At 38.9% G+C, this 72,089-nt stretch overlaps 1 protein-coding gene, 1 long non-coding RNA gene and 2 pseudogenes across 4 annotated transcripts; 3 read left to right on the forward strand and 1 right to left on the reverse strand.

Annotated features, from left to right (window-relative positions):
- Positions 1–9,149: 9,149 nt before the first annotated feature.
- On the forward strand, positions 9,150–19,175 carry LOC114297243 (uncharacterized). 2 transcript variants are annotated; one of them, XM_082868483.1, is made up of 6 exons: positions 9,150–11,187; positions 14,842–14,887; positions 16,319–16,454; positions 17,564–17,621; positions 18,044–18,089; positions 18,871–19,175. In XM_082868483.1, exons 1-6 carry the CDS (start codon positions 11,149–11,151, stop codon positions 18,939–18,941), a joined length of 396 nt encoding a protein of 131 aa, XP_082724609.1. In that variant the 5' UTR covers positions 9,150–11,148; the 3' UTR covers positions 18,942–19,175. The 2 variants fall into 2 exon arrangements, with proteins under 2 accessions (XP_082724609.1, XP_082724610.1); XM_082868484.1 differs by lacking the exon at positions 18,044–18,089.
- Positions 9,494–10,933, forward strand: LOC145789227 (protein PHLOEM PROTEIN 2-LIKE A10 pseudogene; annotated as a pseudogene). The gene has a single exon (XR_014329294.1). The product of XR_014329294.1 is annotated as a protein PHLOEM PROTEIN 2-LIKE A10 pseudogene (transcript).
- A 1,390-nt stretch (positions 19,176–20,565) lies between the features above and the next one.
- Positions 20,566–28,904, reverse strand: LOC114297242 (uncharacterized). The gene is made up of 2 exons (XR_014329295.1): positions 28,572–28,904; positions 20,566–21,122 (listed from the first exon to the last, which is right to left on the reverse strand). It is a non-coding gene; the product is annotated as an uncharacterized LOC114297242 (long non-coding RNA).
- A 37,075-nt stretch (positions 28,905–65,979) lies between these two features.
- On the forward strand, positions 65,980–66,681 carry LOC114297247 (agamous-like MADS-box protein AGL80 pseudogene; annotated as a pseudogene).
- The last annotated feature ends 5,408 nt before the right edge of the window (positions 66,682–72,089 follow it).

Below are 72,089 nucleotides of genomic sequence, written 5' to 3' on the forward strand. Positions count from 1 at the left end.
ATTCTGATGGCTTGTGCGAGTGCGTGGCCTAAGGCGAATGGAGGAGAGGTCATGACGATCGACGAGTTCTTCTCATGTTACAAAGCGTCGGGGCAGCAAGAAACGTGGGTCACCCTACAAGCAGTGATGGGCAGGGGGTTGGTGGCGGGGCTGCCTACGTCGATCAAGGGGTGGCGGCCACGGTGGTTTTTCGTGTCAGTTAATGGGGGGATGGGGGTGCGCACCATGTGGAAGGTGCCAAATCGGTCGATGGAGTCTAGGCTAGGGGTGGTGGCGGAAGAGAGGGTGAAGAAAGTGAGGGAGTGGAGAGAGAGAGAGAAAGCCAGATGGGACGATCTTGTCCAGCCGTCAGCACTGTTTGAGGCGGGGTTGGGACCGCAGCCGAAAGGTGGAGACCTCGACCGGGGGGAGTTGGAAGAGAGGAGAAGAGCACAGGAGATGGAGGATCGAGCCATTATGGCCAAGGCCGCGAAGTTGATAGAGGCGCAGAGGGGTCGACCGGCTGAACCGCTCTCGCGGGAGAGGATCCGACCGCGCCCTAGGCCTTTGGGGGAAAAAGACTTGGGTAGCTTTGAGCCGCTTCCGCCGCCTGTAGACCCTATAAAGGAAAAGGCCAGAGGGGTTGTGACGGTCATGAAGAAAAAGAAGGAGAAGAAGAAGAAGAGGGGGGCTCCAGAGGAGGCTGCAGAGGAGTCTGGGGCCAAGAGGGCGAAGGTGGCCCCAACGGATGCAGAGGAGTCTGCGGCAAAGGACGCCCCAGAGGAAGTGGAGATCATCCCAACGGTGGAGGTTGTGGAGGTGGGTCCACCAGTACAAGCGGAGGCTGGGGTGGGGGAGGCGGCGCCGAGCGGGAGGGAACAGGTTCAGGGGAGGCCCGACCCCCAGGAAGGGGGGGTTCGTGTGGCCACGGCTATTTATCATGCGCGCGCGGTAGCTGGGAGGATGGAGGGAGAAGAAGGCCCCGCCAGGGCGGGAGCCGACCGCCTGGTGAGGATTGTGGACGAAGGAGCTCTGCGCGCGGCATCTGGGTATAGTGAGGCCGACCTGCTGAGGGGGTTATGCTCCGCCCAAATGGAGGTGACTACCTTAGCGGGGGCTCTTCTCAGGAAAGCTGGGGCCGCCAAGTTGAAGGCTGAGGAGGTCAGGGTCCAGCTGGCCAAGTTGAGGGAGGATAGTGCCGACTGGGAGACTGCCTATGCCGACCTGCCAGCAGTCAAGTTGGAACTGGAGGACACACGCCGTAAGGTTGTGTCACTGGAGTTCCAACTGGCTGGTGAGCACAAAAAATTGGAAGAGTCCGAGAAGGCCTGCGCGGTGGCGGTCGAGAGGCATGAGGAGGCTATGACCAGCAATGAAGAGCTGGTCAGGCAGAAGGATGAAGCGGACTCCAGAATTGGAGACCTGCTGAAGGAGCTGGGGGAGGAGCGCACCAGAGCAGAGGAGGACAAGGGGAGGCTTCTGAGGGAATGGGAGATGGAGAAGGTGAAGATGGCGGCGGAGCTAGAGGGTCTGAGGAAGGGGATGGAAGAGGAGAGGATGACGGCAGCCGCTGGAAGGGTGGCTCTGCAAAGGGAGCTGGACGAGGAGAGGGCGAAGGCGGCGTCTGAAAAGGCGGCCTACCCTGATCTATGCGTCGCAGCAGTGGAGCAGTATAAAGGGTCCTCCGAATTTCAAATGGAGGTGGATGCTGCTGTCGCCAGGAGTCTGGCTGGTCAAGAGCCTGGGGGGTTGGGCCTGTCAAGGAAGACTGCTGGAGGTAGGACAGAATCAGAGGTGATTGAAAGCTTCCAGCAGTCCGACTGCTATAAGCATGAAATGGCCGAGTACTGGGACAGTGGTTGGAAAATGTTCAAGCGTAGAGCTGAGGAGCTGTTTCCAGACTTGGACCTGAGTAGCGTGACAATCGGCGAAGATGATGTGGCCCAGACCCCCCTGGACGAAGGCGTTGAAGAAGAGGATTTAGCATCCAGCGAGGAAGAGTAGCCAAGAAGAAGAAGAGCTGGGCGTGTTCTGTGGGGTTTGGTTAAGTGTATACATTGTAATTTTTGTGCATTGTTTTTTTTTTTTTTTTTTTTTTTTTTTTTTACATTGTAATTCTATGAGTGAATGAATAAATACGTGAAGAGTTTGGTTAAGATGAATTTGTGTACGAATGTTATTTTGTGTCTGTTGGCAGCTGACTATTTGTGCAGCAAAAGTGAATAAAAACCTTGTGCGGTAAAAATGAGTAAGAAATTTTGTGCAGTAAAAGTCCACAAATGAGGGTAAAGGGTAAGTTACAAGTAGTAGCTAGACAGTTAAGTGTAAATTTGAAAGTGAATGTGAAAAAGGTAAGTGTTATGAGGAGGTTTCAAAACGGACGAGTGAGAGTGTAAACATGAAGGTAAGAGTAAGTAAGTGTTGTGGGGAAGTTTAAAAATGTGACCAAGTGTGAAAAGATGTAGCCTTGTTTGGTTTTGGAGTGCTTGGTCGAGTGTTCAGTCTAGCTGGGGCTTTGAAGTGCTTGGTCTGGCCGAGGCTCTGACGTGCTCGGTCTGGCCGAGGCTTTGAATGCTCGGTCTGGCCGAGGCTTTGAAGTGCTCGGACTGGCCGAGGCTTTGAGTGCTCGGTCTGGCCGAGGCTTTGAGTGCTCGGTCTGGCCGAGGCTTTGAAGTGCTCGGACTGGCCGAGGCTTTGAATGCTCGGTCTGGCCGAGGCTTTGAAGTGCTCGGACTGGTCGAGGCTTTGAAGTGCTCGGACTGGCCGAGGCTTTGAGTGCTTGGTCTGGCCGAGGCTTTGAAGTGCTCGGACTGGCCGAGGCTTTGAGTGCTCGGACTGGCCGAGGCTTTGAAGTGCTGAGGTTGGCCGAGGTTGTGAAGTTTTGAGTTGCTGGGATCGTCATACAAACATTTGAATTATGACAGTGTAGATCTGCAATCGGAATTTGCTTTATATATAAAAAAAAGGGGAATACAACAATATTGGTAATATAAAAATATGAACTTATTGATAGTAACGCTTCAGATGTTCTGCATTCCAGGGATGGGGCAGGTCTCGGCCTTCCATGTCTTGGAGTCGGTAAGTGCCTGGTCGTGGTCGGGCTTTGACGATGTAGGGGCCCTCCCATTTGGCTGCCAGTTTGCCCTCGGCTGGATTCTTTGTGGCGAGAGTCACTTCTCGTAAGACAAGATCCCCGACGGAGAATTCCCGAGGTCGGACTCGGCGGTTGTAGTGTGTTCTCATTTTCTGCTGGTAAGAAGCCAATCTGACAGCAGCGGTTTCTCTGAGTTCTTCGATTAGATCGAGGTGTGTTCGATGGAGCTCTTCGGCTGAGGCCAGATCCGGGTGTAAAACCCTAGGAGTGGGGAGGCCGACCTCTACCGGGATAACCGCCTCAGCGCCATATGTTAAACGAAAAGGGGTTTCGCCGGTGGGGGTGCGAGCAGTGGTTCGGTAAGCCCAGAGTACATTGGGCAGTTCCTCGGCCCAAAGGCCTTTAGCAGCTTCGAGCTTGGTTTTGATGATTTTGAGAAGGGAACGGTTGGTGACTTCAACTTGGCCGTTTGCCTGGGGGTGACCGGGGGAGGAGAAGCACGGTTGGATCTGGAGATCTGCACAAAATTTTCTGTACTTCGCGTTATCGAATTGTTTGCCATTGTCAGAGATGATGGCTTGAGGGATGCCAAATCGGCAAATGATCGATTGCCAGATAAACCTGGTTGTGTTCCGCTCGGTGATTGTGGCAAGGGGTTCAGCTTCGACCCACTTGGTGAAGTAATCGATGGCAACGATTGCGAATTTGGTCTGACCTCGACCGGTGGGAAAGGGACCGACCAGGTCAATCCCCCATTTGGCAAACGGGTAAGGACTGCAGAGTGTGATTAACTCTGTAGGAGGAGCATGAGGGATGTTGGCGAAGCGTTGGCATTTGTCGCATTTGAGCACGAAATCAGTCGTATCCTGACTGAGCGTTGGCCAAAAATACCCAGTACGGAGTACCTTCTGGGCAAGGGACCTGCCTCCTGAGTGATTGCCACAAATCCCCTCATGGATTTCCTGCATTACGTAAGTTGCTTGCGCTGGATTGAGGCAGCGTAGGTATGGCCGGGAGAAACCGCGTTTGTACAATATGTCGTCGATGATGACGTAATTGGACGCTCGGGATCGGACTTTGGAAGCCTGCTGCTGGTCCTCTGGGAGTGCTCCTGTGGTCAGGAATAGGAGGATGTCGGATGCCCATGGGATAGGTTCATTTTGAATGTGTTGTATAGCTTGTAGACTCGGTGAAACGGCCGGGTGGTGTAGGTATTCTATGCGGACGTCATGGCTGAGAGTAGGATGGTCAGCTGAAGCCAGCTGAGCCATTTCGTCTGCTTTGGAGTTGTCTGCCCGAGGAATATGTTTGATGTGGAAGGTATTGAAGAGGCGAGCAAGAGGGAGTGCCAGGTCTCTGTAGGCTCGCATCGTATCGTCCTTGGCGTCAAAATCCCCCGTCATTTGACCGACGACGAGTTGGGAGTCGCTGAAGACTCGGAGGTGGCTGACCCCTATGTCCTTGGCGAGGCGGAGTCCTGCTAATAATGCCTCATATTCGGCTTCATTGTTGCTTGCTTCAAACAGGAAACGGAGGGCACATTTGAAGTGACCGCCTTCAGGAGAGGTGAGGATGATGCCGGCACCGCTTCCTTCTCTTCGGGACGACCCATCGACATTGAGGGTCCAGGAATGAGGGTCTTCTGGCTCTGTTAGAGTTGGTAAGGGCGGGGGTGTGGTGGTCGGGGTCGGTTTAGTGAATTCCATGATGAAATCAGCTATAGCTTGCCCTTTGATTGCTGTCCGAGGTCGGTAAGAGATGTCAAACTGGCTGAGTTCTACTGACCACTGCATCAATCTGCCTGAGAGTTCCGGTTGCTGCATGACCTTCTTCAGGGGCTGGTCGGTGAGGACCACTATGGAGTGGGCTTGGAAGTATGGGCGGAGTCGTCTAGAGGCAATGACCAAGGCCAGGGATAGTTTTTCCAGCAAGGGGTAGTTCTGTTCCGCGCCCCTGAGAGCTCGGCTAATGTAATAGACCGGTCGTTGGACTGAGCCATCTTCTCGGAGGAGAGCCGCACTGACTGCGGTTTCTGATACTGCTAGGTAGAGAAAGAGAGGCTCTCCCGTGATTGCTTGAGAGAGAAGGGGGGGTTAGCCATGCATTGCTTTAACTGTTGGAAGGCCTCTTCGGACTCAGTTGTCCATTCAAAGGTCTGCCGAAGGACTTTGAAGAAGGGCAAGCACTTATCTGTCGCGCGGGATATGAAGCGGTTAAGGGCTGCCACTCGGCCGGTGAGCCTCTGAACTTCTTTGACCGTCCGAGGTGACTGCATCTCGACCAAGGCTTTGATCTTCTCAGGGTTAGCTTCGATGCCGCGTTGGCTGACCATAAAGCCCAAAAATTTGCCAGATCCTACACCGAACGCGCACTTCTCTGGGTTGAGCTTCATCTGGTACTTACGCAGGGTGGTGAAGGTTTCTCGTAAATCAGTGAGGTGGTCGGAGGAGTATTTGCTTTTGACTAGCATGTCGTCGACGTAGACTTCCATATTCCGGCCTATTTGGTGATGGAAGATGGTGTTAACCAGCCGCTGATAAGTGGCCCCAGCATTCTTCAATCCGAACGGCATTACCCGATAATGGTAAGTACCGCGGTCGGTAATAAATGATGTGTGCTCCTGGTCGGATGTGTGCATTAGGATTTGGTTGTACCCAGAGAAGGCATCCATGAAGCTGAGCATTTGATGACCGGCGGTGGCGTCGACCAACAGATCTATGCGAGGGAGGGGGTAACTGTCTTTAGGACATGCTCGGTTCAAGTCCGAGTAGTCGACACAAAGCCGCCATTTGCCATTGTGTTTTCGGACGAGGACCACATTGGACAACCACCTAGGATAGTCCACATTTCTGATGAATTGGGCCTCGAGGAGCTTGTTAACTTCGGCGGCTATAAGGGTGTTGCGCTCCGGATGGAAGATGCGCTGTTTCTGGCGGTGGGGTCGAAAATGGGGTTCGATGCTAAGGCGATGGGTTATGAAGGAGGGGTCGATGCCTGGCATGTCAGAATGAGTCCAGGCGAATACATCTCTGTGCTCGGTTAAGAGGGCAGTAAGGTCGGCCTTGGCTTGAGCGGGTAATTGGCTGCCGATCTTGGCAGTTCTGATTGAATTGGTGGGATCAATGTTGACTTCAACAAGTTCCTCTACAGGTTCACCTCTGACCAGCTCGTCCTCGTCTCGGACGTCAAGCCCTTCGATGATCATGGCCTCTTTTAGCTTGACTTCTTTGAGTGAGGCGACATAACACTCCCTGGCTGTGGTTTGTTCGCCTTTGACGGTTCCGACGCCGAGGTCGGTGGGAAATTTCATGGCCAGATGGTATGTGGAAGTGATGGCTTGGAAGGTATTTAGGGCTGTGCGGCCAAGGATGATGTTGTAAGCGGAGGGGCAGTCGACCACGAGGAAGGTGAGCAGCTTAGTGGTCTGCCGCGGGTGCTCACCGATGGTGATAGGCAGATCGATGGAGCCGATGGAGGTCACTCGGTCTCCGGTGAAGCCGACCAGAGGGGTTTGGAGAGGGGACAGGCTCTCTTCCCCAACCTTGAGTTGGCGGAAGCAATTGAGGAAGATGATGTCCGAAGAGCTGCCGTTGTCTATGAGGACTCGTCTGACTTTGTAGTTGGAGAGGGTGGCGGAAATGACAAGGGGGTCATCGTGTGGGTAACGGACTCCGGCACAGTCGGTATCAGTGAAGGTGATGGGTTCGATCCATTGTTTTGACTGTTTGGGAGGTCGGTCCACCGTCATTACTGCTTTGTCTGAGCCTTGTCTGATTTTTCTGAGTTCTGCCTTCTGGGCGGAGCGGGATGGCCCCCCGCAAGCAAGGCCTCCTGAAATGACTCTAATTTCGCCGACTGGTGGGGGGGGATTGCCCGGAGGTCGAGGCCGTGGTGGGGGGCGATCGCGGCCTTCGTTTGGTGGGTCTGGATTGCGGGGCGGTGTGCGTCGGCGATTGTTCCTGGGATGGTCAGTTCTTTGTCGCTGTGGGGGTCGGGGGTCTGTGAATCGGCTGAGACGGCCCTGGCGGATGAAGGTCTCGATCTGGTCTTTGAGGTTAATGCACTCGTCGGTGGTATGGCCATGGTCTTGGTGGAAACGGCAGTATTTGGACTGATCTTTCCGGGTGGAAGGGCTTCGGGACGGTAGGGGCCATTTGAGGGGGTAATCCCGCTGGATCTGGTTTAGGACGTGATCCATAGGGGAGTTGAGAGGGGTGTACCGCTCGAACCGACCGGGCGGTCGGGTCGGAATCGATCGGTCAGTTCGGGGGGGGTGGTCATTATACTGGGCGGTTCTGGGCTCGGAGTCTTTCCTCTTCTCTCTGGGAGTCGGATTTTTAGGGGTTGGCTCTTGTCGAGCGGCCAGGGAGTCTTCAGCATTCATGTATTTCTGAGCTTTGGATAGTAGGGTTGCCATGGTGGTTGGGGGGTTTTTGGAGAGGGAGAAGAGGAAGTCAGACGACCGCAGGCCGGCCATAAAGGCGGTGAGGATGACCTTGTCGTCATTTTCTGCTACTTGAAGGGCTTCGGTATTGAAACGGGTGACAAAGCTGCGGAGCGACTCCCCCTCTGTCTGACGAATGTTAAGGAGCTGGGTGGCCGGGCGCCTCTGACGCTGGGCTCCAATAAAATGGCTCAGGAAGGAGTCACTGAGGTGTTGAAAGGCGGAGACGGACTCCGCCGGTAGCTGGCTAAACCACAGCCGAGCTGATCCCTTTAGTGTCACTGGAAAAGCTCGGCACATGATCTCATCAGGAAAGGCATGGAGGACCATGAGGGTGCGGTAGGTTTCCAGATGGTCGACTGGGTCCGTCGTGCCATCGAAGGAGTCAATGGTAGGCATCTTGAATTTGGCAGGCAATGGTTTGTCGCGGATGGAGGCAACAAAAGGTGAGTTGGCGGTGGCCGAGGGCTTGTGCTGGATGTTCTGCATGACCCCTTGTAGTTGGAGTTTCATAGCTCGGATTTCAGCGTCCCAGAGGGGGGTGGTGTCGCCATGGTCGGCCAATGGAGGCTGGACGCTGCTAGCTTCCCCCTCAGGGGTCAGTACTGCAACCGGCGGGCGTGGAGGTGGTATGTTTTCATGTTGGGGAGGAAGGTGCTGCGAACCTTCTGGGTTAGGTGGAGGGGGCTGTGGAGCGGGATGGTCTGGGGCTGTTCCTTGGTTGGGGGGAACGTTTGGAGGTGGAACGGGGGGGTTTCTTTGGAGTAACGCATTGATCAGGGCCTGGTTTTGCTCGGCCATGCGGTTAATGCTGTTGGTGAGCTCGATGATGTATTGTGGTGGATTGATTGGGTGGGAGGGGTCTGTTTGATGGCCGGAGGCATTGTGGTGAGAAGCCATGGACCTAGTCGTGACCATGCACCTAGATGGGCAAAAAGGAGAGGTGATAGTGAGAAGGGAGGGCTCCGGCGGTAGTGAACACAACTACCGCGCGAATAAACCAGTAACTTCCCACAGACGGCGCCAACTGATGATGTATCGATTCCCGGGTGGATGGGTCGGACCGGCCCAGGTTCTCCAGACTCCGGCTCAGGAAGGCTGGCTCCGTCAGATGACCTGCAAGCAAGTTCAGGGGGGGAACGGGGTAGTCCCCCAGTGAACCCTCCGGTGCAAGAATTAGAAGAGCAGAGTATGAAAAGACTGTATATCGAGAGATCAAGAGAGAGAGCAACCTAACCCTCTTTTTTTCCTCTTATCCTTGCTTATATCCTTTGGTCATCATTTTTCCTGTCTCTTGTGACGTGCTTTTTCCGCCGAAAGCCTGTGCCATAGCTCATCTTGTTTAGGGTGATGGAGGCTTTGTTCCGGCGGGGAGTGCTGTTGTAATAAATGCTGTGATGGGTTGCATTAATGGTGATGTGTTGTGATAATAACTCTGCAGATCTTTGTCTGCTGATGTGGCCCGTGTCCCACCTGCCGTGTGCCTAAATGCCGTTGGCCCTTCATGTCTAGGTGGCCTCCAGCTGTTCTGGGCCTTGTCATCCAAGCAACCGGGTTGTGCCATTGGCCCCAAGCACTGGGTTCGGGGTGGTTTACCGTGGGCCGTGTGCCTTGTGGGCCTATCCATGTCACTATCCAAACCCACAATTCAATCTTGGGTTGTATGGTTTTAAAACCCTAGCTCGAACGATTCACTTGTTCGGTTACCCTTTTTGATTTGGAAACCCTTCAACTTCTGATTACAATCCAAACCCACAATTCAATCTTGTCTTTGTGTGGATTCAAAACTTTAGCAAGAACCATTCACTTGTTCAATTACCCTTTCTGATTACAATCCAATCCCACAATTCAGTCTTGTATTGTTCGAATTTAAAACCCTAGCTGGAACCACGCACTTGTTCAATTGCCCTTTTTGATTTGGAAACTCTTTAACTTCTGATTGCGATCCAAACCCACAATTCAATCTTTTGTATTATATGGATTTACAACTGGTGAAGAAGGGTTTTGATTATACCCAGAAAAGGAGGAAGTGGATTCTTCTATTGGCAGCTTTGGGTTTTACAGGTTATGGGGTTTGTAAGGTTTATCACTCGCCTTCCATTGTTAAGAAGAGAAAAAAGTTGTTGAAGCTCTTGGGAGTCCTGATTTCAGTTGCAGAAGCTGTGTCCGATTCAGCTGAGGCAATTGGGGTTGTCTCAAAAGATCTAAAAGAGTTTGTGCAATCAGATTCGGACAAAATCCCCAATAGTTTGAGGCAAATTTCTAAGATTACCCTGTCAGAGGAGTTTTCAGAGTCTGTTGTTAGAGTTACAAGTGCTTTAACTGTTGGAATTTTGAGAGGGTATGGATCAGAATCAAGGAAGGATGATGGAATGAGTGCCAATTCAAGCTTTCCGGACCAGGTTTTGGATAAGCTATTTTCGACATCTGGTTCTGGTTTCGCTTCTACTGTTGTTGGGAGCTTTGCTAGAAACATGGTCGTGGCGTTCTATTCTGATGCAGAGCCTAGTTGGGGATCAAATGCGAAGAATTCAACAAGTCTTGACCATAATGATTCAGAATTGAATTCTGCCCCCAAGTGGGTAAATGCCATATGTGATGAAAAGTTCAGAGAGCTCATCGGCGATTGTATCCAGCAGTTTGTGAGCACAGCGGTTGCTGTTTATCTAGACAAGACGATGAATGTCAATCCATATGATGAATTGTTTTCAGGGTTGACTAATCCCAAGCACGAAAGGAAAATGAAAGATATGCTGGGATCAATTTGTAATGGTGGATTAGAAACTCTTATCAAAACATCTAACCAAGTCTTGACAGGTGCTAATTCGAATTCAAGTTATTCATATTCAGCTATTGATGATTTTGACAGTCGGACTACTTTTAATGAGGAGCTTCTTGGGCAAGAACCACCATCAACTGATCCAAAAGCAAGAAAATCGTTTTATGAAAATGAAGACCATGGTTGGGTGAATAAGATGTCTTCTACTCTGGCAGTACCGAGCAATAGGAAGCTTGTTCTTGATTTGTCCGGGAGGGTGACATGCGAAACGGTTAGATCTTTCCTGGAGTTTTTGCTGGAGAAACTGTGGGATGGCATGAGAAGTAGTCTTAATGTTGTTCATGAGATAGTTGTAGACAGAGGTCTTGAAGTAGTAAGATATGTAAGAGCAACATCATCTGCTATTGTTTCTATATGTATTTCTTTGTGTTTGCATATGTTTGGCGGTGTCTGGATTTTGGTGCCAGCTTAGGTGTTGAATATGTTCTCATATAGTAGGTGCTTGTCATTGGACAAAAAAGTTTATTTTTTGCGAGTCCATGTTGATCAGATACAATTATATGTGTATTTTCTCTGTGTGGTTTGATTCAATATTCAAATTTCAGCAGAAATAAGGAAGTTGATTTTGTTGATTCAATCACTGTTGCTTCACCTCTCTGGAAATTAGTCAGTTTCCTCCTCTTCTCTTTGGCTTATACAAATGTCTGTCAACTTCTTCCAACTTGTCTTGGTTCAACTAGAGCTCAAAAGCAGCGAGGGATTGATTTGAAAATAGTAAAGCAAAATAATACATTGAATGTGCCAATGTTCTAGAGAATTGATTGCCCTTGCCCAATCAAGTGAAGTTGACCAATGATGCTTGAAGAAGTTGAAGCATCAGGAATCTTGTCGGTATGTAGACATGCTTGTGCTCGCCAATGGTTCTGTTCACCTGTCTCTAGACTCTGTGGCTCATATGAATAACCTGTTTGTGGTATATTTGATTTCTTTCTCATATCAAGGTATACACTTAATAGTTTCATAAAGCTCATATGTCAAGATCTGCTTTCTTGTTGATGTATTCCTGCAAATGCATCTCATCATGGTTCTGTAGTATATGACTAATCATGATTTAATGTGTAAAACCAAGATGAACTTTTCAAATTTTGAATGCCTAGTTTGGAATGACAGACAGTTTGTTGCAGTCACTTGTTAGTTGTATCACAAATCTCTGACTAAGGTTTAATCAGATTAGCAATTGTTAGCAAATTCATGTTGGGGGTGTGACATGGCTCGTAGTTTTTAGGATTTCAAATTTCAGGGCAAGGACAATCGTCAAACCTAGCCTTGTAACCTTAGAGACCCTAGAACTCTCAATCATTATCTCTTCCCTCTCTCTCTCTCTCTCTGTCTTTGTGTCTCTACATTTGGCACTGCCTCTACCGCATCGAAAGCGAATGAAAGGAATCCACATCCCACTTTTCCTTTCCCCCGCCCTTCTTCTGATTTCATTGGAAGAAATTAGATTACTGTCTTTCTGAACTAAAAAAAGTTTGACCCCTAGTTTGAAAGACCCTTTCTTTTTCTAACTCAAGACAAGCCTGGGGGTCAGTTTATCCTTCTCCCCTCCCCTTAAAACAAATGAAGAAAGAGTTTTAGAAACGAAGAGAGAGCTCATAGTTATCGATGACTTTCATGATTTTTGTGTAAGGTGTGCTTTGGAAAATTTTGTTTTGGACTTGTTCCCAATGTAGGGTTATAGAAGATTCCCAGAGATGCCACCTTGTATTTTTTGTCTATTGGAAAAATTAGGGGCTCGTGTGTTTTGCTTCATGTGTGAACATGTCTGGGTGTGTGCAATAAAAGTTCTAAAGGCAAGGCTTGTTCAATCCTTTGCTTCTATCTTAATTTTGTGAAGGAGAGATTAAGCGGACGCCTTTGTTCTCTTGTTTTCATTGGTGTATTGGCATTTTGTTAAGGCTATTGGAAAGGTATTTTGTTATGCTTCAACCAATGTAAGTTTTGTTGATTGAGTGATAAATACATGATGTTCTCATTACGTATGCCCTCGTAGGGAGTTCTGATGCTTCTTCATTAGTTAATCTGGGTAACTGGAGAATGAGGTTCAAGTTTCTTAATTCACACAAGAAGATTACATGAGGTGTAAGAGTGCTGTGTAACGAGATTCATTTAAAATAGTTGTTCTAACTTCTTTTTTTTTTTAAAAAAAAAATTATGTGAAAGCTTTGATGTTTGGGTTTATTAAAATCAAATTGGGATATTGTGGGATAGGGGGAGCCAGAAGAATGAATGACCAAAGAAAACAAATCATATAGGGGAGCCAGAAGAATGAATGACCAAAGAAAACAAATCATATAACTTTCAATTATTACTTTGCACTTTATTCCCATTTTGTTGGTTCTATTGGTGTTGGTGTAATTGATAAATAATTATTAAACATATTCTTTTGTTGTAAAATTTTCTAGAGAACTTTACTTAGTTGCATTCACACTTATTAGCTTCATGAGATGATAGGTACCCAAATGAAAACAATGTTGGGGTCGAGTAAGGGGAGTCAAGATTCACTGTGAGGGAGACGATGTGGGTTGGACATGACGCTTTACCTGATTAGAAGTATGTATTCTACAATGCATAGCTCTAAATGAAATCATGTTAACTATCATTCTAAAATTGCATAGAACAATTATATTTGAGCACAATATACCTTGACATATGGATATTTATCTATGATATGATGCATGAGATGATTTATCTATACTTTTATCGAGCACAAGGTAACCTTAAGAACATTGTCATATCCCTTTGATTTTTTTGGAGTTCTTCAAGTGTTATTTATTTTACCTAATTTATTGTTTAAACCTTCTTTTTTGTATATTTTGTTGACATTAGAAAATGAGTATTGACACTAGATTACCATATTGTAGTTTTCACATTGCTTAAACTTGGGGGTTTCAATGATAGGATCGGGTAATTAGTTTAAGTTGGGGATAGATTAAGTGTTTGCTACAAAACTATGATGGTATATGTATTCTGGTAAAATGTCAATACCATAATTTTCATTCTATTACTTATTTATTTTTGTTGTTCACAAATTGTTTTTGCAATGATAAATGTCTTCTAGGCCTTGCTTTTACTTTTAGCTTTAAATTTGTCATACTCTACCTAAATATGGGATTTATATTTATTTATTTTATTTAAGGAAAGTGTTTTCTAGTTTGAAACCATATGAAGAGTAGTTGTGGAATGTTTGTAATAGAATATAACTAATTATTCTTTAGAAAATTGAGCTTATTTTATTTATTAGTAGCTATTGTCTGTTTAATGAATACTTTGCTCTCTAAGATAATGGAGAAAGGAAAATAGTAATAAGATTTTTTTTTTTTGGTTTTAGAACATTGGGAGGCATGATAGCATGATTGTTTATAGTTTTTATTGAACAATTAATTAGTGTTGGCCAATCGATCCAATCAATTGCATAATTCAGTGGTGGTGGACAATCCTTCCAATCAATTGGTGAATGGATTAGTGGTGGCCAAGCCATCCGATCAATCGGATAATTGATTGGACTGGCCAATTCCTCCAATCGATTAGTTAATTGATACTCTTGCAAAATTTTAGATGTGCAATCGATTAGTTAACTAATTTTGCTGAATTGTAGAAAAGTGCTCTTGGGTCTTTACAGTGTTGGTGGCTACCAATATTATAATAAGATACATGGCATTAGAATCCGTCTCATCATCTCCAATTCATGTATCATTACTTGGCTAAGGTATATATTATGCCTTTTAAGTGGAAATTATGTATTAAATAGTTGACCATTGTTCCTGGTGTGAGAATATATTGTGTATATTCTCAATTTGGCATGATTGTATAGGAATTAGGAATTAGGACAGATTGTGGTGCAAATATTTGAATTAGCTGTATTTCCTTTTTCAATCATAGGTTTAGGGTTATATAACTTGATGAACTTTTTGTAAATAAGATACATTGAATATACAGTTTCATTCAGAAATCTTACACCTGGATCATCTCCAATTCATGTAATTTGATTTTGTGGATGCTGCTTTGGCTCTTGTTTATTTTGACAATTTTCTTGTGCAAAAACAATTAGTTTTTGCATTCTTACACTGTTCAGATGGTAATATGGTCAAATGGTGTTCGATGAAATATCAGAAAGAGTTGCATGTCTAAGTGTCAATTTGGTGCATTGGCTTTGTGAGCTTTTGAATTCTAATCTGTTCGTATGAAGTCAAGGTTTTGAACCACGTTCATGTTTTTCAAATCTTTGTAATTAATGTATGTGTGGTGTCTCTAGGGAAGGGAAGATTCAAGTTTCTACTGGGCCAAGTTAGAGCTTTTGGGATGCTTGCTGGAGGCACTAGCATTACTCCAATGTACCTAACTTATTGATAAAAGATGAATAGCTTTCCACAAACAAGGACTCTTTCTTGTGTTGAACAAAAAAGGCCCTCAAAAGCAAATTTTATTCTTTTCAAATTTTTTTTTCCCGATTGTTGATGTTTGGGATTTTATTGATTTTTGCAGGCTGAGAAGGCAGCATTTGATGAGGCAGAGAAGAAGAGAGGAGGAGGTATTATTTTTTGTTCATAATTGATCTATTTATGAACAGTGCCAGTTCTGACAGTTGTAAATCTATTGTCGATGCACAGTTGGCAAGCTAGGACAGCCATATAAACATTGCTCAAAACGGAAGACGCAATAAGTTTGCCGTTGCAAAAAGTATTTTCCACCCCCACATTGCATCCCCCATTTGCCGTCGCATGGGCTGTCGCAAAAAGAATTTTGTGACTATTTCTATTTTTTGCAACGGCTTGTAGCTGTCGCAAAAAGTATTTTTTTAGTAGTGAGAAGTGTGGCCTATCTGAAATTGCATTGATAAAAATAATAACTTCATTTATTTTCAAAGAGCAGTTGATTATCCCAGTTAAGATTCTAATATCATTTTGTATAGTGGGTTATATGCATCCTTCATTTGGATATGGCTTTATGGAGGTGGATGGTTAAACTGTTTTTGGAGGAAGAGGCTTATCAATGTAATGTAGGCTTTTGTGAAATATTTTTGATGTTGATAGAGATTGTATCTGTAGCAGGGATCTTTGTATTTGGCTTGAAGAATTATGAATATTTAACCATAGAGATTTATTCCTAAAAAAAACTACAGAGATTTAAACAATATTTGAATTAGATACAGTTAATATTGTTGCATGATTTTGCAAGAAAAGGCAATAAAGGGATTTAAGTGTAAATTGAAAATTTCGAAATCTGAAGCCCATAAAATGGGATTTTTTATCGCCTATGACTTCTCTCTAGCTTTATACCTCCCTATCATTAGTTGCACTTCACGTTCTTTCTCTACAAGAGTTACAACCAGATGCTGATATGCACACTGCTTCTGTTTCTTATTACCTTCGGCATTTTGGTAACTTGAAATACCCGTAGCCGAATATTTTGCTGAATTATTGGGTTATTGGACCTTCTCTCTCACACCTTTTAAACGAGTGATGGGGGCTATTTAACTTGCAATCCCAGTCCACTCAAATATGATTCTACCACGAATGTTGCCCCCAAGCTGGGCAAATCATCCGATTAAAGGTTCGCCGTCTCTACGGAGTCCACTCCAATTTCACTGAGCATTATTGCGGCTCGTCTTCCACGATTGTTTCAATGAGGTGAAATTTCTTGTTCTCAATTCTTGATATTTCTTTTTCTTCCTAATTTTTTCCCAAGGAAAAGAAATCCATGGTTTTTTTTGTTTTCAATGCATGTCCTTTACCTTTTGCACGAATTTTGTTATTTGTCAATTGGCTTGAGCCCTCCAACTTCTTTCTCTGATGTCATTGCAATTCAAATTCTGTGTTATTTATTCTGGATTGCTTTGTTTTGGTGACTAAGGAAACTCAGGAAAACAAAAGAAATTGAACACTGAAAAAGGATTATGATATAAAAGGTTGAAGAAAGACACTTACACCTAACTGTGTACTTTGTTTCATTTTCTGAGTAGGTGCTCATAACATTGGAACAATTCACTCCAAATTCATCCTCAACCAGCTTTTTGAGAGATTAGGATCAAAGGCAGTAGTGTGTAAACATAACCGCACAAAATCTGGAAAGGAATATTGGGTTCTTCTTCCCTATTTGTGAGTGCTAATTCATTCCTTCCATTCTTCAGTTATTGTGTTTCTTTGATATGTGAGGTTTGATGGATATTAGATTTCATTACAAGTTTATTACAGATATGGTTTTTTAAGATTTTCAGGACAATGAAATCTTTATGAAAGCATGAAGTGCTAATTATGTTTTATATTAAACTGCTCTACTATTGTGAAATTCTATTATATGACAATGATTAAAAAGGGATTAAGGAATTACTGGCAAGAATAAAATTAGCCAAGGCTAAAAGATATACATATGGCTCTGAAAATCAATATCAGTGTATTTGAAACTTTAGAAATATTTTAATCGATCAATAAAGAACATAATTTTGGTTGAGAGTGGACTTGGACCAAGTTTGGGGTTACTGCCCCCTAAGTGCAGCAGCAATTCCCATGCCACAAAATGACACAGCTTTGCTTGCTTTTCTATTTTCTTATTTGGTTAGACACATTTTTGAGGACAAAAGATCTAAGTAGTGTTTGGAGCATAACAAACAAATTTCTGATGTTTGCTTCATATATGTATGACAAAAGATCTAAGTTTTGTTTGACTTTATATTAAATTATGTTTGCTGCATACCCGTATTGCTCCAAGGGCATCAAATCTTATTATACAATGAGTTTAGTTAACCTAAAAATTTGTGGTCAATGGTTGTCTTCGGCATGTTGTCAATATGCCACAGAATTCGAACAAAGGTCAGTGTTCCTTTATGAAGTAGCTGCAGAAGGTCATTTTTGTGATAACATTGGCTTTGTGTGAATTCATGTTTTTTTTTTGTTTTTTGGAAAAGTGTTCCTTCCACAGCCTGCTACATGGCATTCCATTGTCCACCCAACTATGATTTTCCTGCATGCACCAGGGGAAATTTGACAATGTTAGAAGTTGTAGTTGTCTTCTTCTAAAACCTGCTTCCGCATTTTCCTCATTCATTAGTTTTATACCAATTTAATTTTAAGCACGTTAAATTGAATGTTGTTATTTTCTTCGTCGTTAATTTCCCTGTGCTATTGTTGTCTTGTTTATTAACATTGCAGTGTTCTCATTTCCTCTTAGAATTGAAGATATATTCTCATTAAGTGGGTATTGACTGCAGAAAGAGGCTTCTTCATTCTCTTGCACTGGTTTTTGGCTGTATAATTGCTTCATCTTCGGTATGTGCTTCAATGAGCTCTTTCCTCTTCTTTATTTTTATTTTTATTTGTAATTATTATTATTTTTGGCCATGTTGGTGGATTCTGAACTGGTTTCCTCCTTGCCTTTATTTTCCTGCCTTGTCCTCAGTTTGGATGGGTAGACTGTTTTTATTAATTCTGCAACATAGAATCTTGTTTGTATGTTTCAACCTCTTGAGACTTTATGATATTTGAGCACAATTTACCTTGACATATAGATATTTATTTTTGATTTGTGGCATGAGATGTGATGATTTATGATGGATATTAACCAATGTAAATTGGAATGAAATATGATAAAAATGGAATGAGAAAAGATTGAGATAATGAGAATGTTGGTTTTGTGATACTTCACTCTCTTAGATTTAGATTTGAGGGTTTTCATGTTTTTTTTGTTTTAGATTCTACTTGCGAAGGATCTTGGGCGGGCGGTCTGTAGCTTGGAAGGTAAGGTGTTCTAGGAACTTTTTGTCATCAATATATTTAAATCAATCTTATTCAATCTGCAATTACAAGTGCAATAGTATTGATTTTTTAATTTGTTAATAAAAATAAAATTTCACCTTTTTACTTCAAAAGCCAAATGCTCAAAATTTTAATTTTGCTTTGTCCACACACAAACTGACTCACTTATAGCTTGTATAGACCTACATATTTTTCACATAACACAAAAACACATTAGCAGTTTAATAGCCAAGATACATTCACCCAGGACTAGTTATTATCAGCTTTTGACTTCTTTGAAATTTGTTATTGGTTAATTGAGAATTTAACTTGTTTGAGGTACAAGATAAATATTTATTGAAGTTGATAGGGTTAGTAACTTAGTAAAGTGATTTGAAGACCAACCTTTTTTACTTTTATTTTTTATATCTGACTTGAATCTCCAATTGAGTTGGATATCAAGCTTTCTTTTGAATCACGAAGAATTTTCTTCAATCTTGTAGTGTCATGAAACCTTAGCTGCAACAGAAAAAGGAAACCAAACCACAAAAAAAAAAAAAAAAAAAAAAAAAAAAGGAATTAAATTTTTTAAACAAACTTGTCCTCATCTATGAAAATGCAATATCTGATATCTATTTCTCGTTACTGGCTTCTTGTTGTCTGCTATATTGTAAGTATGTTTTATTTTATGTATTGTTAATAAGTAAGGAAAATAAGCAACATGTGCATTCAAGTGATGTCCCATATATTTTGCACCAAGAATGACTCTGAAATAAATTTCCAGGTCAAATTGGGAGGAGTCAGATGCAAAAGTACTTTGAAGAAGCAGCACAAGTGCTGAAGCTAGATTCATGAATTGACATGGTGGCTATTTGGAATCTTCCTAATATTTTATATGTAAAAACTGTTAGGAAAATTATTGTTGATTTTCTCTTTATTTATTTATTTATTTTGAATTCAAAAATATGTAGAATTTACATTTTCAATAAATTTGTGTATAAGCTCTAGTTTTTGTAAGTGGGAAAATATATGCTATTTTGTGAGGACAATGTAATTATTTAATCCTTATTGGAGTTTGTGTTGAATTAATTGAATTTCTATATTTGTTAGTTGAATTTTAGCTAATTTTGTTATTAAAGATATTTCATTATATTCACAATCTGGTGAAGATTTTTTTGTAATTGCCAGCTCTTTGATAGTATTTCTTGAACACTATGATATACTTTTCCTAGTTTAATGAATTCAATAAAAATGTAAATCTTAGCCACATGACCCAAGAGCTTTTAGCCACCAATTGTTTTTCTTTCTTTTGAGAAGGTTGCTAACTTGATCAAACACTAGTTTGCAACTAATTGCTTCTATGATGCATTTTACAAACCTCTTAAATGCAAAAAAATATAATTTGCAAGCAGAATTATGTCAACATCAAAAGAATAATTGGATTATGCAGACAATTGATTTCCTCACAATTAAGTTGGAATGACAAATGGTTACATAATCGATTACACAATCAATTATAAACACTTTGTTTGAACTTGGTTTCATGAATATCCCATATAAGTACAATTGATTGTATAATTGATTGGCTCGCAATGTGTTGTGGCTTGTATGTATAATTAATTCAATTGCCATAGTCTACTTGGACAAAGACTTGTGGCTTGTAAGCATAATTGATTGCCCTAAAAAAATTGGTCTATAGTGTTGGTAAACTTGCCATAGCCTAATGCAACTCAACCAATTTTCAAAGTGATTGACTAACATCAAAGCACAATCTCACTTGATTGGTAAGGACACTAGATTAGCATAACACAAAATACATTAACAAGCATAAACAAGATTATCAAAACCCATGTAGCCATTACAATACCAAAAAAAAAAAAAAAATGAAGTCAAAACTCATTTTGATCCAATCATAAACATTGTCAATACAATTCAATTGTTAAATAGAAATCATTGCCAAGAATCACAAGCCAATCTAGAAAGAGTCATGAAGTCGATCTGCGAAGACATGGCACTTGTGCAGATTTACATGTGCAAATAAGGAATGGCACGCACTTGTGCGTATTTATTGCCCAATTTGATGTCAATGAACCTCTACTAGTGCTCCTTCAACAAGCACTTCAATTTATACTCTTTTATCTTCTTGCATACTATTTCTCTTCAACCTGCCTTCACAAAACCTAAAATGATTAAATATCTGTTTTGATCACTCGTCTTTTGGAAATCTAATTCTAAGACACGCATTTGATAAGAAAAAAAAAATAACAAAAGAAAGGTCTAGTCACTATCACTATTGATCCCTTCTTTTACTAAATAAAAGAAGTGCCACGATAATAAATAAAAAAAAAAAAAAAATTCAAATAAGAAAAAACAGAACAGAGAAGAAATGAAAAAGATTCAACAAATGCTTCTCCAAATTAAATTCAAGAGTTAAAACTCCATTCTGCATCACTTGTGAGTCAAGATTTCACACCTGAACTTAAAAAAGCTATTTTTTATTTGTTTCTTGTGAGTCAACAGCTTAATAACATCAATGACAATTCTACATTATGCATTCACATTGCAACTACTATAGAATTCACAAAAGCCCCATAAAAATAAATAAATAAATAAATAAATTCTCTCAGTAAGAAGAACCTCAGGATGGCCTTGAACACAAACTAAAAAATTTTAGCCTCTGCATTAAAGATTAGTGGAACTGGGAATAACCACCAAAATAGAGGAACTAACACATTGGAACCATATAATCTTTAAGCCCTTCTAGAATATATATACATCTAGCTGCCATTATGGAGCCAATAGAGAAACTAACTTGTGAATGACCCTCATTCATTGCAGGGAGAAGGTTTGTGAATGGCAATCAAATATAATTAAAACAGCAAACGGAATAAAAAAAAATCTACCTCAATATCTTACCATATCGTGACCAAATGTAAGTGGAAGAATTTCCTGCGAGAGACTATCTTTAATTTTCAAAGCATTTGGTTAAGTGTTCAGTTTCAGAGTAAACGACAACAAAGTTTTAGGATCCAAAACCTGTACAAAAAAAAGAAAAAAAGAAAAAAAAAAAAAGAAAAAAAAGCCAAATATCAAGGAGAAGATTCATATTAGGTATAGGAAAACACACCACCAACCTTGGCCAACTATTATTTTTTTCTCTTTAACCCCTCTTTAAAATCAGTAACTCTCCTTGGTAGCTTCCTTTGATTTTCTAAAGCAAGGGTTCAAAACTCAAATCTAAAGGTATGCGATAAAACAAAGTAGACAAACACATTTGAGCAAAGATCTAATACCGACAAATCATAAAGGACTGTAAACATAACCAAAGGTTAGACCAAACAATTGAAGAGTCTCTATAGGAATTAAAGAGCTTCTTGATTCTAATGTGGCTGTGTGGGGCATTATACTATGCCCAAAATTTACATTCCTTTCACAAACACAACAGAAAGTACTATTAAAAGAATTCCTATTAAAATTTTGTACCTGAAAGTAAGTACTATTAAGTCATATTAGATGCATGTGTATATATTATCCAAACTCGTTTGATGCCATAACAAGATATCAAACAACTGAAATAGAAAATCAAGATCCAAAGCCAAAAGTGAAGCATAGACCATATCTTGGAATTATCAAGTAAAGCTTGGATCACAAATGAATATTCCAGACCTATACATAATGAAGTTTTGACAAATGCTTTACTATCCAGCAAAAGCAAATGAACAAGTTTTAGCACAGCAAGGCCAGACAAAGGAAAGCCAATCTAAGGCAAAGGCAAGCCAAGGCCAACACATCCAAGCCCAAGGAAATCCAAGGCCACCCCAAGGGCAAGGAAATGTAAGGCCACCCCAAGGACAAGGCCAAAAGGCAAAGCTAAGGAAGTTTAAAGCTACCAAGGTCAAGGCAAGCAAAGGCCACCACAAGGTCAAGGCCACCAAGGGTAAGACAACCAAGGGCAAAGCCAAGGTTGAACAACAAGAAGCAAGGTCGCTAGGAACAAATCCAAACGGCTTTTTAGAGAGAATAATTAATCAATATTGCTATGATTGACACCTATATGAACATTATCATGGCATATCAATATCACGATAGTCACTAGCAATGCAGCCACTGCCTCTTCCTACCAAAAAATCCCGGACATGTGACACAACATGAATACGACACGCACACGGCAATTTTTAAAAAATGTCGCACACTACATGCGGAGACATGCACATAATATATAATTTTATATATTTATTATGCTATGATTTATGATTCCAAGATAAAATTTGGCCATAAACCTCTCCTAGCTTCCTTTTCTTGTTAAAAGGACAAATATATATATATATATATATATAGTACTTTCAAAATCTCCTTATAATTATAAAGTCCTATATGAAGGACAAAAAAAATATAGTCCTTTTCTTGTTAAGGTTTGCCATCTCTACGATGTCCGCTCCAAATCATCCGATTCAAGTGTTTAAGATAGGTGTATGAAAGATTTTATCCTTCAATAATGGACCAAGAATGGAGGAATTTCCAAGGGCTAGGACCAACAGTTTAGAAGGCAATGTAATGGGGGGAGAGGTTTTCTTGGCTATGCAAAATCCTACAATTTCTTTATCTATATTATTCTTTAGATAAATATTGTGCTACCCTACACCCATCAGTACTCTGCAATTGATTGAAGTGTTCTTGTAATAATATAATCACATCAGCCTATGTTCTGTTAGCAATTAAAAGAAAACAAAGAATATAAGACACCAACCAATGTTTTGCTATCTATTAATTAAAAAAGACAAATAAATAAGCACACCCACTAATGCTATACTAGAAATTAAAATAAAACAAATAAATAAGCATACTCGGCGAGTACTCTGCTATCAACTAAAATCAAATTAACAAATTTTAGCACACTCATGCCAGTGCTCTAGCATCAATTACATACAAAAAAGAATTTTAGCACACCCGGCAGTGCTATGCACAATATAGCTCCTTGATGAGAACATTATATATACATAAAAGAGTAAAAAGCACACCCTCTAGTAACTCATGGGAACTAAAAAAAATTATACCTTTGTTTGTATTAGAAGAATAAGAAATTGAGGACCTACGACAATGCTTTGCTAGCAATTAAAGGCAAACAAATAAATAAAGCACACCCGCCAATACTCTGCGATCAACTAAAATCAAATTAACAAATTTTAGCACACTCGTTGTGATACCCCTGTCCCGTAATATGCTAATTGGTTCTTAATTTGAGCATGATTATGTGTTTAGCATGATTTTATGTGCCATTATGTGAATATTTGTGATTTTGAAGTCTTATCTGTTCACCGTAGGAATACCTGTCTGAATAATCTGTTTTGGAAATTAAATTGAAGGCCTTATCGGCCACGGAACCCGAAATTGATTACGCCATTATGATTGGCATAATTTTTAGAGCCTACAGTGAAATTTAATTGAAAATTGATTCAGGTCAGATTAAATTGGTTTAATTGATGAATTGAGTACCCAATTATTTTATGTTGAAATAATATGTGAGAGGGGCTATTATAAACCTTATTAAAAAAACCAATTCCTTCCCTTTACATTGATTTTGGGCCGATCAACTCTAAGAGAAGAGGAGGGCCGGCTATTAGAGAGAGGGAGGGGAGAAAAATCTAAGTTTTGCTCTTGATCCTTGAATGCCTTGAAGATAACACAAGAATTGCCATAGATTGTGAAGATTAAACTCCTTGGTGAGTAGTTCATGTAATTTTTTTACAATCATTTTGTGAATTCAAGGTTGAAAGAGGGTCTAGAGCATGGGATTGTTTGACCACAAGGAAACTGAGTTGAATTTGTTATAATGGAGACCCATATATGCATGCATGTGTGTGATTGTCTTGAATATTGCATGTTTTGAGCTCAAAGGGGTATGATCCATGTAAATTGTAGTTGAAACTCATGTTTTGATCACCAATTGTGCATCTAAGTTGAGAACGTGGCTAATTCGTCACATGCATGTACAAATTATGAAGACATGGGCTTGAATGTATGAATTTGTTATGTTAGAATGAGTTTGATGGGAGATTGGGGCATGCATGTGAATTAATTGTGAATTGAGCTTCATTGGGTCGTGAATTGGGGTTTGCATCATGTTAGTATGATTATATTTGATATTTGAGCCGTTGCATGCAAGTAATGTAGCTGGAAAATCGATTTGAAGCTCAAGAACACAACCTGGAATTTCCAGAATTTTGACTTCCGCTCGAGCGGGGGAAGGGCCGCTCGAGCGGAGAAATCGTGCTCCCAGCACTTTTTGCAGAAATGGATGTATGCTCGAGCGGGATATCTCACGCTCGAGCGGGGAGATTTTGTAAACAGGCCTTCCGCTCGAGCGCCCTAACTCACGCTCGAGCTTAATTTTGAAGTAACTAGTACTTTTGCAGGCCCCTTGGGTTCGCTCGAGCGGGGGAGTCCACGCTCGAGCGGGGACCCTGTTCTCTGAAATTTTATATGCTCGTTTTGTGTTTTGTTTTCCGTTCTCCTTCACTTGTAAGCACTCTTAGGCATGTGTTAAGCATTGTAAATGAGTTAATGAGATAAGAATAAAGCCTAAAGAGGAATATGTAAATTAAAGAACGGGTTGAATTGATAATGACCCTTTTGTGTTCATGGAATGTGTAGGGTCAAGCTCCAGGGCGAATCCACAAGCCGATCACTGTGAGTAATAACGATACTTGAAAGCTTGTCAATGTCGAATTGTTATTTCCCTTATAAGCTTTATGAGTTGCTAATTGGGATTGTGGACAAAAGTTTGACATTATAGAAATGAATGGACCGAAGGTCGTTTTGATAGAAATGAATGGACCGAAAGTCGTTTTGATAGAAATGAATGGACCGAAAGTCGTTTTGATAGAAATGAATGGACTGAAGGTCGTTTTGATAGAAATAAATGGACCGAAGGTTGTTTTGATAGAAATGAATGGACCGAAGGTCGTTTTGATAGAAATGAATGGACTGAAGGCCGTTTCGACATGAATGAGTGGGCCGAAGGCCATTTTGACCTAAGTGAATGGACCGAAGGTCGTTTTGACACGAATGTATGGGCCGAAGGCCGTTTTGACGTAAATGAAGGGGCCGAAGGCTGTTCTGACATAGGTGAATGGGCCGAAGGCCGTTTTGACACGAATGGAAATCTGATTGGGCCAAAGGCCAGTATGTTTGGGACTACAGTCATTTAATTTGAATTTTGTATAAGTGTATATATATTAAGCAGAAATATGCATTGGGCCCAAGGCCGTTCGGAGCATGCTGTTCTTCATACAGTTGATGTAATTTATGTATTCAATATTATTCACTGGGCTATCTCTCACGCTCATTCATGTGTTTGTAGGTGAGCCGAGGGAAGTCCAAACCCAGCCCTAGTGAAGTCTGCCAGGAACAACATGAGTTTTGAGAAAGTCAGCCTTGTGTCTCACGCACGAGACCTATCCTTGCCATTTTGTTATGTAACTATATTTTGTCTTGCTGGCAAGGACTTTATGTATATTTGTAATTAGTCTGTCATGGGTTGACTTAGTTGGATGATCCTGTTTGAAAAGAATTTTATGGTACTGTACTTTTGACGTGGGTTATTAACGTATGTGAGTATGGTTTGTCTTCAAATGCATATAAGCACGGCTCTATGGACAAAGTTTTTTATTATTGCTTTCGTTCGGCCCCCTTTACTCTGTTGGGTTATGTCTATTTTGGTTTGAGGCTATAGGTAATCTCAGGATTACTGGCCGGTTACGTCCTTAACCCATAGGAGGCGGGTTTGGGTCGTGACACTCGTGCTAGTGCTCTGGCATCAATTACAAACAAAAAAGAATTTTAGCATACCCGACAGTGCTCTATATAGTATAGCTCCCTAATGAGAACACTATATACATAAAAGAGTAAAAAGCACACCTGCTAGTAGCTCATGGGAACTAAAAAAAATTACACATTTGCCTGTATCTGAAGAATAAGAAATTGAGGGCCTACGGCAAAAGGCAACAACAAGTGAAGATGTGAGTTAGTACATGGCACTTGAAGCTAGTAAAATGATTTTTAATATAAATGTGAAGACAAATCGTAGCTTGGAGACTTAAGAGCAAATTATAGACTTCAAAGCAAATAAATATACTTAATTATGATTTTTGAAATGATCGTAGGTGCCATGGTTAAGCCTAGCCACTCCTTGTGTGTGACTTGAGTAATGTTTATCTCCTTTCTAGTTTGATGAAAATCTTTGATAAGGAATGCCGTGCGGTTAGTTTTGGAGGATTTACTTATGTAACATTGAAAAGTCGGTTTTAAAGGGAGTACATTAAGTTCTTTCAAAAGTTTAATAATTAAAAAAAAAAAAAATCTATTTGTCAGAAATTGGAAGCTGCAATTATAGTTCACATTCCTTTTTTCTCAGCTAGTATTGAACCAAGCAAACATATAGGACTAATCTAGTAATAGTGCATAAAATATGTTTCTAAATTCCAATTTCTATAAGGCTTGTCATTTCTGGGGTAATTCTTTTAGTGAATAAACATAATTACCCGAGTCAAGTTTCCTTGTTGAATCTGAGGACAGTTTTTTCCCCATTCATAGTCATTTGACTTGGCAAAAGCTAGGAGTATTTTGGCAATAAGAGAGAAGTCTCAAATCACAAACCCACCTAACCTTGTACTTACCCACCTTGCTACTATGTGTGCACACATGCAATCTAGAATAACCATAGAACTCTTGAACAAAAACAAAAACAAAATAGAATATCCATTTTCAAAATCGTAAATCCCCCTGAATGAAAATAAGCATCAACCAAGAAGATTGGAAACATAATAATGAAGTTGAGATTGAATTTCTAGAAAATAAACTTGGAACACAAAATTTAGGAACGGGAAAAAAAACAACAATGGTGAAAGTAGAAAAATCAATGCAGGCTTAAGAACAAAACATATGATGTCATTCTTGAAATACATCAAAATATTCAAACAATTTAACAAAATTTACAAACACTCTACAAGTTGATAAAAACACAAAACCACATGTACTATTCTTAAGGGTAAAACACTTGATGTAAAATTCTATCAACATTTAGCATTTAAATAAAAATCAAAACCAAAATCTCTCTATCTCATATGATCATCTATTTTATATAGAGTTAGTGTACTATATGTAATTATGTGGCCACTCTGTTCCTTGGGACAACACTTTGGAAAATTTAAAATCTACTCAAAACAGTAAAGGGTGCTGACTATTGTTATTCCGAATTTGGATAATGGTGTTTATGGTGGGTTCAACAAGAGAAAGAACCAAAATGCTAGGGATGGTGTGTTACTTCAAGTATTCTCAAAACAAAACCCAACATTAATTTTATTAAAATTATGAAGTAATGGAATGTAACTAGTAAAGGTAACACATTAATTTAATATCTAATTTGACATAAAATTGAGTTTGGCATAAGAAACTCACAAAATCCATCAAAATACGATAATTACATAAGGTTATTTGTACACAAATTTCAACCAAAAACTAGCTTGAGCGTGATACCCAATTCAAGGTAATATAGTATCTCACAATAAAAAATAATAATTGCATATGATCATATTCTCTCTCTCTTTTTGTTTTTTTTTTTTTGATTAGCAAACAAGAGAGCACTTTATTAATGATAAAATAGAAGTACAACAAAACCAACAAGTAGGAGTAAAAATTGCGTCATAGCAAATCCATATCCATCTCATCCCAACTAGGTTGAAAGAAAGCAAAATCATGTGCAAGCTCCACCAAGAGAAAACAAAGTGGTTTGCAAGAGACCAACTACAGCAAGAGGAAGGAAAGAAAAAAAAACAAAAACAAAACAAAACCATACTCTTGCAGCCCAACACTAAACCCCAACGACACCAAACTGCCATAAGGCATCCCAAAAGCCAAGTAAACAAAGGCAATAGATTAACAACAACACAGCAGCAGCAACAAAAAACCAATGTGATGATCAACCTCACAGCATCATCAAGCAACATTTAATTTCAGCAGCAAACATTAAGGCGCCAAAAATTCAATCTCAGCACTAAAAGCAGTTCACAGCTTCATGTTCTTTATGTCTCCTTTTTTCATTTTCCATTTTCTGTACATGAGCATGGATGATTTTGGCTCTTCTTAGCTGTAGCTTTTTTTTCTTTTTCTTTTTTTTCATTTCTATTTCTATCCAACAACAAAGGAGATGACAAAGGAAGCTATACATAAAAAGATCAAGTCAAACTCATCAATTCAGTTTTGTGCATGTCCCCCCTTCAAATTTTATTTATTTATTTTATTTTATTTTTTTTTCACTAACAACCAAAATGAAGCATTAATAACCAAAGCAACAATCATACATGAAAATTCCTAGAACCTCAATACAAAAATCAAATTCATGGGAATAATTATAACATTATAATAAGATTTTTAATCATAGATACAATATAAACATAAAATAGAAGGGCATAGACATAAGAGAGAGACCTATGTTCGGCATTGTCAAAACCAGAACTGGAATCAGAGAAATCAATAGGAACAACGGTGTGGTCGGAGCTGTAAAGGTCCTTGCTGGTGACATCTGGGGTTTGATCATCAATACATTTGGCCCTCAAATGGAACTCGACAAAGCAAAACTCACACTAGCCGTCGCCGTCGCCGTCGCCGCCGCAGTCGCAGTCCCTTCTTGGAGAAGTGCATGCTCATTGCTCGGTTGCTGGTGAGTGGGATGAGACTTAGGCAGTGAGAGCAGCAAATGGAGAACCGACAAAGTGAGAGCAGCAAATGGAGAGAGCAACGGAGAGAGAGATGAAAGAGTGAGAGGCCTTAACCAGTTAACCCGGTTGCCTATTTTCCATTATTAAACAATTGAATGGTTGTGATTAAATTTAAGTAATCTTAGGGTTTAGAATTAATTTTATATTTAAATTATTCAATTTTACATCAATTTTACCTCTACCATAATTAAACAGAAATTGTTGACGTGACACTATTTGAAATTTCATTTCTAATTGATATTTTAAAGATAGTTTGGGAGGTAAAATAAAGTTTAAATGAAATTTGGGTGTCACATTATTAATTTCTGTTTGATTATAAACGGAAGCTAATGATGGAGGTAAAATTGATCTAAAATCAAATAGTTTAAATATAAAATTAATAATATTAAAAGAATAAAAATTGAATTAATTTTTTAGTGATAATTTAAGAGTTAAAATGATATTTTCCCGTAATGATTTGTATTTCACAAGGTTGCAGATGACATTAATTAATGAGAGTTCAAATATCATACGATAGGTAGTAATTAGACTACAACATTACATAAATGAGTTGTTCACTTATTTCATTTACATTTAAGTAAGATGGTATTACCTCGCGATTACCATTTGTTAAGCTTCTAATTTTGATTAAAACAATAATGTGGTCTACACTTTCTGATACTAACATTTCGTTTATTTGGGAGAAAATGTAAATTAGTGCTTTAATGAAATAAGGTTATCTGAAATGTAAGAGGCACTTATTAGTGCTTTAATAGATTAATGTTATTTTTAGTCATCAAAATTATGGACGAAATCAAAATTTTATCATCAGAAGAGTTAAAATTTGAATAAAAATATATACAAAAGTACATCCAAATATATAAAGAAGTGCATCCAAATATTCCATCTAAGCATCAAAAGAGAAATGTTGACCAAAAAAATATAGTTGAAGAAGTTAACAATTATTGTGCCATTGGATTACATTCTTTTCCTCTCTCCAAATAGAAAATTTGCAAACCTAATACATCTTGCCGTATATGATTGTCATAGTTTTTATGCTTGCTCTTTTCTTCCTCCTTGTAAGTTATCTAATGACCAAGATAAAATGCACCTAGAAGAAAACTAAGGGCCAACAAATTGAATACCACCACTCTACCATCACCGCCGCAACTCCACCACCATCACCTAATGTTATTTGTACTTTGATTAATAAGGAAAAGAAAGAAATTTGAACATAAATAATTAATAACACAATGATACACCTTCAAAATAAAATACAACTTCACCTAATCCAATCAATGCTACAAAGAAGCCTTTACAACCACAAACAAAATAGAACACCCAAAAAAAAAAAGAAAAATCAAAACAGCAGTAGAATTTCATAATTCAATTGGAAAGGAACCAAAATAATATCAGAAAACAAGAAATTAAATCACAATTGGCAAAGACCCAAAGTCAACTTATTCTTATAGTAATCGATTCAGCCACCACAGCAGAGTGTAACTTTTTCACAAATCTTATTTGTATAGTGAATTTTTTGCAATTCACTTTGATAACCTTTGGTTCATATTACACAAGTAAATCAAAATTTGGTTTCTCTTTTCATCTTTTTCCCCATTTTCTAAGCAACCAAAAGAGCGTAAACGGAATTTGCGCACTAGATTCGATTCCTCGATACTAAAATTAATAGTACTTGTTAGAGATTCAAAGCAAATAAAGAAAAGAAAATACATAACCTTTGTGTTGGAGAGAATAGGGGACTTAAGCAACTACATTGAACTAATGGGGCTCATGATGCACAGGAACCCCCGAATGAAGATGAACACTAATTTAAACATTTACGAAATTCATAGATGCATTTCAACATTTACAAATTTTCCATTAAATGCACCTCCAACAAAGGAAAAAAGGAAGCAAATTCCACTAACTAGGAAACTCAACAAAGAAGGAGAAGGGGGTAGAAAACTTGTGCAAAAAAAAAGAAAAAAATATGTTGCAATGTGTAACTTTAGCATGTATATTATGCTACTGACTTCGATTTCCCTTACTCTGCCACTAATTACCCCACACTTCCTCTTGGCTTTGACAATCTCCTAGAAATTGGAAAAACAAATAAAATTGTAATTATATTCTAAAGTCATCAATAATTACCCTAAATACTATTCTCATATCAATTTTACATCTCACAATGTTAAATAGAAAGATCCAATCGTCTACAGCCAACCCAACTTCTAAGTATCTATATTCTGAAATTGTAAAATTGGTGAGATTTTGTCTTTCCCCCTGAACTTTCTACATTTTATTAAATTAATACAAATGAACTAGAACAATGACATATTTCTTGAAAATATTAGTATGAGTACTTAACTTAGGAAATTCCGCACCCCATCTTCAAAGAATTGTTATATTTTTTCTGACTCCATAACAAGTTCCCTATTACCAAAGACATGTGCTGATTTGTTTTCTTCTCTTATCATTTTTTTTTTTTTTTGAGGAAGGGGGGGTTGGGGGACTACATCCGACACAAATTTATGATTAAAGTCAACATTACTCCTTTAACTATATTCAATTTTATTTTTCTTCTTTACCTTAGTTCATATCCTCATGGCTTCAATTTTTGTCTATTTTTGTGTGTGCACGTGTGTGTATTAAAGTTCACTATCTTCTCAATAGAAGAAAAAAAAAACATAAAAAGAAAAATTAAGCTTTGGTTTATATACTTCTTGTTGTTCAAAAAGATTGAAGCAAAAATATGGTTCCAAAATACAACAAATACAAGAAAAGAAATAAAGTGGCACACCCGCCACTGTCCTGCTTTCAATTAAAAGAGAATAAATACTAGCAAACAAGTAAATTAACACATCTACAAGTGCCCTACTATGAATTAAAAATAAATAAATAAATAAATTGGCACACCCATCAATGCCCTATTATCAATTAAAAGAAAGCAAAAAAATACATTGGCACACCCACCAGTGCCTTGCTATCAATTAAAAGAAAACAAATAAATAACTTGGCACACCTGCTAGTACCCTACCATAAATTAAAAGAAAGCAAAGAAATAAAGTGGTACACCCACCAGTGCCCTACTATCAATTAAAATAAATAAAATACAAGCAAATAAATAAATTGGCACACCCACTAATGCCTTGCTATCAATTAGAAAGCAAAGGAACGCACATAAATTAGCACACCCGTCAGTGCTACTGCTAGGAGGAAGGGAGGTATACCTTTACTTCTATTTAAAGATGGTGAAATTGAGGACCTGCGACAAAAGAAAACAGAACATGAAAGTGAGAGTTAGAAAATAAGACAATGCTTAAGGAAATTTAAGATTATGGGGAGAAAGGGTATAACATATGTATGACGAATGTCATTTTGCACATGTCCTTTCACATTAACAAACCATTTACACAAACACACAAATATAATCATTTAGCTCTTGAAGTAATACATTTAATTTCATCATAAATTGTAAAACTGCATATAAATCCAATCCAAGATTACTTTGAGCTACAAATTTTCTATAGATTGAATATAAACAAATAATTTATTATTTTTTAAATATACATTCCGCAATCATTGCCACTGGATCCACAATTATATGAAAGTCCCTATGTTTTGAAAAATAGACCATAACCTTTTCCGATTCCTAGAATAGAAAGCAGACTCTGTGTTAGGGAATGACCATATTATATGAACCCAACTGTCTTTGTATTTTCGTTTTAAAAAAAAAAATTAAAAATTAAAAAAAATTTAAAAACTGCCTTTGTATTTTTGCATTATTTTTGGTTTTAGACCAAGAAATAAACAAAACACTATCAGCACTACAAATTGCGGAGCTGTTTTCATTGATAAGGTTTTCAAAAAGGGCATTGTTGGAAAATAGAATGAGTAATGCCATGTAAATATAAAATGCATACATAAAATTTATTATGAATGATATGATTGCTCAAGCATGTTGTTTTCGCATTGTTTTTGTGACAAATTCTGTATAACAATTATGTTTAAATGTGTGCATTTGATAATTGAAAATGAAAGATCCAATGTCTCCCTCATGTAAAATTGCACTTGTAAACCCTACAAAACCCAGATTTGTTGCAAATGATTTGGCAACTCCTTTTGAAAAATATTACAAAAGAAAAGGGAAACCAAATTCAAATGCCAACATTATTATTTGGCAAGATTCTACCCTAGAATTAGCCTAATAATGATGTCTACTACATCCAGCCACCTTTCAGCATGATAATGTTGAAAGTTTAGCCACCAACCACCAATAAAGTCTAATTTTCAGTATGATAATGTTGGAAGTTTGGCCACTAGCCACCGAGATTTTCCAAACATTATCATTACTTTGAACATCTCATTAAAGTGTATTGATTTATGGAATAATTGAACAAATTTTTCTCAGCAACCAAATAGATTTTTTCCCCCAAATTTTTTTCCCAGAGTTGTTCAACAAATCAGTATGTAAGATTGGGATCACAGATGGTGAGGAGAGCACATATAGAGATTGTTGTTGTTGTTGATTGCAACAAATAAAATTTTTTTTTTTGGACAAATAGAGATAAAAATAAATAAATAAAAATCGAGAGTGAACAAATAAAAAAAACTGTTGTTGTTGTTGAACAGATTTGTAATGGAGATCAAAATTTAGCAACGTCAAAAATTGGCGTTTTTGATTGTCTCCTCTTCTAGCTTTTGAGGTAGGAATTTTCTAAACATTTGTGCATGTGTTTTAGGATTATTATGTGATATTTTGATAGTATAACACTTGAAGAAATTAGAGTTTTTGTTAAAGATGCATTTATTGTATAAAAGGGGGAAAGTTCTCAAATTCTTTTTAAGAATTTCCTATTAGTTGAGTATGGTTATTTTATGACTAATGGAATTAAGGAATATATTTTTAAAATGAGAAATCCCCAAATTTCATAAAACCCTAAAAACTTGAGATGTTGAATTTGAAATTTTTATGGTTAAATTTATGAGAAATTATAAGTGTTAAAACTTATGTTTTATGGATAATGTGAAATTGAAAGTGTGTATTCAATAGGATGAGATTGAGGAAAATGTTGTTGAGAACATTGGAAATTTTGGGTTTCTTTTAAACATTGATTAAATTGAAGAGGATGAGATTGAGGAAAATGTTGTTGAGAACATTGGAAATTTTGGGTTTCTTTTAAACATTGATTAAATTGAAGACATTGACCTCTTGAGAGAGGATGAGAATTATTTATTATGTTGATATTGATAGGAATTGTTGACTATTCTTTTTTTCTTTTTTTTTTTTGGATCAGCAAAGAAAATCTTTATTTATGAAGAAACCATACATTACATATGAGAATACATCAATAACGATGAGAAAGAAAAAAGGAAAAAAAGGAAACCAAGCAAAGTGTTAGTGAGAAACCAACACTAGCTCACAAGACCACAAACACTTGTTGCCACCACCCAAAAACTAGCTTAACAATTGTTTAGAACCCACTGAATGCTCCAGCTATTCTTACTTGTTGCCATCCTACATTTTCTTAGACCTAACCCTCCTATTTGGATCTGTCTTTGTCTTTTAGCTCTAGCTCAATAATCTTGTTCAGAACATCATCTTCTGTCCTATTGAAATTGATGCCAAGAGATTTTTCCAATTGTATAGTGGCTTTAGCTTCATTGAGAAGAATATTGTTCGGACTAGTAACACCCTTAGACAGATCTGAATGTGCTATCGCAGCTGCTGCTGGTTTGAAAATGAGAGACTTAGAAGTGTGCTTGCTGATTGCTGTAGCTTTATGCTCATGAAGTCTAGCAAAGCCGGTGAACCCCTCTAGCTAAATCTTCTTCTTTCTTTTTTTCTTCTTATTCTGCAGGAGTTTTGGGACAGAAGCAGGTTGCCTACCTAAGCCTGAATGATTTAGGCTCAGAAATCCCTTTCTATTTAAATTCTTACTGAGTACTTGGGCCAAATCCACTTCAAGATTGATACCAAGCCCAATTCCATCTCCAGATCCACTGAAGCTTCTGGTAAAACCAGGTGTAAAGACTTGCTCAACATTAAATTTTGGTCTGTGCACTGACTCCTCTAACATGGTCTCCTCTGAAACTATGTTTACCTTATCTCCAAATGGCAATGACTAGGCCCTGTCCTCTGTTCTCCCTCCTTGGTACATACTTCCTCTTCTCTGCTGAAACCTTCATCCCACTTTGACTCCTCAACAACTGTGTTTACCTCCATCACACTTTTTACCTCCTTCTCCTTGTAACACTCCTTTGGAATTGATCCTTTCACAACACTACCATAGATTTTGTTGGAGCTGCACTCTTCCAAGCCATTGTGCTTCATGATACTAATTTCTGCTAAATGATCTTCACACACAAGAATGGGATATAGTTTACCCTTGCACTCCAAAAATAAAGTTTTGTTAATAATCTCCATACAAGATATAGCTACTCTGATTCTGGTATGAGAGAAGGACTTTGGTTGACAAATATCTCCATCCAAGCTAAGAACAGTACCCCACATGCTTCCAATGTTGTTGAGTGTGCCCCTATTCCAGAGATTTAAGGGTATGCCAAAACATCTCAACCACACACATCTCTCTTGGTCAAGATAAAATCCTAGGTTCTTTTCCACGATAAATTGACTCCAATCCTTAAACCATTCTTTGATATTGCAAATATTTGATTTCAGCTCCTCTTGAGATTTGAAGGTTAATACTATATCTCGTCCTCCCTCTTTTTAGACCATTACCTGATCCAAACCTTTCTCCTTCAGGACATTTTCAATGTTAATAGTAGAGTATTTAGTATTAAGCTTGACTATTGCACTATCATAGAGCCATCTATGACCATCTTCATTGGCTTTTATGGTCAAACTTGCTTTCCCAGCCATAGTGGGTGTGTCTCCTTTTAATACTTCAGCGAATGATCTTAGGCCTGTATAAGGAATTTCATCCATATTTTTGTTAGTTTCAGAAGGTCTTTTGATGGTATGGGATTCTCTCCTGCTCTGTTCATCTTTGTTGCTCCTGTCATTGGTAGCTTTTTAACTTCTAGCACCCTTTCATCTACCAACAGACCATTCACTTTTTGAATGGCAATGCCTGCTGCTACAGGGCCAATCAAATCTCACAAATCCAAATCTTAAGTTTGTCACTGTCCTTCTTTTAAAGGGTATAAAGACATCCTTTACTATGCCAAACTGAGTGAAAAGTTTGAACAGAGTTTTAGCATTCATAGCTGCAGGTAAATTATCCACAAATACAGTGAATAGTCCATGCTTAGCTTCCTTGCCTTGAGCTCCACCTCCTACCCACCGCCTTACTATCGGAATCCAACCTCCATTTCCCCCTTGTGCCAATACATTTTCACTGAGGCGGATGAAGTGTGAAAATTTTTAACTGGGAAAATCAGGACCAGCTCCCAGTCTTGGCTTTCCCCAAATCACAAAACCCAGTTGAAATCATAAAGGTTAGAGAGGATGGTAAAAGCCTTACTCAAATGTTGATGGATAGTAGAGTTGAAAGTTTGATCAGTCGCCACTAACGATGGTAGCCATTTGTTCCCAAGCACTTGGTTTTCTTATCGACTTTCTTAGATGATGATTGTTTTCTAGGTGGAAGCTTGGCTATTCTCTTATTGTACATTGTCTCTTGAAATTTACATTTCGAATAGAGATTAATTGTTTTGACAACCGGTGGAGGGTTGTTTTGATTGTTGTAGAACTTGCATGCAAACTAAGTAAATTGGAATATTTGCAAATTCATACATAGTATTTGAAAAACTATGTGATTCATGATTCGTAACAGATTTAATTGCAACAATTCCCAAACAACCAAAACTAACAATCTAAATCATCAAGCACGTACGAAAGTGATTTAGATTGTTGTTTCTCAAATAATAAATCGACACAAGTGCTTTTTACGTGGAAAAAATCATAGTTGGAGCACCTCTAATTGTGATAAAAAAACCACCGGCGTAATGCCACTAGTCAATCCACTAGGAAGAAAGAAAAAACACAAGTTTACCAAACAATTTACCTAACCTCTATAAACTTGTCTTCAACAATCTGTGTCTTTTTCACCAACACCTTCGTCTCGGAGTTGATCAGCTTCATGTCGAATCCACAACATCCATGTCGAATCAACGACCGTGAGCAACTTCGAACTCCTTCAAAGACTCCGCGCTTGAATCTCTAGAATTCACTGAAGAAGAACACTCTTGTGTTGAACAATCATACAATCCTTTGATATAAACTTATGAAACTATGAGTTAAACTCAAACAAACATCAAAGAAACTAGCAAAGATGCTCTAGAAGAAAACCCTAATTCCCTCAAAGAAGATTTCGGAGCCATACCCTAGAAACTGATTAAATCACAGATTTATAACAGTCAAATTCGTGATCACCGCTCGAGCGGTGTGACTTAAACGCGTGTTTCTAAACATGGATATACGCTCGAGCACTGGAATGTTCGCTCAAGGATAGAAACACAACTCTCAATACTTTTGCAGACAAGCCAAACTACTAAGAGTGTAGGTTTTCCGCTCGAACGCAGCTTTCACAGCTCGAGCGGTAAAGATAAAAACAGAGGAAAAAATATAACTTTGAAAACCAAGTTTGTTCGTGGACTTGGCAATATGTATGGACCTAACAATCTTCTCCTTTGTCAATTCCCAGACAAAACTTTCTAACATTTTTTCCTAACAAACACACGCATTAGGCACAACACCAAGTGAAACAAGAACTACAAAACAAAACGAAAACTAAAAAACAAAAAACCCAGCCGAACTAGTTTAGAAACACCTTGAACAAGCCACTTGTTAAAAACACAAACCAAAACTGTAGAAATAAAATATTAACTCCAATGGATGCCACAAAAAAAAAAAAAAACAACAATATCCATATATCTATTAAGGGAGCATCCCAAAACTATGTCTTTATCAAAGTAGCATAAAACTAAGTCTATTTCCAACACATATGTGTGTCCAGCTATGTGTTGCCAGTTGCTAAAACCAAAAAACACTTCCTCCTTTTTGTCCGGGAGAGACAAACCAATAGATAGCAAAAAAAAGATATATAGTCCATGAGAGAAAAAAATAGCAAGAAAATAAGGAAAAAAAAAAAACTGTCCAAGAATCACTGGGATGGAGAAGGAGGGAGCTGTATCTGTAGGAGAGAAATGATCTGTCCAAGCTGAATGGTAGTCTAATCAGCAGACTGCTCAAGATGTCTAAGCTGGCCATTAAAGTCATCAAGGTGAGCATCCATGTGATCCAATCGCTATACCATGGACTGCTTAAACTGGCGTAGTTGGCCACGAATGGTTCGGGGATGGACATCAGCCTCCTCCACACCCACCGCAACAGCATCAATCTCGACCTCCTCTACTAAGAGATCATCACCTGCACCAGAAGTCCCCACCCCAGACAACTCCCCCTTGACATGAGCCCAACTCTGAGAAATGGTTTTCTTGGTGAAAGGTTTAATCGAGGAAGCAAACTCATCTTCATCAAAAGTAGGGACCTCGAGTTTGGTGAGAAGACGGTTTATAAGACAGCCATAGGGTAAATGTAACGGCCCCAAAATGAATGTCACAATTATCTTTATTTAATTATGAGTTAATATGATTTAATTTGAGAATATCTATCTGAATTGGAAAAAACTATCTATTGGGGCTACAGCTTTGAAACTGAAATTGACAGCCTTAATGGGTTCATAAACCGAAATTGAGTACATAGATATGCTAATGAGAATTTTTAGTTCCATTTGGAAAGTTTAATTAAAAATTTATTCTGTTTGATTTGTTAAGTTGTGTTTGGATCTCATTATTGTATTAAGCCTAGAGCTATATATATATATAGGACTTAAAGCTTATTTTTGAGCTTAACTTCGTCCTTTCGAAAGAAAATCTGAGAGAAAATTCTTGAGAGAGAGAGAGAGAAACCAGAATCTAGCGAGTGAAAGAGCAGAGATTGAAGAAGAAGCTCAAGGTTTTGCTAGAGATCATCTAGATTGTGCAAGATCAAGTGGAATTAAAGGCCCTAGGTAACAATCTAACTCTCAAATCTCAAAGATTATATGTTTTTAAGTTGGATTCATGCCTTATATGTTATCATTTGCATGCTTTTAAGCAAGAAAATGAAGATTCCTACATACATGCATGAATGTGTTGGATTTTGAAGTTATATGTCGCATGCATTCTAGAATTGAGTTATTTTGAAGTTCAATCTCATATTTTGAAAGCTATGGAAAGGAATTTAGACTAGATTTTTGTATGCATGAAGTGTTTATACATAAACATTGAAGAAAAATGATGAAAGTCATGAGTTCATGGAAATTAAGAACTTGACTTGGAAATGTTGTTTTAATTCAAGGGTTTGAACTATTTTCAAGGAATTTGAGTTTCAAGTTCAAGTATGATTTTGTTTGAAATTATAGATGGTAAATTCAACATGTTTTTATGAATTTTGAGCCTTGAAATATATGGATTTGGAGTTAGATTTTGAAAACATTGTATTCCAAACAAAAGACAGATTTTTGGACTGATTCTAGATAGAACCGCACGTGTGAGAGTGAGGCCTGCATGTATGGAAAACAGGATAGTTTGAGCGTGCATTCTAAAATAAATGCATGTGCGGTGATGGTTCCGCACGTGCAGCCAGTGCCCCCGCACGTGCAGTTTTAAGGGTAGTCCCGGTTTTGTTTTTCGCTTCATTTTTCTACCTTCTAGGCCTCTATTTGCATGGTTTTAAAGTGTTTTTCATGTGTATTCGCATCTCATGAACACGAATGAAATATAGAACAAAAGAACAAAGCGAACGAGTGAACAACGAATGGAAACCGATTAAGTAAACAACGAACTAAATAGAACTGACTGAATAATTGAATTGTGTTTTGAGTTGTTGTGCTTGGATTTGTTTGGTTAGGTTGAATGCCATATCTTTAGTGCATTTTTAGCACGCGTTTCAGGGAGCCACTGTGAGTAACACTGTTGTAAAGCTATATTCAATTATAATTATTTTCTGATTGATAAAAATGTATTGTTTTACTAAAATGATAATATTTACTGATGAATGATTGTCCTATTTTATGAACTGTACTCGTGGCATCCATAGCATATTGTTATTGTTATTGTTATAAAGATCTCTGTCAGTTCCAATTTTTAGAACTATTGTTATTGCATTGATGGCCATCAAATGATTGTTAGGTCTTTAAGACCTATCGATTGTTTTGCTATTGGATGTACCACGTACGATTATTATAATGAATTGAAATGATTGATATGATATGAAACATTGATTGAGAAATTGATCTATTGGTGAATTGACTGTTTCAATTATTTTAAGGACATCATTCATAAGCCCTTTACACAGTTGTTATTCACTGGGCTCTAGGTGATTGTTTATTATATGTATGTAGGTGATTGAGCACCGAATCAAGGTTAGCGGTGTCAACCTGAAACCTATTTTTGTCAAGCTAACTACTGTGCCTCATTGGGAGGTTCCGAACTATTGCATGTCAGGGCTTATTGGGTGATTTAGATTTATTTTTTTGACATGTGTTTAAGAGATAAGAGTGTTTATTGAGTTTTGTTAACTATTTTTGGCAATGAGATTTAATTCCCTAGCTTTTGTTTTGTTTTGTACACATGTGTGTGATGGACTTAAGTGTTTTTGTAATCACAAGTATGTGAAATTTGCTTTGTTTATTTAAGTCCTCATAACTCATTGGACGATAATTTCTACCACTGATTGGCTTCTACCAGCCCCTTTTATTAGTGTTATTGTCTTATTGATAAGCAAGCCTTTGGTTATCACGGATTACTGGCCGGTTACGATGTTAAACCTATAGGGGCGGGTTTGAGTTATGACAAAAAAACTAAGGTTTTTTTTCCCAAAAGTCGTAATCATCTTTTGGATGATGAGGGTGGCTAGATTGATAGGTAACTGGTGATCTATGCAATACACGATATATCCTTGGTCTTGGTTAATTTCTGAATTGTAGGTGGTGACAATGATATTGGCATAGACGATGAGGTTGAGTAACCAAATGTGGGGGATGAGTTCATTTTGCTTGATTAAGGCCCCTTTGATCCAGATTTTGGGTGTACTACACAAGTTGGAGGCCACAACATTGAAGTCACAAATAGGTTTGGCAAGAAAAGGATAGTGACAACGAGTGACAGGGCCTATCGCTAAGAGCTCGCTGTAGACACCCTATTTTTAACCGTCCTCAAGACTTGGACGTCATCGTTTGAATATTCGATGATCATTCATGCTCGTGTTCGTTTTGAGTTCTCGGAGGTCTCGGCTACGCGCCTTGCCTTAAGATCTCTCAACTTGTCTGTTTTGTGCTTGGTTGTGGACCAAACACTTGTGTTTTTGCTTCTAAGGGAAGAGGGTGGCTTGTTTTCCATACCCTCAACCCACCGGCCAAGGCTTGAAGCCATCGGCCCTGTTTTGTTTCCATCGGCCAAAAGTATTGGCCGATCGGCACTATATTTGGTCGGTCGACACTTATGTTGGTTGATCGGCCTTTTTTGGTGGCCGAACCCTGTTCATCTGCTTTATGCAGATATTTTGTGTCAGCTGGCACAACTGGTATCCACAATTAACTCCCTCCATACACGTGTGTAGAGGGATTTGCCCTTTGCTTAGCTTCTCCAAGAAGCTTTGCAAATTGGATTTCTATAAGAGGGGAGGCCCCCCTCCCTTCTCAGAGGTTCTGAAATTAGGGTTAGAAAAAGTTGTATCTCTCTCTATCTCTATATCTCCCTATCTCTATCATTTGTGTGTGTATTTGTGACCTAAAGTGATTTTGTTCACACTATTGCACACAAACACCTAGCATTGCACCATCCTTGGTTGCTGAGGTTCTAAGGAGTTGTTGTTAGGGTTCTTGGAGTGGTTTTGATCAGAGAAAGGTGCTGGTGTTGTGTTCTTGAGGGTGTTCTTCAAGGGTGAGCATTCTTGCTTTAGATACCCCTTTCTTCCTTAGGCTTTTAGCCCTTCTTACTTATTGTTTTAAGCTTAGCTATTAACTGATAAAAGTTCTGTTTTTACTTGCTTTTGAACTTTTTTTAAGGTCATTTTGAGGTTTGGGGTTGTTTACCCCCTCCAAGGCTTTGTTAGGTCTTGTTTTAGGCCATCCCTTTTGGCCCTTGCTTTAGGCTTTGCATGGCCTCTCTACCACTAAAATCCAGAGGATTTTTAGTGGTGGAGAGGTGGTTTTGGTGTCCTAAATAGGAGAGGGTCATCCCCTCTCCTTGTCATCTTGAATACTAGCATAAGTGGCTTATGTTGGTGGCTTGTATGCCTAGCTTATTTTAGCTTCATTTCAGCAAGTATTTGGTGTTGTTTTGCCATGATTTACCTCTGTTTAAAGTTGGTTTAGTGGTCTCTTGCATGCACCATATACTTAACTTGCAATCCTCTCATTTGCCTTAACATGTATCTAGCATTTAGATTGCCATGCTTGCATGTTTTGGCTCAACTCCATGAAGTTTCTAGCCTTGTTTTAACATGCTTGAGCTCTTTTTTTCATTGTTTTGGTCATGCTTACATTGTTTTGTATAGCTACCATGCAATCTAGCTTGCTAGCTTTGGGTGTTTGAGTCACTAACATGCTCTATTCGAATCACTTCAGTGGTTTGGCACCACTTGTAATATTATTTCAGTCCATATAGTATGCTCATGTACTTGCATTTGTCACTCCTTTAATGTTTTAAAGGGTTTGTGTTTTATGCCTCATGAATGTGTCATTGTGTATGCCACCATGCTTAGGTTTTTGGGATGCCATCTAAGTGAGTTGTTGGGCTTACTTTGACATGCCATAACTTTGTTTTTCATTGCTTAAATCATGCCATGTTTGGTTTTGATAGGTGTAGTGTAACACCCTCTTTGGTAGCCTTGCATGCCTCATGTTTTGGCATTGTGTTCTAGCTTGTGTTGGCTAGTTTCGAGCTTGCTTTCGGTCTTGTTTGGACCTGCCTTAGGACTATTTTAGGTCCTCTTGGCCCTTTGGGGCTTGCTTTGTATAGCCATGGTTTGAACCCTTAGGCTAGTTTCAAGCTTTAAGCTTTCTTGCATGCTTTGCTTGTGTACTTTGGTCGGTTTGGCACCTCTTCTAACATGATTTCAGAGCTTAACATGTTTGCCTAATATCCATGTTTGTCTGCCTTTAAGCATTCTTAAAAGTTGCTCTACAATGCTTAAGGTAATGGACCATTAGCATGCATGTTTGTATGTGTATTTCATGCCTTTGTTTCATCACTTTGGCCACTGATTTGGACCTATTTGAGAGTTGTCCATTTTGGTTTAAGACCCTTATCGCATGCTGTTGCATGCTTGCCTTGCATGTTGTTACATACTTGGCCTATTGCATGTTGCTGCATGCTTGAGTTATATCGCATTTGGCATGTCCCTTTTGTTAAGTTGCCTTGCATGTATTTTCCCTTGCATGTTGTTGCATGCTTGCCCCACATGTTGTTACATGCTTGCCTATCCTTGGATGTTGCCACATGCCTTGCATGTTTGCATGCTTGTTTAAGTTGCATTGCATTTGGCATGCTTATTACCATTAGCCTTGTATGGCATTGTCCTTGACATGCTTCATGTTGTATTAGTTTTGTTTGCATGTTTGCATCCCTTGCCTCTTGATCAAGCATGATAGAGGTTGGGGTCCCTTATGTTTTTTTTTTTTTTTTTGTGCATTTCACTCCATATTGAATTGCACATTCGGCTCCTTTGGCCATCATGCATCGAAATGAGTGATTGGTGGTCAGAGGGTCGAGGACTACACTCCTTTGAGTCTCAAACATGATAAGGAGGGTGGTCGTGCAAACATTGCCTTGTAAATGTATTGCCATACTCTGTTTGTCCTTTGTTGCAGCAACACATCATTCTGCGGGAAGAAATGGCCGATCGGCTACTTTCAGTGCCGGTCGGCTAAACATTGTTGGCCGAGAGCTTTATATTTGGTCGATGACCAATTTCTCATGGCCGATGGCTCTATCTCTTGGCCGATGGACTCTCAGAAAGTCCCCAAGCTGGTTCAGAAGTGTCACAGAAGTTGGCACAATTTTCAGAGGTACAAAGCAGTGTAAACAGAGGCAGCATGTGACATGGCGATGGATTTCCGAGCGAAGCCGTCCGAGCACGCACGCATCCCTCTTCCCGAGGCTGTTTTTACTGTTTTCATAGCTTAATTGATTTGCTTAATTAGTTAAGTGTTGTGTAATAATTAATTAGCTTGTTAGTTAGTTAATTATGTAATTTGTATTATTCTTTCAGTCCCTCCGTCTAGAGGGCGCAATTGTGTAATAAGCGTGCGTGTGTGTAATGCATGTCTTCCAACCCCAACTTCTTTCTCCCTTTTACTTCACCACTTACGATGGTTAGTTCTAGGGCATGTTTCAATTAGCATCCTTATGCTATGCATGTTTGCATCATTCATCTGTATTGCATACACCGGGCTCGGCGCATCATACTAACTGCATTGTATTTCAATTCTAAGTTGAATACATGTATCAAATTGTCGCATCTCACATGCCATTTTAGATTAGCCGAGCCTATTCTAGTTGCATTTTGTATGTGATGCATTAGCCATCTAAACATGGACTTGGAACATACATTGATTACTAACATGTTCTTTGTTTTGGCTCGGAGTACACTGTGAGTGTTTACGCTTTAGCATCTCGCATGTATGTGAATGTTAACATGACAGCATGCTTGCCATGAGGCTAATTGCTTATGTGATATAACTGCCTGAATGCCTATGGGTGAAGGTTGGATTGCTTGAATTGGGACAATTCATTGAAATCCACATTTTTAGCCTACTGGCGAGTAGCAAACTTCAAACCATTTTCAAACGAACGGATATGCGATGCTTTGTTCCAAATTAGGCGATCTAGTCTATACTTGTGTGTTGTGCGCATCACATAGTAAATTCTAGCTAATAATCGGAATAAGAACGCATGTGTTTTCAAAAACAAGATATCATGCTTAATACAAGCCGATCTTCGGATCAGGCGAGCGGGAGTGCTCATAGATGACCTTCCCCAATCGTACCCAAGTTCCCAAGCCGAGGCAACTTTGGTGATGACGGACACGTGGCTTTAGGCAACGAGTCAGGGTTTCCTAAATTCTCCCAAAACAAAATATTTAGGTGGCAACTCTGTATTTGGCAAAGTAGTCCATGTTTGGCACTTCTTTCTTAAAAATCAGTTTTCCAAAATGATTTACTGGATTTGGACTCTTTGGTGATTTATCAGTCTCGTATTGCACTTTGCGGAATTAGATTAAGAACCATGACATTTGAGTCCGAACTGTAGAAGCATGAGGCCCTCAGGGCGCGTCTACACTCGCGAATGAGGTCTGGAGTAACTGTGATGGCCTTAGACCGAACTTAGGTCTTGAAAGAAGGACCAATATCATCGACCCCCTCAATGTTATAATAGAACTTCCCTACCTAGTCAAGGTTTTGACGACCAGAAAAGGAAAGAACAAGGTCACCCCCCAAGAGATAAAACACTGGCCTAATGGGTATGGACTCAAAGGTATTGGGTTGAGCATGTCGCTCTAGGTGGACAGTCCTAGAGGTGTAGAACTCTCTAAAGGTCTTGGTTTTTTCTGCGGATGGGAAACGATCGAGGTTATAAAGTGGGCGGTTGGTATAGCGATCCCGGGTTTACCTTTGTTGTACAGTGATCCGGACATGTGTCCGTGGATGATAGTAGTTGATTATTACCTTGTGTACATCCTTTCTTACTTTGTATTTGGGTTATGGGATGTGTTGGGCAGGTTTGTTACAGGTTGGTTGAGGTTTAGGAACTAAGAGTAGTTGCCCAGATTTTGGCCTTCATGCTCGAGCGGGGATTTCGACGCTCGAGTAGGTCCTTCGTTGTTGTCTGTTCGCTCGAGCGGGGTTTTCGACGCTCGAGCGTAGTTTTCCATCTTCCAGTATCTCCTCTGCAAAGTTGTACGCTCGAGCGGGATTTTTGACGCTCGAGCGGGTTGTTGTGTGTGACGCTCGAGCGGGAGGGTTGACGCTCGAGCGGAGACCTGGTTCTGTAAAAGTTCTGGGAGTGTGTATCTGCCGCTCGAGCGGGATTGTTGACGCTCGAGCGGGAGTCTGTGAGTGACGCTCGAGCTGGGGTTTGGACGCTCGAGCGGGGCGACTTTTATATAAATCCGAGATCCGACTTTTGGATCACTTTTTCAAGATCTTTTCTCTCTCTTACTTTTTCAAAAAGCCATTTTCAGAGCTTCTCACTCTAAAACCGGCCCTTCTCTCTTAGATTTGATCTAGTAGGAGTTGTTTGCTCGCTTTTGGTCTTTACGAAAGTTGTGTTGATTGTCGAGGGCTACATTTTAATCTGAAAATTTTGAAATTTGAAGCATTTCGGTTTTGGTCTTCATCTCCATTGGAGCTCAAACTTTGAGGTAGGGATATCCTACTCCTCTTTATGAGCTTTGTCTTTAAATTTTAGTATTTTAAGATGTTGGGGTTGGTTTGGTAATTTTGTGAGAGTTTGGGGCTATTGTGTAATTTTACAAAAGTTGGGGTTTTTATTCATATAAAACCAAGACGCATGTTTGGCATGGGAAAGTGGAATTAATGTTGAAACATTAATGAAAATGGAACCTAAGAGTTGTAATGTAAATTATGGAAAATGCCCTAATTACATTGGTTAATTAATTTGCATAATTAATTATGAGAAATGAGAAATGAGGAATGGATTTGGGAAGTCATGGGATAAAAGGGTGTAGTTGGATTATTTATCACTCACCTAGTTGAAATGTTGATTATATATCCATTGTTGCATTTATTTTCTGTATAGAAATAACTGCTTGGGCTATCGGTGGAGGATAGTCTTGATTGTTGTAGACAATGCATGATGAGTAGGCAAACTGAAACTAATCACTGGAATGTGTCATTGAGATTGATGATTGAAAGAATACATTAAATTTATGTATTGTGTGATGATGTGTATAATTGTTGTTTATATGCATTGTGTTGTGTTGGAGGAGATAGGGGATGTACTCCACGGTTTAGGGGAAGATAGGGGATGGACCTCTAAACCGGATGTGTTGGGAGGAGATAGGGGATGGACTCCGTAGATAGAGCTCATATGCTTATCTAGTAATATGCTTGTCATTGGAAGTGTGATAGTGCTCATATGCATATCAGTGGAAGTGATGATATAGCTTGTATGCTTATCTGTTGTTGTGTGATATAGCTAGTATGCTTATCTATTATGAAATGGGAAGTGTTTGATATGAGTTACTGTCTCATATGAGTTGTTGGCCAGGTTCTGAGCCATGGTTGTAAATTGAGAATTGAAAGGAACTGGAAAATGAATTGTAACATGGACTTGTATGTCATGAAACTGTAAAGTGTGATAAGAGAAAGTATTAGTGTTGGCCATCTATCAACGGCTAATCTTTTAGTCATTGTTCATATTTGGTTTAGTGTATTTCTACTGGGCTGTGGCTCGCCTTATATGGGAATATCATTTTCAGGTACAGGTAAGCTGTAAGCCTCTAGGGCATTTGCTTTTATTGTTAACATGTAATACTTTTTGTAATGAAACTCTGATGAAATGGAAGAATGTGGAACTTTTGTAAATCAATACATGCCTATATTGATGGGTTTAATGTTGTTATTTTGAGGGCGTTACAGTTGGCAGTAGACTTTTGGTGTTTAGAGGTTAACATTGCTAAAAACCAAAGACATATCAAACCCAACAAGATAAAGAAAAACCCACCTCCAAAACCAAATTAAAAAACCAAAAACATTAGTAACCAAATCCAAAGAGCCAAAATCATTAGTGATCAAATCCAAAGATCCAAAACCATTAGTAATAAAAACCAAGCACAACATGATTAATAGGAATAGGAGAATATTCAATTCAAATTCTCAAAAACCAAAACATAATAGGAATCAAAAGCCAAACAAGGCAAAATCCAAACCCAGCATAACAACAAGAGTGAAGTATAGAGTAGGAAAAAAAAACATAACAAAACACACACACACAAAAAAAAAAAAAAAAAAAAAAAGAGACCAACCAAACTAGAGGCAACCCTATAAACCCTAGACAAGACACACCCCAACAGACACCAAACCGAGAAAGACGAAACAACAAAAAAACATAAAAGAAACAAACAAAAAAAATGAAGAAAATGAAGAGAGACATACCAGAGACGTAGATGGATGGCTGGAAAAATGATAAGAACCTTCAAACACATGCTCCCGAGGAAAAATCAGACAAATGAAAGAAAAATCCTAGGAGAGAGAAGAAGAGCAAAAACCAATTTAGGGAAAAAATGGGATTGAAAGGACGGGTGAAGGCTTTTAAACCAGGGCAGTCCGCTCGAGCGTGAGTTTAACTACTCAAGTATACTTACTAATGCACGTCCCTTCACTCGAGCCAAGACTGGTGTGCTCGAGCGCAAAAAGTATGCTCTTACTAGTTTGGTTCCTCTGCAAAAATATTGGATGTGAGGATTTACCACTCGAGTGCTACAAGCTTCGCTCGAGCGATGGTAAAAAAATGAAGGCCCTAAAAACCACCCTACTAAGCATGGGAAAACAACTTAAACTGTCAAGTATGGCCTGAAACAAGTAGGGATTAGTAGGATAGCACTAATGTGGCTCTAAGATGAAATAATCCACATACCATAAAGCCTACAATCTCACAATTTTGACAATATGAAGCACAATATCATGAGCAAAATAGGTAAACATGGATCAATGAGCATAAGCAACATATGAATACATAACTCAAAGGCGAATATGAGAGCTCACAAAATTAATGTGTGTGTATGTGCAATCCTTGAGAGGCCACAATTGCTAGAGTTAATCCTGGTAGTGATCGGATGGCTGGACTTCTGGCAAAAAAATCTAAACATCACTGGGAAAAGTCAAACCACCAGTAATCAAAGGGTATTTGCTGAGTAAATGCGGAGGCTCCCCCTCAATTAATGAGTCACCTTTTTTTTTTTTTAATTATAAGTTTGACTTTTCTTTTTTTTGGGCACTCATTGGCGGCTTGCACACTCAAGAGTATGGAGACCAAACCAGAAAAGCATGGAAAAAAATAGGATAGCTTGGTTGGTGCCTCTGAGGTAGCCATTTCTTAATGCTTGGACTTCAAAGAAGTGACGGAGAAATCGTGGAAGTGAAAATAGATGGTGGATGGTTAAGAGACTCAACATCACCCATGATATGCCACTATAGGTCAATTGCTCTAGAAATGCGTAAGAGACAATGTTAGAAATCCATAAAGAAAATTGATCACTTATACAGAAATCCCTGCAATAATTTATCTCAAGAATGTGTATAGAATGAGATCATGAATTCAATGAGCATATATATTCGAAATGAGCTATGAACAAAGATATATGAAATCTTGTAAGCAGCATGAGAGGTGTTGATTTTGAAGTCTATGTGCAAAGATAACAGATTCAATGGTAATGAGATTATAGTATCCAAGTACACAGAAAGTCAATCACTCTCACCCACTCAAGCAACAAGTCACACTCTAGTTAATGAGTACCACACCCAAGGTCTTTCTAAGGAACTCAAACCTAAGAAGATTAAGCAGTTTTGTAAAAACATCAGCTTTTTGATGCCCAGTGGGTACATGTTCAAGAAGTACAAGCCCCTCCTCAACTAACTCTTGAATGAAATGATGACGAATGTCAATATGTTTAGTGCGAGAGTGTTGGATTGGATTTTTAGAGATGTTGATGGCACTTGTATTATCATAGAAAAGGGTGAGAGTGTCCTGGTCTATACCACAATCATGAACCATTTTCTTCATCCACAACATTTGTGCACAATAACTCCCTACAGCAATGTATTCAGCCTCGACAGTCGAAAGAGAGATGACATTTTGCTTTTTGCTATGCCACACAACCAAATTATTCCCAAGGTAAAAACTCCCTCTGGATGTGTTCGTCCGATCATCAGCACACCCTGCCCAGTAGGCCTTAGAAAAACCAGTGATTTCGGTTGTAGTGTCGGTCGAGAACCAAATCCCATACCCCAATGTCTCACTCACATACTTAATAACGCGCTTGATAGTAAGAAGATGAGACTCTTTAGGACAGGCTTTGTAGCGAGCACAAACACCTACACTAAAGACAATGTTAGACAGACCAGCTGTGAGGTACAACGACTCCCTATCATGCTTCTACAAAGAGTAAGATCAACATCAGTACCAGAGGAGTCTTTGAAGAGGTGAAGACTGATGCTCATGGGGGTTCTAGCATGTTTGGCCGACTTTAGACTGAACTTAGACACAAGATTTTTGGCATACTTGGTTTGAGAAACAAACATACCCAAAGGTGACTGCTTAATTTGGAGACCCAAGAAAAAAGACAATTTCATTATGCTCATTTCAAACTCATGTGTCATGCAATCTAAGAAATATTTCACAAGAGAATCAGAAGTGGATTCAAACACAATATCATCAACATAAATTTGAGCAACCAGTATATGAGACTTAGTATGTTTCACAAATAAGGTCTTGTCCACACTACCCCTTTGAAAATCATTATCAATAAGGAAGGTAGTAATTTCTATCAACCAAGCCCGAAGAGCTTGTTTCAACCCATATAATGCCTTGTCTAACTTGTAGACATGGTTTGGAAATTTTGGGTCCTCAAACCCTTTTGGTTACTCAACATAAGCCTTTTCTTTCAAGTACTCATTCAAAAAGGCACTTTTCACATCCATTCGAAACAATTTGAATCCAAGAAAGCATGCAACACCAAGTAAAATACAAATAGATTCGAGACATGCAACAGGGGCAAACGTCCCATCATAGTCAATACCCTCTACTTCTGTGTATCCTTGAGCAACCAACCTAGCTTTATTTCTAACCACGATACCATTCTCATCAGATTTATTTTTGAACATCCACTTGGCACCTATCACATTCATGTCTCTAGGTTTGGCAACAAGAGTCTGAACTTTGTTATGTTTAAATTGACCTAATTCTTCATGCATTGCATTGACCAAACTATCATCTAGTAGGGCCTCTTTTATGTTCTTAGGTTCAATATTTGTTTTCGAGTTTTCATTCGGTCTGAGACATTTTCAATCACTTGTTGAGCTTGATGATTAAGTTTTACCCCTGATGATGGCTTCAGACCAAGACTGGTAGTGATTTGAGCATCGGTGGTGATGTCTCTTCGTGCACTCTTTGGACTAGGACTTGCCATAGGGTTGTGCTGGTTCTCCTTCTTAAGTCTGGTCTTGTGCTTCTCCTTAATATTGTGTTTCGGCATCCAGAATTCTAGGATCACCATTTTCTTTCTCATGTAGAGATGTAATAGGGGAACTTGTGTCATCTACAACCACATTGATCGATTCCATCAAAGATAATGCACGCAGGTTATAGATACAAAAAGCTCTACTAGTGATTGAATACCTTAAAAAAATACCTTCATCACTTCGGGAGTCAAATTTGCCCAAAGCCTCTCTATCTTTGAAAATATTACATTTACTCCCAAAAGTTTTGAAGTATTTCACATTAGGTTTCAACCCTTTCCACAATTCATAAGGAGTTTGTAAAGTGCCGGGCTTCAAATACACACAATTCACAACATAAACAGCGGTATTTAAGGCGTTAGCCCAAAACTTGAGAGAAATTTTCTTGCTAAGGAGCATGACCCTAGCCATCTCTTGAACAACCCTGTTTTTCCTCTCAACAACTCCATTTTGTTGTGGAGTAATAGGTGTAGAAAATTAATGCTTAATTCCATACATATCACAAAAATCCAAAAATGAGTTATTTTTAAATTCATGACCATGATCAGTTTGGATTCTTATGATACGCCCAATAGAAATGCCTTGTTCATTCTGGATTTTAAGGACTAATGACTTGAAAGCATCAAACGTGTCAGATTTTTCTCTTAAAAAGTTAGCCCAAGAAAAACGAGTATAATCATCAATAACTAAAAAAATATATATTTTACCTCCAATGCTTTCAGTACGAGTGGGTCCCATTAGATCCATATAAACAAGTTCAAGAGGATGCTTGGTTGTTAAGCTATTCACCTTTTTGTGAGGGGCACAAGTTTGCTTCCCTAATTGACATGGTCCACATACATGATTAACATTCTTACCCATTTTGGGTACTCTTCTCGCAATTTCCTTATTGGCAATCTTAGTTAGGTCTTTGAAATTCATATTACCTAATCTTTGAGGCCACAAGTCAAGATTACTTATGATGGCCGAATGACAAGTGAGATCATTTGTGGTAACAATCCCATAATAGTTATCAGATGTGCGAACCCCATGCATGACAATATTTCCCTTTTTATCCAAAATTTCATATTTATTTTTTGAAAATAATACTTCATGATGAGAATCACACATTTGACTAATGCTCAAAAGATTTGCTTTAAGGCCATCAACAAGAAAGACATTTTCAAGCTTGGGTAGACCAGCCACACTTATATAGAGCCCTTACCAATGACTCTAGAAGTGCTGCCATATCCAAAGGTAATAATTCCTCCTTCATATTTCTCAAGAGATGTGAATTAGAATTAGTCACCTGACATGTGACGAGAGCACCCACTATCAAGATACCACATGTGTGAGTCATGTGCTTTTAGTGAAATGTGAACAACAAAACAAGATAAGTCACTCTTTCTCACCCCAACTTTTTGGTCTTAACAGAAGCAAGACTGGCAGTCTTTGTAAATGTCTTAGCTTTGTGAATACCATCATGAATATTGGTATTCTGCCTAGACATGTAAGGTTTTCTCCTAACCCAAAAAGTATTAATATTTCTAACTTTTTGAGACACCTTACCAAGCAACTCATAACAATAAGGGTGAATGGGGCCATACCTACCACAATGATGATAACAAAAACAAGTTTTACCTCCCTTTTGTTGATCTTACCGCCTTTAGGCTGATGGAGAGATTTATCATCTTGTTGAACCTTTAGCTTTCCCTTTGCTTGAGTCTTGATGTCATGTGATGTAGAGGCATTTCCCTTTTGTGGTGTTGCGTCACCATAGCCTATCCCACTTTTGCCACAACTCATTTGTTAAGACCGAATGATGTCTTCCAGTGTCTTTGACCCTCTGTTCTACATATTAATCGTAGCTCTAGCATTTTTGAGTTCTTCCTCTTTCTGACCAGCACGTTCTTCCAGTGCAACTTGTGTTATCTCAAGAGATTCCATCTTCTCTTCATATGTGGCATAGATTTTCAAAAGTTCATTCCTTTCGGTTTCACAAGTCAAGAGCTTTGCACATAGATCTTGTCTATCACTCGAGATCTCGATGACATCCTTACTTGCTGTTGAAATCTCTTCCTTTAGCTTGACATTCTTACTCTCACATGCTTTGAGTTTGATAGTGAGTTTGTCATTCATCTTGAATAGGTTTAGAGATTCATTATATAGCTTTTCATAGGCTAGTTAAAGTTCATCACCATCACTATCATCATTATCTTCTTTTTGGTTCTCTTTTTTCTTAGGCGCATCCAGTTGAGCAACTAAGGCAAGAACATAGCTCGATGGTTATGAAGATGACTCTTCTCTTTCATGAAAGTGTATAAGAACATCCCATGCTTCTTTGCCATTCTTGCAGTGAGCAATCCGTTGTTGCTCTTTTTCAAAAATGGCTTCACGGATGGAGTTTAGAACTCTTTCACTACTTTCCATGTTAGCTCTTTCAACATCAGTCCACTCCTCAATTGGCTTGTTAACCTTTTCGTTGGTGATTGGATCAATTACAAATGGTGCTTCAACATTCTCCTCAATTGTACGCCAACCCTCAGAATCAAAGGCTTTAAGATAGACTCTTATTCTACATTTCCATTACAAGTAATTACTCACATCAAAAGTAAGAGCACGATGCACACTAGGCCTACGAGCAAACTCAACTGGCTTTGCAGTTGATTGAGTGACACAAGAGTAGAATGCCATGTAGGTACTATCTCCATCTACACCAGATTCGATTTCTTCAGCTTCTTGTTCTGACACGTTTTCATCATCCCAAGTCACTGTGTAGACTTTCTTTCGGTTATTTTTCGACAGACATTTAAGTGTGTGTAGACGTCCCCCGAACGCCCCGGGAGGGTTAGCTCCCGTTCTGTTCATTTGGGGTTACTACAGTTCGGACTCTTGAAATGTCACGGTTCCTAATCTGAACCAAAGAGTCCAAATCCGGCAAATCATTTTGAGAAACTGATTTTTGAAAAAGTAGTGCCAAACATGGACTGCTTTGCCAGATATAGAGTCGCCACCTAAATATTTTATTTTGGGAAATTTAGGAAACCCTGACTCGGTGCCAAAAGGCCACGTGTCCGTCATCACCAAAGTTGCCTCGGCTCGGGAACTTGGGTACGATTGGGGAAGGTCACTTCGTGAGCACCCCCGCTCGCCCGGTCATAGACCGGCCTCTACTAACCATGATATCAATTTTTGAAAACATTGTGAGTTCTTATTCCGGTTATTAGCCTAGGTTACTATGTGATGCTCACAGCATATAAGTATAGACCGGGTCGCCCAGATTGGAACAAAGCATTTCATGCTTGTTTTTGAAGATGGTTTGCTACTCGCAGGTAGGCTTGAAACATTTGATGTTTTATTCCAATTCAGATAACCCAACCTTCACCCACAGGCATTCAGGCAGATATATCAGATAAGCACATAGCCTCATGGTAAGCATGCTATCATGGCATTCACTCACACGCATGCAAGGATGCTAAAGCATAAAGCTTACCGAGTACTCCAAGCCAAAAACAGAAACTACATTAGAAATCATGCATGAATCCTAAGTATACAAAAATGTCTAATGCAACACATGCAAAATGCAATTATAGCAGGCTCGGCTATTCTAAGATGGCATATGGAATGCTACAGCTAACATGTATTCATCTTTTAAATCGAAAATACAATGCAGTTAGTATGATGCGCCGAGCCCGGTGCATGCAATACAGATGAATGATGCAAACATGCTGTCATACTGTATGCTAATTTAAACATGCCCTAATCTAACCATCAAAAGCGGATAAATAAAAGGGAGAAAGACGTGGGGTTGGAAGACATACAACACACACACACGCACACTTATTACAGTTATGCCCTTGCGCAGAGGGTCCGAATAAATATACAGTCCAAATATTACAGTCCCAAATAAAAGAATATTACAGTCCAAAATATTACAAAATTCTAATTAATTAAAGAATTAATTAAGAAAGCAAATAAAACTGGCGTGCAGGCCAGGGACTGCCTTGCTTCTGATGGATGATGCATGTCCGGATTGTCTTGCGCAGAAATCCACCGAAATGCCCCAATTAGCCTCTGTTTACACCTGTTCTTGAAATGCGTGCCAAGCCCCAAAAAGTTGCTGATTCCTGATTTTGCTGCAACAGAGAGCAGGAAAGGAGCATAGCAATGTATTTGCACAGATATATGCATGTCTCGATCCTCGTGCCACCAATCACGCATACCGAGGCATGATGGCCGAGGAATCGAAATGCACAACTCAATATAGAATGAATGCACATGAAACTACAGCTAAAACCTAACTCCATCATGGATAATCCGGAGCGTCGGTGACTGGGGAATTGAGACACATTCCGTCACTCGGAGTACGAAATGTACCTCGTTTCCCGTGCCCGGGCTAACTCTTATTCCGGACATGATGCAATATGCATGATATGCAACTAAGATACAATCCTAACATATACAATGCTATGGAAATAAAATGCCTCGAAATGTATGCACACAGGCACCCAAACCCAGATGCCTCGAAATGCGTGCACACGGGCACGCAAACCGAGATGATACATGAATGCAATGAAAATGAGACGCTTTGAAATGTGTGCACGCGAGCACGCGAACCGAGGCAATGCAAAATGCTATGAAAATGAGGTGCCTCGAAATGCGTGCACGCGGGTACGCGAACCGAGGCAATGGTAAATGCGATGAAAATGAGATGCCTCGAAATGCGTGCACACGGGCACACAAACCGAGGCAATGATAAATGCAATGAAAATGAGATGCCTCGAAATGCGTGCACGCGGGCACGCAAACCGAGGCAATGATAAATGCAATGAAAATGAGATGCCTCGAGATGCGTGCACACGGGCACGCAAACCGAGGCAATGGTAAATGCAATGAAAATGAGGTGCCTCGAAATGCGTGCACACGGGCACGCAAACCGAGGCAATGATAAATGCAATGAAAATGACTAAAATGGCATGGAAAACATAACATGGACTTATACTAACATGAGGGAACCTCAGCCACACTCACATAAGAAGCTGGTTGATGAAAATGAAGTGCCTCGAAATGCGTGCACACGGGCACGCAAACCGAGGCAATGGCATACGCAATGCGAATGACATGGAAACATGATATGGGCTTATACCAACATGAGTGAGCCTCGGCCACACTCACATAGGATGCCGTCGGATAAAAAAGAAGTGCCTCGAAATGCGTGCACACGGGCACGCAAACCGAGGCAATGATGGAATGCAATGAAATGACATGGAAATGACAAATGGGCTTATACCAACATGAGTGAGCCTCAGCCACACTCACATGGGATGCCGTCGGATAAAAAAGAAGTGCCTCGAAATGCGTGCACACGGGCACGCAAACCGAGGCAATGATGGAATGCAATGAAATGACATGGAAATGACAAATGGGCTTATACTAACAGAATTTCAGCAACAAAATATGGGGGAAAACAGTCCCGAAATGAAGCGAAATGATACCAAATGCAAGGAATCGTCCCGAAATGCAACATTAGGCACCCGAAATGGCCTATAGCTATGCCAAACATGCACAATATGGACATGCAATGCAAAGACAGAAGCTAGAAAGTCCCAAAAAAGGCACTTTCACAGTTATAAACATGGCCAAACAGCAAGCATAGGTATGGCAAAAATGGCATACAAGAATAGGGGCCAAAAGAGGGGTAATGAAGCAAGTGATATAAGCAAAACCCAAACTGAAAAATTTCCTTCTACAACACTGAAGAGGGACCAAAAATATGAATATTTACAGTATATGGAAGACCTCAAATCAGTATACAAACATGCTAAAAGTGTGATGCAAAATTAGGCTCAAAAGTGGCTACAACATGAAGTATACAAAATAATCACCAAAAAGCCAAAGACCCTCAATAAAACATGTAGAATGGACCAAAATAAGCACTTTTTCAGAACTGTAAAATGGTCAAAAACGAAAGCATGGTAGGCTAACTAAACATGCAAGAATGGGGAATAAAAGAGGGATATAACATGAAGTGACCTATGGAGGTCTCAAACCATGAAAGGACCTAAATGAAAAATGAATAATGGACCAAAATAAGGACTTTTTAAGAACTGTAAAATGGTCAAAAACAAAAGCATGGTAGGCTGCCATTGCATGCAAGAATGGGGAAGAAAAGAGGAGTATAAAGGTAGGTACAACATGGAAGTCCCAAATGGTGTTGAGCCCTTCTTAAATGTTGAAGAGGGACTCAAAATAAGCCTAATATCAGTTTACAACATGCTCGAAAATAAATTGTTCATGGACCAAAAATAGCATGCAAAATTATGGCATATAAGAGGATCAATGAAGCAAGTGTATTATGGAGGGCTCAAACAGGGTTGAGCCCTTAATGAAAAGTGAAGATGAGCTCAAAAGAGGGCCCTTTTCAGTTAGGGCCGGAGCTTGAAACAAAAAGCAAGTGGGGCTTAGAAATAGATCAAGAAAAAGGGTCAAAAGGGTAAAAGTATTACTTACCCTTGAAGACTCAAACTTTTGTTGCTTCTTGGATGAATTTGCAGCTTCTTTGGCCTTTGAGAAACCTTCCTTGTTGCTGGAAATGAGGTAGTGGTGGTAGAGCTTGGTGGTGTAGAAGGAATGATGGTTAGGGACTTAGGGTTTTTCAAAGAATTGAGAAGGATGAAGATGGAGTTGTGTATGGAGGCTTGAAGGAGAGTTTTTCTAACCCCAACAAAGGAGGCCACCAGCTGGTTATAAGGGTTCAAAAGGGGGTGTAAAGGTGGGGGAAAAGGAGAGCAAAATTCCCCTACAAAATATCCCCCGGGTAAAGATCTTTTCTGGGGGATATTGCCCCACAGCTGTAAAGTGCACAGTGCAAGGAACACGGCCGGCCTAGTACTTTTGTTGCAGGTGGCCGGCCGGCCACACCCCCTAGCCGGCCGGCTAGGGGTCAAAAGGTTCAATCATATTTTCTGGCCGGCCAGCAACTGGTGAGGTACTCCTATGTGTGTACAACACAACCATGTGGTTAAAATTCCAAGAAAGTGGGTCCAAGGGGTTCAACATTGGCTCGGAAAGAGGGGGTCAAAAGGGTCAAGTTGAATTACTGGCCGGCCATGAACTTTTAGGGGCCTCTCATGTGTGTAGATCACAGATATGTGGTTGAAAGTTGGCAACATTAACTCCAAGGTGTTCAACATTAGCCCGGAAGAAAGGGGTCAAAAGGGTCAGGTAACCTTAATGGCCGGCCACCAACTTTTAGGGGCCTCTCATGTGTGTAGATCACAGATATGTGGTTGAAAGTTGGCAACATTAACTCCAAGGTGTTCAACATTAGCCCGGAAGTTGGAAAAACAGGTGCCGGGAGGCTCCGGAGGAGAGATAACTGGTTGCTGCAACAATTGCTGGCCTCCCACCCTTCAGTGACCTCTCCAGTGATAACGCAGAGGTACCTGCCAAAAATGAACGAAAACCGTTGCAAAACGAAAGCTCGGGGACCAAAACACGCAGTTCGGGGTCCCGAAAATGGGCTGTTAAGCACCGAAAGTGGTATTCGACCACGAAGTGGGTTTCTCAGACCCCAGTGTCCCTCAAAAGGGAGAAAATAAGAAGTATGCCAAAAATCAGAGCAATAGGAGATGGTTAAGCGGTCTCGAACCGAGGCACACGGCCTACGGTCCCGAAAACCGGGAACCGGACTCCAAAATGGGCAAAATGGCCTACGGCCACCAAATGTAGCCTACGGCCACTGAGAGATGGTCTACAGGACCTCTCCCTTCCCTCAGGAAAAGAAACAGAGAAAACCGAGTCTGGTTCGCAAACCGAGACAAGGCACAGAAGAGGGTTCGGAAGTCCGGAGGCAGGGCTCACGGCCGCGACTCTGAAACTTCTGAACGAGCACATTATACAATATCACTAAGCGCTCAATCGGTGACGTCTGAGTCTTAAGGTCGGTCAAAAATGGGGTGTCTACAGTGTGATATGCCCAAACCTTGGCGTTCATAACACTTGACACCTTGTCATCGCACATTCTTCTTCTCAGCTATCAGAGCACCTCTTGGTGGAAAAGTTTTGGTTTTTTTATTACCTATCTTTTGAACTAGAGTCCTTGAAATTAGGCTTCTTTTTCTTTAATTTTTTTTGAACTGTTTGGTAAACATAGCTATCATTTTGGACTCTAGATCAATTTTAACCTCAGGGTTCTTAGCAGTCTCATGAGCACTAGTAAAAGCCACACTATCTTTTTGTTTTTTTCTCAGAAATCTAGTAGGCTTCATAAGTCTGCAAGTTTCCAACTAACTGATCAAGCTTGAGGTTCTCAACATCCTAAGCCTCCTCTATAGTTGTCACTTTTGATTGGAACCTATCGGGTAAGGACCTCAAAATTTTTCCAACAACTTTAGATTTAGGAATTTTTTCATCGAACAAAAATTCACGATGTCACTAAGTTTGACATAAAAATCATCAAACGTCTCATCATCTCGCATAAAAAGAGTTTCAAAGGAAGAGGTGAGATGTTGAAGTTTTGATATTTTAACAGCAGTAGTACCCTCGTGAATTGTTTCAATAATGTCCCAAGCCTTTTTTGCTACTTCACACGTACAAATATGTCCAAACTCTTCTGGTGTGACAGAGCAAAAGAGAGAATTAAGCGCTTCACTGTTCCAACTCAAGTTTTGATAATCAATTGTGTCTCATTTATCAAGTGGTTTAGGGATATCAACACCATCGATGATGATACTAGGTTCGCTCCACCCATAGATGACACAATGCCAAACTTTCTCATCAATAGATTTGAAAAAAGCCCTCATACGAGCTTTCCAATAAGAATAGTTTGTCCTATCAAGTAAAGGAGGTCCATGGGTCGAGTTACCTTCGCGAATTGAATCCATGAGACAAATCACATAAAATCACACTCCTATAGTTTTATTAAAAACAAAGAGTGACTTGCTCTGATACTAATTGAAAAATTACGTGATTCATGATTCATAATAGATTTAATTACAATAATTCCCAAACAACCAAAATTAACAATCTAAATCATCAAGCACGTATGAAAGTGATTTAGATTATTGTTTCTCAAATAATAAATCGACACAAGTGATTTTTACGTGAAAAAACCCACAGTTGGAGCACCTTTAATTGTGATAAAAAAAATACGGGTGTAATGCCACTAATCAATCCACTAAGAAGAAAGAAAGAACATAAATTTACCAAAAAATTTACCTAACCTCTATAAACTTGTCTTCAACAATCCGTGTCTCTTTCACTAACACCTTCGTCTCAGAATTGATCAGCTTGATGTCGAATCCACAACATCCATGTCAAATCAACGACCACGAGCAGCTTCAAACTTCTTCAAAGACTCCACGTTTGAATCTCTGAAATCCACCGAAGAAGAACACTCTTGTGTTGAATAATCAAACAATCCTTTGATGTAAACTTATCAAACTTTGAGTTAAACTCAAATAAACATCAAAGAAACTAGCAAAGATACTCTAGAAGAAAACCCTAATTCCCTCAAAGAAGATCTGGAAGTCGTACCCTAGAAACAAATTAATCCGCAGATTTATAGCAGTCAAATTCGTGATCACCGCTCGAGCGCAGGAATGGCCACTCGAGCGGTGTGACTTAAACGCATGTTTCTGAACAAGGATATATGCTCAAGCATTGTAATGTTCGCTCGAGCGTAAAAACACAACTCCTAGTACTTTTGTAGACAAGCCAAACTACTGAGAGTGCAAGTTTTCCACTCGAACGCAGCTTTCACCGCTCAAGCGGTAAAGCCAAAAACAGGGAAAAAAATACAACTTTGAAAACCAAGTTTGTTCGTGGAAATGGGAACATGTAGGAACCTAACAGTATTGATCATCGCATAACCTCATGATGTATTTTTTTGCATTGGATTTGAGAAATTGGCTTTTGAAAATATTTGAAATGTGTTGAGTTATGGGGTAAATACTTTGGTGAATCTGGTTAAGGGGTATAGAATTGAGAATTAAGTTGGCTTCAGATCCATGGTGAAGGTCTGAAAACACGCATGGAATATGTACCAAGTTCCTTTCGATTAGGAGCAGCTAAAGTGGTTTTGATAGTACATTGAGAGCCTACTTGCAGACACCAACCTAGAAATTACCAATGTTGTATTTACCACCTCTAGTTTTATCAAGTGGATAATTGAATTGGTTATGTTTTGGAACAAGTGCATGCAATAAGGATTTCAAAATGAGAAAAATGTATATTTCGAGCATTGGCATATCATTTGCATTGCACCTCATCATATTGTTAAACTACATGCACTTTGTTTAGATTATCTCTGCTGAGTTTCATGCTCATTTATAGTGATCCCGGTTGTCCCTTTTTCTGTCCTGTTGTGTTCCGGACTCGGTTCCGTGAAGTTGGTAGTGGTATCTATCTTGTTGTCGTCCTTTAATTCCACTTGATTGAGTTTTAGGATGTTTATGGGCTTGTGTGGAACAGGTGGGTTAATCCTTGGTCTATATCCTTGTTGCCCAGGTTTTTGGTGTTACGCTCGAGCGGGTCATTCTGCGCTCGAGCGGAGTTTGGTTTCTAGTCTAGCACTCGAGCAGGTGTTCTGGCGCTCGAGCGGATATTGCACACTCCCAGTACTTCGTGTCCCTGCAAAACTTCTGCAGAGGTGTTTTCTATGCTCGAGCGGGTTTCTCTGCGCTCGAGCGGGATTTTTGGCGCTCGAGCGGGTAGTACTGTCTTGGTGAGGGTTCTGGGAGAGGGAGATTTGCGCTCGAGCGGACTGGTTTTCTCGCTCGAGCGGAAGTGCTTTATTCTTGTGTCTTGGCGCTCGAGCGGGCCTTATTGCGCTCGAGCGTGTTCAGATTTTTGTTCTTGGCGCTCGAGCGTTGTGTTCTCCGCTCGAGCGGGTCATACGTATATGAGTTATCCGCTGGGTGATTTTAAATCACTTTTTGCTTTTCTTTCTCTCTCCTACTTTTTCTAAAACCCATTTTTGAGAGCCTCTCTCTCTAGAAACTCCCTTCTCTCTAGGGTTTGATCTAGTTAGAGTGTCCTCCTTCTCTTCGGCCTTTGTAAAAGTTGTGTGGATCGTCGAGGGCGTCGTTTTGATCCGAGAATCTTGGTCTTTGGAGCATTTTGGTTTTGGCTTCTTCTCCATCCGAGCTCTAACTTCGAGGTAGGGATATCCTACTCCTCTTTATGAGCTTTGTCTTTAAATTTTAGTATTTTGAGATGTTGGGGTTGGTTTGGTAATTTTGTGAAAGCTTGGGGCTTTTGTGTAAATTTACAAAAGTTGGGGTTTTAGTTATATAAAACCTAGATGCATGTTTGGCATGGAAAAGTGAAATTAATGTTAAAACATTAATGAAAATGGAACCTAAGGGTTGTAATGTTAATTATGAAAAATACCCTAATTACATTGGTTAATTAATTTGCATAATTAATTATGAGAAATGAGGAATTGATTTGGAAAGGTATGGGATTAAAGGGTGTAGTTGGATTACTTATCGCTCACCTAGTTGAAATGTTGATTACATATCCATTGTTACATTTATTTTCCTTATAGAAATAACTGCTTTGGGCTATCGGTGGAGGATAGTCTTGATTGTTGTAGACAATGCATGATGATTAGGCAAACTGAAACTAATCATTGGAATGTGTCATTGAGCATGACGGTTGAAAGAATACATTAAATTTATGTGTTGTGTGATGATGTGTATAATTATTGTTTATATGCATTGTGTTGTGTTGGAGGAGATAGGAGATATACTCCACGGTTTAGGGGAAGATAGGGGATGGACCTCTAAACCGGATGTTGTTGGGAGGAGATAGGGGATGGACTCCGTAGATAGAGCTCATATGCTTATCTAGTAATGTGTTGACAGAGCTCATATGCTTGTCATTGGAAGTGTGATAGTGCTCATATGCATATCTGTGGAAGTGATGATATAGCTTGTATGCTTATCTGCTGGTGTGTGATATAGCTAGTATGCTTATCTATTATGAAATGAGAAAGTGCTTAATATGAGTTGCTGCCTCATATGAGTTGTTTGGCCAGGTTCTGAGCCATGGTTATAAATTGAGAATTTGAAAGGAATTAGAAAAGGAATTATAATATGGACTTGTATGTCATCAAACTGTAAAGTGTGATAAGGGAAAGTATCAGTGTTGGCCATTTATCAACTGCTAATCTTTTAGTCATTGTTCATATTTGGTTTAGTGTATTTCTACTGGGCTGTGGCTCACCCTATATGGGAATATCATTTTCAGGTACAGGTAGCATGCCACCTCCAAGGACGTAGCTTGGGAGGCTAGAGGCAGGCGGACTTTTGTTGTTTTATTTCTTTAACGTATTACATGTATATTCAAGCCAAGGGCTTAATGTGTAAATGAGTTAGCACTCTTTTGTTGTAACCAAGTGTTAACTTGGAAAGCTGTAAGCCTTTAGGGCATTTGCTTTTGTTGTTAACATGTAATACTTTTGGTAATGGAACTTTGATGAATAGAAGAATGTGGAACTTTTATATATCAATGCATGTCTCTATTGATGGGTTTAATGTTATTTTTTGAGGGCGTTACATCATTCCTTAGTGGAAACCATTTTCAGGTGATTGCGGTGTGCCTATGCCAAAGTGAAGGCAAGGAGGATCTTTTGGAGCACGAAGCTTGGTTTTTGTTTGTTTTCTTTTCATAAACCAAGGGCTATTCGTGTTTGGGTATGAACACCACTTTTGTGTAACTGGGCAAGGCCTTGGAACTTGTAGCCAATAGGGTATTATTTTATAGTTAGCTTGCTTTAAATTTCTATCATCACATGCTATAGATTCATACTCTAAAAATGGTGAATGTATGAATTCATATGATTTCTTTTATAAATCTTACTGGAAAAGTCATGAATAGAAATGAGAGAAAATTTGGTGCTTACATTAATGAATGGAATATTTATTATTCTCTCTCATATTAATAATGAAATAATTAAGGATTAGATTATATTATGAGTTAAATTGGATTTATCAGATGTATATATTTTTGAGGCGTTACAAACAAAGTAACAAATTTGTTCAAAATTTTAACAGATAGTGGCTTATTTGGACAGATGGTGGCTTATTTGGACAAATAGATTTAAACAGTTTGATATGTTGGATAAGCTTGTGAATTTCAAGAGATAATTTGATATGCTTGATAAATTGTAACAGAAAAAAATTGAATAGATAGATAAAAAAAATTGAATAGATAGGAAACAAATTTGAACAGATAAAAAATAATCTAGTAGATAGATACAGAATTTCACATAGATCAAATTTCAACAAATAATAAAATTTGGATAGATATTTGAATATATAAGGGGAAAAAATTGAACAGATAGTCAAAAAATTAAATAGGTAAAAAAATATTTGAACAGATAGCCAAAAATATTGAACATATAATCAAATAGATAAGAGGTAAAATTATAAATAAAATGTCCTTCAAAACAACAAAAGAATTTCTCACCAAACTATTTCACAAATGGTAGACCTCTCACTATCAAAAAATATTCACTAAACCTAATGTCTTATACCCTAGATCTAATATCTTATACATTCCGTAGATTGAACTTTTTAATAATTTTCTCAATAAAAAATTCATAAAGAATTTTTAGTACAGATTAATGTGCTTCAAAGTGAATCTTTCACATTATAACAAAAGAATTTCCTGTACAAATCTTGTTTCGTATAGTTGGCCACATAAACCATGAGGCATGAAGGCTGTATGTCGATGTCCCTAAGAATAATTCTATTGATAACACTCTTACTAAAAATCTTATTAAAAGTGCAAGATGTAAAATATGATTGGTTATCAGAAAAGTAATAATACTTAGACATTCAATAATATTTTGACACATACTTTTAGTTAGACTTTTAGTACATGTGGTATTGCTCCTTAATAAATAGACTTCAATGCCAATATTTACCATGTTACCAGTTACACCAAAATAAAAAAATATGTGCTATTATTGCAAGATTAATGCACTGTCCAAAAATACAAAACAAAATATCTCTTTACAACTCACAAATTAATTTGTCTCAATAGCTTGAATATCTCCTTCCAAGATTTCATATCCCATAATTTGATTTATGGGTTGTTTAGATGTACCCTTGGTTTGAGCACTCCATTTCTAGAGAATAGGACAACCAACCACATGAAATTACAGCTTCGTTTGAAATTCATTACGGTAACTAATTTTTTTGTGTTGGGACTTTTTTAGGCTGATTTTTTTAGCCTTGTTTGGTTTTTATTTTTGGATTTTTTTGACTTTTGCGAGAGAAAAAGTATAATAATTATGGTTTGGATGTGACATTTTGTCTTATTGGTTAATATAGCCTATTTTGTCTTTTTATATTTTTTTAGTCCAAAAATGTTTACCAAACGAGGATTACATTGCAATCCTTTTTTTTAGTAAATATTTATTACATAAAAAATATGAATATACAACGAAACTCATGACACGTGTATAAATAATATATATGAATGCAATCAAGAGATTAGCTGCCATAAAGTCCAAGTGGCTAAGCCAAAACTCTCTCAACCCAACTGAGTTAGGATATTGAGAATTGTAATTTTCATAATGTAAAAAGATTATTTATAACCCTTAAATGCAAAATTTTCTATGATAAAATTGGAGGGGGGAGGGGGTGCTCCTCTTAGAATGATAATTATTATTTGATAATTACTTCCTACCAAGATCTTCCCATTCAATATTATGTCCAGCAAGGACATACAAATTCAAAATCTTCCAACTATTAATTTTGGTATCTCCGTAGGTGTATATATATCATTGGACATTTGGAACAAGAGACCACACAAAGGTATTGCAAACTACCATATTGTTCTAATGGTTTGTCTCTTTAGTCTAGCTAATTAGCCATGACTAGAAAGAAGGTGAAGCTGGGATTCATCAGAAAAGCAACATTCAAGAAAAGGAAGAAGGGTCTGATGAAGAAGGTGAGCAAGCTAAGCACTTTATGTGGCATTGATGCATGCGCGATAATATATAGTCCATACGAGTCTCAACCTGAGGTTTGGCCAAACAACTTGGGAGTCCAACGTGTGCTAGCACAGTTTAAGAGAATGCCCGAGATGGAACAAAGTAAGAAGATGATGACCCAAGAAAGCTTCATTAGACAAAGGATAGCGAAAGCGAATGAACAACTCAAGAAACAACTCAAGGATAATCGAGAGAAGGAGATGACAGAAGTCCTGTACCAGTGTTTTAGTGAAAGAGGGCTCCAAAACTTGTCCATGGTGGATCAACGCGATCTTGAGTGGTTGATAGATCAAAATTTGAAGGAAATTGGAAAGAAGATTGAATTGTTGAAGAAAACTCCGCAACAAGTTGCACCGGTGGCATTGAAGAATACTAAGGACATGCTTGGCAATGGAATGCATAGAAAGGAAGAGAAGTTATTGGGTGTTGATTTGGCCATGGATGCTATGAAAAGGTCCCACTGGTTCAATGAATGGATGAACAATCCACATTATGAGAATATGGGTTTCGGTGGGGATGAAATGATGGTGCTATTTGGAGACAACCACAATGTTATGTGGTCTAGTTCTTTTTTCCCATGAGAGATCTTATTTTCACGTGAAAAACCCTTTTAGTCCTTTCTATCTAATGCATAGTGTGTTTGTAATTTTAAAATGTATGGTTGCTTGTCTTGCTCTCTTGAATTTTATATATTTCAATGATTCTAAGAAATTGTTTTACTTGTTAATGATCTTTTTATATTTTTTTTTATGTAAAAAAATTTCTTCCTCCAATCAAGTAAGCACTACAAAAAAATTGATTTTTTGCGACGGTAAAATGCCGTCGCAAATACCCAAAACGCCGTCTCAAAAGGTTTTTGCGACGGTAAGTGGCCTTTTGCGACGGCAAGTGGGGGGTCGCAACAGAGGGGGTTGCAAAAGGGCTTTAGCGACGGTATGACGCCGTCGCCTTTGGTTTGCGACGGCAAAGAAGCCTTTTTGCGACGGAAAAATGCCGTCGCCATTAACGCGTGAAAATCTAAATTTTTTTGAGACGACACTGTTTTGCCGTCGCTAAAAAGGGTATTTGCGACGGCACAAGTACCGTCGCTAAAGGGTTATTTGAGACAGCACTTGGTGCCGTCGCTAAAGTACTATTGGCGACGGCAAATTACACCGTCGCTAAAAGTCCTCATTTTCAACCAAATGCCCTATCTTTTGCGACAGCATTACTGCCGTCACAAAAAACCCCTATTTGAGACGGTGAGTGGGCTGCCGTCTCAAAAAAAAAAAGAAAAGCCTGTAATAAAATTATTAAAAATATGAAAATAATCTGTATTAAATGAAAAATAACTAAAAAAAAACCAATAATTACATAATAATATAAAAAGTCCAGTATATAAATAAAAATTTATCCATAATTAAAATATTCTTCCATTCATAACAATACATCAGCAAAATTATTCCAATACATAATGTTGCATAATACATACATAATGTTGTTCACAAATCTAAATAACGTAAATCAAAAATAAAAGTTTTCGTCATGCTTCTTCCGTGGGTTACAAAAACAAAAGTTAGTCATAATCTTTACACGCCTGCATTCCACAAGAAACAATCTGCTACTCCGAAAATATCTGAAAATAACAAAATAAAAATAATTAATGACAATATAAATGTGTTAATATTTTAATTACAGAAAACATAAAAAATTAACCCCATTGGTGTGGGCAAACACACACAAATGCATGCATGCGTGCGCGACACACGCATAGGCACATACCTGCTGACTGTTGCGAAGAAAATCCAGCGTGCCTGCACTAGCAGCATTTGAACCCATGTTTGGCAGGCCCTGTTGTCAGAAAAATATAAGTCATCACCAAAAGAATTTACAACAAATTTTGACCTTCCAGAACCCCACAATGGTGGGAACCTTGTGCACTGGAGTGCCCTTTTTCCACCAAATAATTTACACCAAACTTGATTTAACAATGATTATGGACCAGCTACCTGGAGGAAAAGATCCAATGGATTTGCATTTGGTCCAGTTGAAGGAACAGGTGCTGGTTATGCAGGCTGAGCCAGAGAATTTGTAGCCAGCCCACTCGCTGGGGCTGGGGATGGGGCGGGGGCCACTGGAGGCACTTCAGCTTGCTCAGGGATACCCTGATATAAATATACAAAGTGAAAAATAGTTACAATCTAAATGCAAAATCACTAACCTTGAATCTCTAATCTTATTGTCAAGGACGTCAAAGGAGTTCATAAGCAACAAGATAAAAATATCTTATCCGATACACTTCTAATTCAGATGTGCAAATGTCAACTCAAATTCAGTAAACAAGTGAACCCTGATTTCAATAGTGTTCCATAGACAAAAAATAAATAGCCTGACCTCATGTTCCCAATTTAGTATACGGTATATGAACCCTTGCAACTTTATGACATAATAATTCCCCAATCGATGGATGTGCAAACTGCACTTCCCATTTGAAAAATAAATTCACAAAAGAGATCAAATACAAGTAAAGACACTGACAGAATATAAATATTCAACAGCTCTCTCTAGGTTGTAAGCAGCACGAAAAGCTCGAACAACAGTATCCCTATCCCAAGTCCCTCCACCCATATCAAGAATTTGCTGGACCGCTCCATCAAGATTACTTCCAGCAACCAAATTCGATGCTGCTTGACCATAGACATTAGACTCTGGTCTGGTTGAACACACATTATTGGATTAACAAAGGTAACCAGTATTGTCCAATTAAATAAACAGACAAAAAAAAATCATGCTCTTCAGTCTTCACAAGTTAACCAAAGAAGAAAAATACTCACATGGTAGTAACTGTAGAGGTAGGAGCAACAGCAGGTGCAGGCGCAGGTACAGGTACAATATATATATATATATATATATATATATCAAATTTTTTCAGCCATACTAAAACAAAAGATGCTAAGATAAAACAAATACATAAAAGATAAGATATAACTAAGCACAGGCATACATGAACCTAATCATGCATAAAAAAAAAAAAAAAAGTAATAGACATGCATGTCTAAAGAAAACAGAGAACTTAGTGTTTCATGATTGGAGAATAACAAATGACACTCAAAAATATGCAATAGGTTTTGAATTTTTGTCAACATGACAATACTTGAATTTTTAAATCTGAAAAATAAACAATGTATCATTTTCTATGTTTTAATTTATCCATATCATAGCTTTTGTCAAGTAATCTGTAACATTCTTTTTTTGTTTTTTTGGTAAGTAAGCTTTTATTACCACCAAAAGAGAAAAGACATATAACAAAGCTTAGACACAAACCATGTCAAGCCCTCAAAAAAAATAATATTAAACCCATCAATATAAACATATATTTATATACAAAAGATCCACATTCCCTCAAATAATCAGAGTACTTCATTACAAAAGTATTACACGATAACAACAAAAGTAAATGCCCTGCGGGCTTACAGCTTTCCAAGTTATCACTTGGTTACAAAAGAGAGTATTAACTCGGTTACACATTAAGCCCTTGGCTTGAAATTACATGTAATACATCAAAAGGAAAATAAGGCAACAAAAGTATGTCTTGTCCCTAGCCTCCCAAGCTATGTTCGTAGAGGCGGCATGCTACCTGTACCTGAAAATGATGTTCCCATAAAGGGTGAGCCACAGCCCAGCAGAGATATACTAAACCAACTATGAACAATGATTAAAAGATTAGCAACTGATAGGTGGTCGATACTTACACTTCCAGTTACATCTTATTTCAATTCCATGACAACCAAACCTATGTTACAATTCACCTTTCATTTCTTATTCAACTTTGAGTTTGAAAACGGGGTTCAGTACTCTGGCCAAAACATTTTGATGAGATTATAGTTCATCACTAGAACATTTTCAAAATTCACGGTGGATACACATTTTGGTGTTGTATCAATAACACATAAACTACTTCCATACTTCACAAACGATGATGATATACATTTTAATGCTATATCAAATCAAACAGACTTTTCAATAGATAAGCATATGAGCTATATCACTACTACAACAGATAAGCATGTGAGCTATATCAACATTCCAATAGATAAGCATATCACACATCAACAGACAAGCATATTAGCTGTATCCATACTTCACTAGACAAGCATATGAGCTGTATCTACACTTCACTAGACAAGCATATGAGCTGTGTCTACACTTCACTAGACAAGCATATGAGCTGTGTCTACACTTCACTAGACAAGCATATGAGCTGTATCTACGGAGTTCATCCCCCATCTCCTCCCAATCCTATCCGGTTTAGAGGTACATCCCCCATCTTCCCCTAAACCGCGGAGTACATCCCCCATCTCCTCCTCTACACAATGCATATAAACACAAAGGTTCTATACACAATATAACGCATGTAAACACAGAATCACATACGCAATCAATCAATACATAAAGTTAATGCATTCTACCAACCGTCTACACATAATGCATATAAACACATTGGTCATATACACAATCACTCAATACATAAAGTTAATGTATTCTATCAACCGTCATACTCTATGACACATCCGATTGATTAGTTTTAGTTTGCCTAATCATCATGCATTGTCTACAACAATCAACACTACCCTCCACCGGTAGCCCAAAGAAATTATTTCTAAGCAGGAAATAAATGCACAAATGGATATTCAATCAACATTTCAATTCGGTGAGTGATAAATAATTCAACTACACCCTTTTTCCCATACATTCCCAATCTCAACAATTCCATTTCATTTCCTCATTTCTCACAATTAATTATCTCAATTAATCAAACAATGTAATTAGGTCATTTTCCATAATTACCATCCCAACCCTTAGGTCCCATCTTCATCAATGATTCAACATTTATTCCATTTCTCTATACCAAACATGCTTCTAGGTTTATTATAAATAAAACCCCAACTTTTGTAAAATTACACAAAGGCCCAAACTTTCTCAAAATTACCCAACAACCCCCGACATATCAAAATGCTAAAATTCAAAGACAAAGCTCACAAAAAGGAGTAGGATATCCCTACCTCGAATGATGGGGCTCAACGAAGGAGATGAAGAAACGAAAATGCTCCAAATCCCGAAATTTTCAGATTAAAAGATAGCCCTCTACGATCAACACAACTTTTGTAAAGGCCCAAGGTGAGAAAACAACTCCTACTAGATCAATCCTAAGAGAGAAGTTAGGGTTTTAGAGTGAGGTGCTCTTCAATGGAGGTTTTGAAAAAGTAAGAGAGAGAAAGGAAATCAAAAAGTGATGAAAAAAAGTGATTTTATGGACTGATATAAAAACAGGTCCGCTCGAGCGTACAACACCCCGCTCGAGCGTCAGACACAGGTTCACGCTCGAGCGTCCCAAGATCCGCTCGAGCGCCAGATGCACTCTCCCAGAATTTTGTACAGATGTCCAAAATGCTGAGAGAAGGAAATTTACGCTCGAGCATCCAAACTGTCGCTCGAGCGGAAAGGCAGCAACAAAATCCCGCTCGAGCGTCAAATCGCCGCTCGAGCGGAGAGACCAAAACCTGGGCAAAATTTCTAAGTTTTAAAACACGACCAACTTATTCCCAACTTGCCCAACACAACCCAAAACTCTAATTAAAAGAGTAGGGGATAGAAATGAGGATAAGACAACAATGAATCTACGGAACCGAGCCCGGATTACAGTTAAACAACAACAGGAAATACCGGGATCGCTATAAACCAAGAGGAAACATTCAATCACTTGCCCAAGTTTTTCAATCTCTAAACAAGAGGATACAATGCAAGGGTGTTTCTAATGTAAACAAATTAGTTCTCATGACATTATATATTAAACTTGAAGCCATCAACCAGAATTAACCAGAAAGCTTTGGCTCTGTGCAATCAAGACTGACAACCATGAGTTTAAAAAATGGCCACTACATTATGTAATAGCTGTTACATAAAGGGATTTTGGAGCTCCATAACAAAAAAAGTCAAAGCTGCACGCAAC

This window comes from Camellia sinensis, chromosome 5, assembly GCF_055761805.1.
Source record: "Camellia sinensis isolate YWXY chromosome 5, ASM5576180v1, whole genome shotgun sequence".
Taxonomy (NCBI): Eukaryota; Viridiplantae; Streptophyta; class Magnoliopsida; order Ericales; family Theaceae; genus Camellia; species Camellia sinensis.

Excerpts from the sequence above, each read along its gene's own strand:
- LOC114297243 (XM_082868483.1), top strand. The coding sequence starts at position 11,149 with ATGATGCTTGAAGAAGTTGAAGCATCAGGAATCTTGTCG. Across the intron at positions 14,888-16,318 it reads AGAGAAGAAGAGAGGAGGAG|GTGCTCATAACATTGGAACA; the intron begins GTATTATTTTTT and ends TTTTCTGAGTAG. Across the intron at positions 18,090-18,870 it reads GGCGGTCTGTAGCTTGGAAG|GTCAAATTGGGAGGAGTCAG; the intron begins GTAAGGTGTTCT and ends ATAAATTTCCAG.